This window comes from Corythoichthys intestinalis, chromosome 8 (assembly GCF_030265065.1).
Source record: "Corythoichthys intestinalis isolate RoL2023-P3 chromosome 8, ASM3026506v1, whole genome shotgun sequence".
NCBI classification, from domain to species: domain Eukaryota; kingdom Metazoa; phylum Chordata; class Actinopteri; order Syngnathiformes; family Syngnathidae; genus Corythoichthys; species Corythoichthys intestinalis.
This window is the reverse complement of record NC_080402.1, coordinates 13,159,685-13,220,632: the sequence shown is the minus strand read 5'-3', so window position 1 is coordinate 13,220,632 and position 60,948 is coordinate 13,159,685. Positions and strand designations below refer to the sequence as shown.

Genomic DNA, 60,948 nt, shown 5'->3' with positions numbered 1-60,948 from the left:
TATATTAAAAAAAGGCATGGCCGATATTTTTTTACCAATTCCGATACTTTGAACATGACGTGATCGGACCCGATCGATCAGGTCCGATCACGGCTCATTTATAGCGCTGCAATGAATGCTAGGAGACATGTTGGACGATATTTCCAGATGATTTCAAGGTGATTGGATGAAAAATTCTGGTTTTAATGCTAGTCTCGCTCAAGTGTGCCAAGGTATGTTTATGTGAAGTAAATTATATGCCATGAAGTGAAGTGCAAATATCCATAAAACCATTAGAAATGAGTCTACAGCATTCAAACCATACATTCATGGTGGCTTCATGTTGACAAGAGGCGATTCTTTAACGCGTACAATGTAAATATCAAAAGACACATTGAATACATTTAAAATATGTATTTTTTATTGGGAAGTGTCAATTCACTGGATTAATTACAATTCAGAAATAGGCTTGTGTGGCCAATACGGATATTTGACCTTGTCCAGCTTGGTCTCAGGGAAGGTGTTGTTGTAATCTTCAATGGTCATCTGGTCGAAAGGAATCATATTCCTAAACTTATTCAACTGTGAGCAAACAGAAAAGAGTGACAGTGAGTATGTGAAGTACATGAACAAATGTGTAGTATTTTTCGAACTATATGCCACTTTTTTCTCTCTCTGTACCCTGTGGGTTTTATAACGAAGTGGGTTGTCCATTGACTTTTTGTTTGTATATGACAAACGAGCTTCATACTTTCTCTTTAAAATTTTTAAAATGACATCTTTCATTTCAGTCCGCGGGCCAGCACATCATGCTGTTTGCAACTAATAACTACGAGGGCGAGCGTTTCATTATGACAAAATATGAAATCCTGTGAGTACAGGGTGACCCTAAAGGCCGTTTCAAACTAGCGGCGGCCCAGTGTGATGGGTTCAGCAGCAATTGTGTATTTGGGAGCGGACTTCTCGGCAAAACTGAGCAGTGGATGGCTGTCTTGGGAGGAATGGCAAGTTTGAATGAATTTGCGCCAAGAGGCGGAGCCCAAAATAGAGCCTTGCTCCATTTTCAGAGCATCAACAACGCATCCAATAGCAGAGGGGCATGCGTACTTACTGTATATCTATACTATCAGGCTGTTTTGGCCGACGGATATACACAAATCATGGCTGACGAAACCTTAATGAATGCGCTGTTTTTATAGTTTCGCGAGCTCTGGGACACTCGAAAAACGACTCATACCTCTCCTGGCGAAGCTAAATGGTATCTCAATGTACGTTTGTGTGGAAATGTAGTTCATGAATAACAACAAAAAATATTCACCTTCTCATCAAAATTAGTAAAACTTTGTATACGGCTATTATAATGCCCCCTACTCCTTGAAATAGGAAAAGTCACTGTTTTCTTGTGCACTAGCGTCTCCGTGGCTCCTCCCGTTTTGCGCTTGCTGTGGACCGTGCTTCACACTGGGCTGACGCTAGTGTAAAAACGCTTTAAAAACACGGGCCCCAAATTGGCATTGGCGTCATTTCTAGATTTTTTTTTGTCAGAACAAAAACAAATGCAGTTATGACTAGTTCAAGTGTCAGCAACCCACGGCTCCGGTGCCACATGCGGCATGTATATTTTTGATACACCTTCCAAGTGACTTTACATAGTTTGTGAATTCATGACCAGCTTGAGTGATCTGCAAATAAAAGTTTGTAAAAAGAGAGCACTTAATCTGTTTATTAAAAGGAGTCTAAACTCAAATACGTAAATCAAATACGCACCACAGTATACAGTTATATGTGAGTACATACATACATATATATACACACACACACACACACACACAGGTCCTTCTAAAAAAAATAGCATATTGTGATAAAGTTAATTATTTTCTGTAATATACTGATAAACATTAGACTTTCATATATTTTAGATTCATTACACACAACTGATGTAGTTCAAGCCTTTTCATGATATGCTAATTTGTTCAGATAGGGATTTTTGGTTTTTCTTGACTTTTTTGCCAAAATCATCAATATTAAAACAATAAAAGGGTGTGTGTAATGAATCTCAAATATATGAAAGTCTAATGTTTATCAGAACATTACATAAAATAATGAACTTTATCACAATATGCATCACAATATGCAAATTTTTTTAGAAGGACCTATACATATATATATATATATATATATATATATATATATATATATATATATATTAGGGCTGTCAAACAATTAAAATTTTTAATCGAGCTAATTACAGCTTAAAAATTAATTAATCGTAATTAATCGCAATTCAAACCATCTATGAAATATGACATTTTGCTGTAAATAGTTGTTGGAATGGAAACATAAGACATATGACTGAGATATACATTCAACATCAACATACGGTACATAAGTACCGTATTTGTTTATTATAACAATAAATCAACAAGATGGCATTAACATGATTAACATTCTCTTAAAGCGATCCATGGATAGAAAGACTTGTAGTTCTTAAAAGATAAATGTTAGTACAAGATATAGAAATTTTATATTAAAACCCCTCTTAATGTTTTCCTTTTATTAAAATTTGTAACATTTTCAATCAAAAAATAAACTAGTAGCTCGCCATTGTTGATGTCAATAATTACACCATGCTCACTCATGGTACTAATCCATAAAATCAGTTGGACCCAAACGCCAGCAGAGGGCGCCAAAAACCAAAAAAACAAGTAACGAGCGGACATTACACTGTACTGTCATTTTTCTGAGCGGGGCATGTGCGTTAATTGCGTCAAATTTTTTGATGTGATTAATTTAAAAAATTAATTACCGCCCGTTAACGCGATGATTTTGACAGCCCTAACATATATATATATATTTTTTGTAAACACACGCTGATGCAATTTCAAATGTCAACATGTGAGTGCTGCTCCCAGTGTAGTTTTTTATGTGCAAAGAGGTACAATTTTTTTTTCCTCACTTTTTTTTTTTAAGGTTTTAGGTGCCTCAGAGAACACAAGAGAGAGGCCACAGCATTTGAATGAAGGGGACAAGTTGATGTGTCTATTTGGTTAACAAAAATGTTTTTATCAAATACTGTATATGTGACATCTCTCGATGTAAATAGCCCATACTAATATATACACACCTGTGGCTTACTGGCTTATGGAGTTTTTTAAAGTGAAATTTGGGCAGCGCGGCATATAGTTGGGTGCGCTCTATAATCAGGGATTCACAGTATTTAGGTTAGGTATGAGATTTTTGGGAGCCATCTCACCTCTTCTTCATACTGGGCAATACGAGCTTTTGACGCTTCCACATAAGCTTGGGCGTCTTTGTCCTGGTGAAATCAAATGTTTGGAAATAACGAGTCATTGAGGTTCACTCCATTTAAGAGGGATAAAACTCATATACAAAATTTGGTGATTAATTTGTTGTTTGACGTCGACACTTACAGCTTCTACCTCCTGAGCGTTGATGGCAGTTGTCTGCGTATCAACTGGTTGGGGGATCTGCAGTGCTTTGAACTATAAACAAAAACAAGACAACAATGTGACCGGGGGACCAAAGAGATCTAGTGGATTACAATGATTCTTCTAGGACCTAGATACTAGCTTCTAGTCAAATTTACCTTCTTCTCAAACTCATCAACCATTCCAGCTTTGGCCACAGCAGTCTTGTAAAAGCTCCAGTCAATGGCAACGGGAGACTCCGGCAGGGAAGCCAGTCTACAGTATTAGGGGAAAGGATTCAAAGGATTAAAAACATAGGAATGAGAATGTGAGCTGTTTAGTTAGAAACTTGGATGTCGAGTTGGCCAATTCCTGGTTCTTAACTGAGCTGCACCAAGCACAGAATGTAAACAATGCAGTATTTAAATCCATAAATGTGCATTTGTTTTGGTTTTGTACAGTGCTTTTGTTGCGACAGAAACAAATTCTGAGGAAAATTCCACAGCCAATCTCAAAAATATAACTCCTAAAATATCAGAATATTTTACAATTGCACACAACACAGCATAATATGAAACTGACAGAATTTAAAGCGTACTTCCAGCACTTAGTGGTTCCCTGATAATATTGTACAACTTGATAAATATCTGGTATTATTTGAGTCTATTCTTGTATTTGTCAAAATGATTTCTCTGGTTAATGTTCACACACGCCGCAAAATTAGCAGGGGATGTGACCCCAAGTCATTAACAGTGTTTCTCACGCAGCCACCAGTTAATATTGAGTGTATGATCATTGTTACTGTCGTATTTACTGCGACCAAAAGAACATTCAGGATTAACAGGTTTTGGTACGGAAAAGTAAAATTTATCCTTGTTTTTTATTTCACCTGTGAAACATCCACGTTTTTCATTTTGCCATGAGATCTCAGAATCCTGTAGCGTCGGCATTTCTATGGATGCAGTGTTGTTTTCGTCGACGATAACGAAAATATTTCGTCAACGAACAATTTTGTTCATGACGTTGATGTGCTAAAAACGTGTCTTGGGAGACTAAAACATAGCGAGATGGATGCTAATTGTCGTCGAGACGAGATGAAAATTCACCAGTTTCCATTATAAGTACACAATGTGTGATATTTTCTTATTGTATGTGGAGTTGGCATGCATTTTAGCAGTGTTTAGCCGTGTCACTCATGTGACGTGCTGTGCCTCCCCCACGAACCCAGGCCCCATACACACGCGCGCGAGATACCTCAGCTCACGAACGCTTAAGCTCACGAACTTTTCGCCTCAAGAACATTAAATTTGCGAGCATATAGTCTCTGCTGACGAACTAGTTTTCGGCGGACGAACCAAACCACGCCGTCGAACAGCGCCACGAGAAGCTGACGCACGCTCACGGCGTCCCAGTTCGTCCCCTCCCTTTCGTTGAGTGCGGACGTGGTTTGTGTTTGATAGACATTTTGGACCATATTGAGTGTACTTTTGCTATTATGGGACCGAAAAAGACCCCACCACAGGCTAGTGTTAAGCCTAAGAAGACATTAAAGAAAATAAGGTATATTTTTGTGTAGTTTTAAGGCTTATTTAGTAGAAAATTATGTTATATGGGGACCTGGGAACGGATTGTTCTCATTTTAATGGTTTCTTATGGGAAATAAATGTTCGGAAGACGAACTTTTCGCCTTACACACACTTTCTGGGAACCAATTATGTTCGTGAGCTGAGGTATCACTGTATTTTAAATACAAAAAGTAATTAGGTTTGCTACAACAGAGTAGAGCTGAAACGAATACTCAAGCAACTCGAGTTTAAAACCGGATCCGAGTAATTTTATTCAACTCGAGGAATCGTTTAATTTTGCCAGCTCTAAGCATCACGTTTTGCCCGGACTACTCTTAATGCGGGAAAACACGCTGGCGCGACGTGCGTAGAGGAAGATGCAGTTTAAAAAAAATTTTTTTTTAAACTGCCGACAGCCGCTACAAACTACGCCGACGTTGCTAAAAACTATGCCCGCATGATGTGTGATGTGGTAGCAGGTAGAGCTGGGAATCTTTGGACACCTAACGATTCGATTATGATTACGATTCAGAGGCTCCGATTCGATTATAAAACGATTATTGATGAAAACCCCCCCTCCTTTTTTTTTTTTTTTTTTTTTTAAACTAAATGTTTTGTACATTAGTTCCAAAATTGTTCAAAAATCCTCTCAGGCTAAACCAAACTACTATTTCAGTATCAAGTTAACATATAGCAGTAAACAAATATACAAAAATAACAGTAAATAAAAATCTCCTGTCCCCATTCTGTAACAGCAGCTTTAAACTACATTCAATTAATTCAATGTTGTGAATCAACTGTTAAAGTTGTTAAAATTGCTCCCGTTATTCCATAATTTCCCTTTTGTCTACTTTCGACATGTGAAAGTTTTAAAACTATTTTAAAGATAGATTCAGGTCAATATTTTACCGATTTAGGAGTGTTTTAGATAAAAAGTTAATTAGGTTTGCTTGGAAGGTTCGCTACAACAGCCTTGCAGGGAAGTGTACTGCTTTAAGATGGCGGCCGTTTACTAACGGCTGCATCTAGCTTTTTGTAGATGTGCTGTTCACGCTACCGAATCAATGGTCCATCTAGTCCTATATAAATGATATCTACCATTACATTATGTGGATGACGTACTTTGTAGCAGCTTTTCGGCAGCAGTCAGGTGTGTTGTTGTGTTTTTTTATCTCATGGCATGAGTTGAGCTAGAGCCGTGAATTGAGCATTGGCATTACCCGAGGGGCCGGGTAATGAGAAGCATGATGTTTAGCTACTCCCGCTGCGTTCTTCCTCGTTGCGCCCCGAAGACCGCGCGGCGCGCTGAGTGTGTTGTACTTCCGCTTTACTTGGCATATTTCAATAATCGGAATTTGGATGTTTGTGAATCGTTCTCGAATCTTCCACGGCCGAATCGCGAATAATCTAAGAATCGGAAATTTTGCACACCTCTAGTAGCAGGTAGTGTCCGATGCGTCTCATAGATATCGCATGCATTTAGGACTAGATGCGATTGACAGACTCGGCCGCGTCTGGGCAGCGTTAGTAAACAGTCGCCATCTTTAAGCAGTAGACTTCTCATCGCTAATAAATACAACGTTACTGTGACTCGCTCACGTAACGTTTGCCCTTCGGAGGGCTAGGTTTCTATTGATTATGACCACTGTCGATGCGTGGCTAACGTGTCTTACATACAGGCTTTATTTAATCTGTAAAAACACAGCGCTGTAGAGTGATGAGGGTGTAAAATTAAAACATAATAAAGCTAACTGTCAGTTTTAGCTCAGTAGTCATTGCTGAATAAAACACCAAGTAGCACTGGTCCCTAATATGCTCCAATACATCAGGTATCATACATTTATTTTGAACACCGCAAAAACTCAAAATCCTATCACTACTTACAGTTTAGACTAACTTAAAACTTAACTAGAACTTAAAATAGCTTGACACAAATGGAAATTAAATTGAAAAACGTGGGGAAAAACACGTAGCTTTCAAGTGATGTGTGTTATCAAGCGTAATTACATTTTTAGGTAAGAAATATGTTTTGTTTTGTTTTTTTAACAAGATCTAGAAGTTTTTGGAGTGAAAGCTGTGACTTTTTTTTCTAGTCACATCTGAGATGCAATTGTTGGCTGTTTCCAACAATGTACATCGAAAATAAAGACACTGACTGAAAATGGTTCAATATTGGATTAAATGTTTTTCTTCTCATGTATATTTATAATTGCTCTTTACCTAAAAAATAAATGTTTTATCTGATTACTCGATTAATCAATAGAATTTTCAGTCGATTACTCGATTACTAAAATATTCGATAGCTGCAGCCCTACAACTGAGCCTTCTAGAAAAGTCTACTGCTTCAAGATGGCGCCTGTTTACTAGCGCGGGAAAGTCTGTCATTTCACATCTAGTTCTTGGTACATGTTCAAATGCGGCCGTCGTCTATCATTTCACATCTAGTTCTAGATATATGTGATATCTACCATAGCCGTATGTTTGTAGAAACTAGCAACTGGGTGCTGTTTGTAGCAGCTGACGGCCGCAGTCAGGTATTATCATTATCTTTATATCTAGCGGCATTGGTTGAACATGATATTTACTCTCGGTCCGCTCCTCATTGCGTCTCGAAGACCGCGCTGACTGTGTTTTATTTCCGCTTTACCTGGTATAATTCAATAATCGGAATTTGGATGTTTGTGAATCGTTCTTTAATCTTCCACGGCCGAATAGCAAACAATCTAAGAATCTGAAATCTCGCACGCCTCTAGAAATAATACTAACAAATATCTACAAATGTCATGTCAATGACATAAATGGTTGTATGCAGATATTTAACTGACTTAGCGGAGATGGCGTCAGTGCGGGTCTTCAGGGCATTGAACATGCCCTTCTGGTTTGGGGGAACACGCTCAGCAAACGCCACCCAGTCGATGGCCTTCAGGGCTATGCGGCGGCCTGCCATCTTGACAATCTGAAAGACATAAAACACAGTGACAAGTAAATTAAAAGTGCAAATGTTGATGTTTGACAAAAGGACGTTATGATGATTCAATGCACTATAGAAACTTTTAAACACAAATTAGTTAACACAGTACAATGTACAAATACAGGATAAATATTATTCCATATCAAATTTAAATTCATGCCATAAAATGCACAGCATTTCATTAAATCTGACAATAGAGCATGTGCGTTAGCCTACACTTTGAGATTATGCGGGTACATCATTCGGCTCATTTCAGTGTTAACATTGTTTCCCCAAGTTAAATTGGAAAAAAAAAAACATCTAATGTCATGCCAATAAGCAAAAATGTCATAAAACCACTGCTTTCCTATCATTGAAATTGGATGTAAGCGACGTAGCACCAGCTAGCGTAAGCAGCTTGCTAGCCAAGGTCAGGGAAGATCTTCTGACGTCAAGGTTTTAGTCAAACAACCATTAGCAACAAGTTAGCGTTTGCAACGACCAGATAAGCAACGGACACATTCGCGTGCGAAACCAAATTTAGGATACAAATATTTCATTGAAGATAAGAGTTCGCTCAGTCACCTCTCTTCTCCAAGGAGTCAGGACAGGGTTAGCTACAGTCGGACCAAGGAGCGGAAGTGATTCTTCTTTGAAAGAAAAAAGTCTACAGTGATACATTTGTCGCCCTCTCTTGGTCAAATGCAACAACTACAGCTTTACGATTGCACGGAGAGCGGCACTAACTGAGCAAACTTTTCGGCCAAGCTTGATAATGAATACATTTTTATTTTGAGTAAAAGTGCTCATTTTTATAATCGTATAACAAGTTATTTATGTTTAAGCATTTATATTTTATTCAATCACATCAACGAATCCATTAATATAGACCTATACAATTAAAAGTACACCGTAAATGTACATTACTATATGAATTATTGTCGTAAACGTATTATTTTATCATTTGCAATAAGGGAAATTGTTATATAGATTGGCAAATGAAATAATTACTTTTGATTTTATTACTTATATTTATTTTCAGTTAACTAATGCATCAATAACTGAATAAATTAAACATTTATATACGACTTTGTTTATTTTGATTGGATTATAATTTCATTTTCTTCTTTACAATAGTTAATCAGCAAGTTATTTTGTTCTACAAAACCATTTAATTATTTTAATTACTTTTTTTTTTTTTTCATTTATGATTTTCAGTTTCTAATTGACTAATGTCGAATTTTTACTATATTTCTATCTTTATTTCCTTCTTTTTAGGAATACATTATTTTATGAGATAAATGAATTTTAAAAGTAATATAAAACGATATAATTTACATTTCAACTAACCAATTGATGAGGGGAAATGAATGTAACGAATTTCACGGGACATCTGATAATTCAAATGCTTCGTCGGTTGAATTGGTCACACGACTTTATTTTGCCCCCACAAACAGTTGGGGGGGAGTTTTTATCAGTAAGTTGCTAAATTTATACAACTTAATAGGGCTACATTTAAAAAAAAAGTGTCAATGGCAAAGTTTTACAAGTTTTATTTTTTTTGCAAACCTTTATTCTTTTTTTTTTTTTTTTTTTTTTTTTTTTTTTACAGAATTTACTCTTTTTTGTCCCTCAATCATTCAGTGCTGCAAGCCTTCAATTTCAAAACACTGCGTTTTCTTTGAATGATTAAAGCAAAAGATGTTTCCTGTTTGTCATGAATTTCACAAAATGTGCTCGTTATTTCTGGGTTAATTTAAGATGACACCAAATGCAGACTCCCAGCATATTGCCGTCTATCATAGTAAATGAATGGTAAAAGGTAAAACAAAGTTCAGCCCTGATTAACAACAAGATTAAGATGCAAAACATATTCCAATGTATATGTTTATTTACATGTTACAATAGATTTTCATAGAGAATTGTACACAGTACAGATAGAAAAGGTTCAATAAATACAAATGTCCTGCTGTCTCTCCAGTGAAATTGCAGCACTTTATATCAAATTCTAATGTAATCCTCATTAAGGCCACGCCGTGAGAGTAAACACTATTTGATGCACACATTTTATCGAAAATAAACGGACTCTCTTAAAAAAAAAAAGTTGAATAGGAGATGCTGACTCTTGAAGGCACTCACAATAAGTACTTTTTACTGCTCTAGCTCTGAAATATTCTAAATAAACTCACGCAAACTGCAATTTTTACAACGTGTCAGACAGTTTTCAGTTTTGGAGGTAAGAAGAACATTCGTCTTAAGGTAAAGTACATAAAAATATATTTAATTTTTCCAGTTCGGAAACACTTTTGGTGCCTTAAAGTGTTTTCGCAAGCATGATCTGAAAACATGTATTCCCCTTTTAAGCACATATTAAGACAAATAGTACATTCCGTACGTGACGGGTCCACCGAATATTCCCGGGACTGGCAGACTGGGCCTAGGGAAGGGGTTCGAAGGTCCCCACGCAGCGGAACCCTGCATGTGCGCACTGAGAGGGAAAGGCAAAGCGAAGGCGGACAGAAGTGGCTTGGAGGCCAGCTTGAACTTCTCCAACTCGGCTTCCTGCAGCCTCTTGGCTTTGGCCCTGCGGTTCTGGAACCAGATCTTCACCTGGGTCTCCGTCAGGTTGAGCGAGCTGGAGAATTCGGCTCTCTCGGCAATGGAGAGATACTGCTTCTGGCGGAACTTGCGCTCCAGGGCCAGCAGCTGAGAGGTAGTGAAGGGCGTGCGAGGTTTACGGTTGTTTTTGTGCTTCCGTAAAGTGCACTGAGAGGGACTGGAACTACCTAAAGTGAAATCAGAAAAGATCAAATAATCATCATGCATGACAAAACGTGTAGACATTAAAATTATGTCCTTATTTGTGACAATCAGAAAAGACACAAACCACCGGAGTTCGATTTTGAATTTCAACTTAATTTTTTTAACATCAAAATTCTAATGCTGTAATGATTTATTATTATTATTATTATTATTCCAGCATCAAAATTCAGCCACCAAAAAAAGAAGAAAAAAAAAAGTCCTAATTTCTGGATAAACATTAAATGAACCCCCGTCTCTGTTTGCGACTTTTTTTTATTTTTAATTTCTTAATTTATTTTTATTTAATTTTAATTTATTATTATTATATTATATTACATTATTAAACATTATTATTATATTATTAAAACAATTTAAATAAATTTTTACAACTGAGGGTTTTTTTTTTTTTTTTTTTTTGTAACTCAATTTTCGGATGAATTTTGATGCTGAAAAAAAATTGCTAGAATTTTGATCACGAAAAAAAATCAGTTACAAATCCACATACACGTGGCGCATTTACTTTCACAACTTTTTGGCAATAGTCGTATATATTTCAGAGAGATTCTTACGAGAGCTGGAAGAGAAGGAATTCGCCTGAAACCAAGTGTTCTGCTCGATATCAACCGAGTGTGTCGCGTCCTCCGCCGGTGATCCATCCGCGTAAAAAGTTCTCGGAGAGAAGTGCGCCGGGGGCTTTTGAGCAAAAGAAGTCTGACAGGTGCTCTTTTTGGAAATCAAAGACTCGACACTGAACGGGAGTCGGCTCTTCTCCTTCTCCGCAGTCGGGTCGTCCGTCTCTTCCTTCGCATGATCGTCCTGGGACGGCGAGCCCTGCGATGCGTTCATTTTCAGGCCAGGCGACTGGGCCACGCAGCTCCCAGTGGAGTGGAAGATGCGTTCACTGACCAATGCTCGTCTTCTGAGTCCGCGACGCCAACTTACTCACTTTTAGGCAGGAAAGTCTATAAGAGGAAGAGGTGTGTGTCCACTCTTCGTTCCCACCAATCAGATGGTTAATTTGGGGTCAGAGCGCAGTTTTGATTGGCTCACAGCCTTCTAAGGGAACATCAGAAAGCCTTTGAAAGGAAGGAGCAGTTAATCATACAGACCCCATGCAGCGAGAGGCCAGTCATGGTCCTCACAAAGTAGCTAAGACCAATTTTAGTGTAATTAACCAGTTTGGAGGAGGAAGACCCAGTTGACCATTTCTTCCATTACCACTCTTCCATTAGCTGGACAGTCCCGTAAGAACTATCACGAGTTGGGTCAGTTATTATTTCAAAATAAATAAATTAAATTAAAAAAGGCAACACATTGTATATGCAACTTTAAAATGTTTTAATAATAATAATTAAAAAAAAAAAAAAAGAAGAAGAAAAATTAACTACATGGACATGTATCGTCGTCAATGGCAGCCGATGAGTTAATATCAAACTTCACTCATTGAAGTTAAACTAATGTTACGTTTTCAAAATTAACGTCAATTAATTTTAGTTAACTTTTTTGAGATATTAACTTTAAATGGTAGCAGAAATTTAAATATTGTACAAAAAAAGATCTATTTAAAATTAAACTAATTACTGTAATTTTTTTACTATAAGCCGCTACTTTTTCCCCTTATTTTGAACCCTGCGGCTTATTTGTTGATTTATTGGGTTAATAGGTAAGACTTCATTTGACAGCAGGGTCATAAGAATGCCATAAGACCATCATAATTATCAAATGACACTATCATGGGCATTACTGAATGCATATGACAGATGTCATTAAGTGTCATCCAGCAAATTATGTCTCTAACTCCCTTTATGTCCAGCTCGGATCTTTTACATCCACCCAAAAGTGAGATAATTTGCCGGATGACACTAAATGATATATGTCATAAGCACTGATTAATGCTCATGGCAGTGTCGTGTCGTGTCGTGTCATAGAATAGAATAGAATAGAATAGAATAGAATAGAATAGAATAGAATAGAATAGAATAGAATAGAATAGAATAGAATACCCCTTTATTATCCTTATACAGTTGTACAATGAAATTGTGGCGCATCTGCCTTTACAGTGCAGGATAAGTTAAAATCTCAAAAGTGACTTGCAAATATAAAAGTATAAAATCTAAATAAATATAAATATAAAGTGTGTATGAGATGTTCAGGCAGTGCAAATAATCAAAGTGAAGTAACAGCAGTTTGACAGTGAAGGCATTTAATATTGCACGTAAGTAAGTATTGCACATAGAATATGTGTGAATGATGTATGATGGTCTTATGACAGCCTTATGGCGTCACTGTCAAATAAAGTGTTACCAAATAACATAACTAGCAATGGAGGAAACAATCAGAACAGTAACTGAAGAAATAATTAGTACAGAACATGAATTTTGATTGTTATTAACATCCAGAGCACCGCATTGCATGCTAGGAGGCATGCTGGATGACAAGTGTTGACAGCAGGTGGTAGCAGAGGTTGACTGTCTCTCTAAAGGGAGCATATGGTGGTTCATTTGGTCTTATGAGTCTTATGATGTCGCTGTCAAATAAAGTGTTACCGGTTCATATCTTTTAGTGTAAATATCCCATAATACAGCGAGGATGGCTGCGGCTTATAGTCCAGTGCGGCTTATCTATGAACAAATGTTTTGAGTCAAATTTGGTGGGTGGCGGCTTATTGTCAGGTGCGCCATATAGTCCGAAAATGACGTTAATTAAAGGAGATGCCTTTGTTTACGTTCACAGAGCCTCGCCGGAATGAGTTGGATAAGTTCTGTAGACATGGGAAACATCTAAACATCTAAACATTTGGTAACAAGTAGACATTTAGCACTTGGGCGGGGCGTTGTTTTGTTTTGTGCGTGAATGGTAGCGTGTCTCGTATCCTGCGATTAGCTAGCAATCAATACAGGGTGTACCCCAACTACTGGCTATGTTAGCTGGGATGGGCTCCAGCACCCCCGCGACCCTCCTGAGTATTAGCGGCACAGAAGATGAATGAATGAACTTCCCTCAGTTACTTTTCAACACAAGTTAAATTCATCTCCTCTTGTGATATTAGACAGTTAATGTTAATTAACTTAACAGAATATCTGCTCAGTTATTCTGTTAAACTAAACTCTGGTTTGCATTAACGTTATCACAAAAACACACAGTATGTGTGTATTTCTCTACTATACCAAAACAATGAATAACAAAAATTTCACAGGTAGCACATGACCATAAAGACCAGTGTTTCTTTAATGTGTGTGTGTTTCTTTTTAAATCGAGTAAATTCCGGATAACCCCCCACCCCCACAGTCTAAATAAAGACCTTCCGAATAAAGGAGTCAACCTTTTAAAAGAGAAAATCAAATTAAACACGTCCATGAAGGGCCTGATTGGGTCAAACACGCAGTATCACAGCAATTAAAGGCCTGTCACGATCCTTTCTGGTTTGACAATGGATCGGCTGAGAAGCAACAGGCCTTTTTTCTTCTCCAGGTCCAACTATTTAATAAGCCAGACAAGTTGTGTTTTGCAGGCGCCAGGCTCGGCTGGATCTCAAAGGAAGATACCTCAGGGAGAAAGGAAAGGCTCTACCGTGCAACTCCACTAAACCAATTGTCCTCCAAATATTTCAGAGGCATGCAGGCTCTCATGACTCTTTAAAATGAGTTTGTGGGTGTAAAACCCACACCGACATGGTTTGGAGTAGGGAAATTTGCTCTAAAAATACATGTCACAGTTAACAAATTTGCTGCCATTGATGGTGGAATACTACTATGACATGATCCTATTTTGAGGGATGTAGTATGGATTGATACATCAATTGGCTAAGCCATGATCCAGTCAAATATCCAATCAAATCTATTGACGCAAATGCAAAAAATCAATCATGTTTTACCAATTGAAGGCCATGGATCCAATTGAATCGTGAGACTTTGCAATAGTAGCAAATATCATATCGTCATAATATTAATTATTTACACCTTTACATATTCCGCATACCATCGCTATCAGGCAAAATAAACCAACCTAAAAAGGATAACAGAACAGCATTCAGAACCTAGAGTACGTAATATTACAGGTTAACCATAAAAACACAAGACTACAAATTGTACAAATAGCCACTGACTTCGTAAAAGCAATGATCGATCGTAATCCACAGAAACAAGAAGTGGATGGGAAACACAACACAAAACCTTTAAAGCGTCAAGTGATCTGTTCGTGAAATGTTATTACCATTTTAAATTGTGTTTGAGTGAAAATAAAAACTGAACTCAAATTTACTCCTGTGGACAAATGACCAGTGGTTGATGAAGTACTCACTTTTTTTTTTTTACTTAAGTAATAGTATGTCTAACGCAATGTTTAATGCAAGCGACAATTTGAAAAGTAGTGGAGTCAAAGTACAGATAATGTAGTGAAGTAAAAGTAAAAAGTAACACTTCATATTTGAACTCAAGTAAAGTCCAGAGACATAAAAATGTACTTAAGTACAGTCACAAAGGACTTTTACTTCGTTACATTCCACCATTGGAATTGAGCCCTTCTTCCAACGTGGATGTCGTCGAGCTCCAAACAGGTGGACCAAAGTCTACTGAAAATCAGTCAGCAAACATGCCTAAAATTAAAATTCATTATTGAGATTTTTATTTTGCCTGTATTTGTTTTTCTTTTTTTACAGTAAGAACTAAGGATGTCCCCGATCTGATGACGTGATCGGGAAAAGGATCAAAAGCTTTTTTGTTAATTAAAAATAAATATAGTGTAACTGTATACCCGATCATGATTCTGAAAAGCATCTCCAACATTATCACTGCACCTCTAACCCACTGCATCAATCTGTCTCTGCTTTCTGGAGTGGTGCCCTAAATCGCAAAAATTGCACGAATCACATCAATCTTTAAATCTGGGAATAAAAATGATCTGAGCAATTACCGGCCAATATCAGTTCTGCCTACCCTCTCCAAGGTTTTAGAAAGAGTAGTCCACAACAAACTCAGAAAAGATTCAGAAAAGAAAATACTACGTATATGGCAGTGCTTGGCTTAACAGAAAAAGTCTATGATGCAATCGACAAAGATTACTTTGGAGTTGGCATTTTCTTAGACCTATCCAAAGCATTCGACACCATTAACACTGAAATACTCATCAATAAACTGCAGCATTATGGGATTAGAGGCCTAGCACTAGACTGGTTCTGTAGTTATCTGTCTGGACGACATCAGTATGTCAACATTAACAATTCTAAATCATCATACAAACTAATCAAACATTGAGTCCCCCGGGGCTCCATCTTAGGGGCGCTCCTCTTCAACCTGTACATTATGGATTTTGTTAATTCCACATCCGTTTTACATAAGGTAATATTTGCTGATGGTACAAATTTGTTTTTTTCCCATAAAAATCCAACTGCACTAGACCAAATCATAAATAGTGAATTAAAGAAAATAGACACATGGTTGAAATGTAATAAACTATCTCTAAATATCAATAAAACAAATTACATTGTGTTTCGCTCTCATAAAAAACAAGCCACTAAACAAATTTGCCTAAACATAAACGGAGAAAACATTGAAAGAGTCGACTCTACAAAATTTTGGGGAGTCTATATTGATGAGTGCCTTAATTTTAGAAAACATATTGACGATCTTACAAATAAACTGTCAAAATATGCTGCTCTTTTCTTTAAACTGAGACACTCTCCCACTCTCTGCACTTCTCATTTTGTATAAATCTTTATTTGAACCACACTTACAATACTGTAAAGTCATATGGTGCAACACATATCCAACTTATTTAAAAAAGCTTGAAATACTACAGAAAAAAGTTATACGTGCCCTAACATGGTCTGAGTTTAATGCTCCAACTAAAATCATTTTTCACCGCCACCACCTTCTGAGGCTTAAAGACCACAACTATCACCAAAATGCGTGTGTAATGTATCAGATTATCTATAGGCTAAACTATAAAGAAGGTGACCTCATCCCAGTCTGTACTACTCAACACACATACAGTGGGGAGAACAAGTATTTGATACACTGTCAATGGGTTTTCCCATTGACAGTGTATCAAATACTTGTTCTCCCCACTGTATACTACCAGAAGAAAACATCAAATCACAGGGAAAAAACGAAGGCTAAAGTGTACAAGCTTTAGCATTGTGTGCAAAGGACCACAGATTTGGAATGAGTTGGACGAAACACTTAAAATGTCACACTCCATTTCCATCTTTAAGAAAAAACTCAAAACTCATCTCCTAGCAATGTATAGTATATAACATGCTGATTCTTTGAATTACACTACTGGTGTCTCATATCAAATCCAATGTAACCAAAATTTTGAAATTATCCACAGTTAATTGTATGTGTGTGTATGTGGGTGAGTGCGAATGTGTGTGTGTGTTGTCTAACTGGGCCCCTGCTAAAAGCTTTGAATAGCTTCTCTGGAGTGTCCTATTCGCCCATCTTAACATGTGAACTGCTAGCGTATGATCATGTACTGTATTTGATGATGTGCGAATAAACTGAAACTATATGGCGGAAAACACTCAGGTAACTTGAAGTTCCGCTCTGAGACCCCAAATTTGGCCATATTTCAAAATGGTCCTATATGCATGTGTGATACATCATTGGAAAGCTTAAAATCTCAATTTTCTGGGGGAAGAAAAAATTTGAACGGGAGGGCATTTAAAAAAACAAAACAAAACAAAAAAAAACAGCAAAACCCTGACTGGAGGCATGAGCACACGGAGCAGAATTAAAGACGTCACGATTTTAACGACATATTATCACGTACATACCTTGTTTCGATCCAAAAACAGCATGTATCAATGAGTGTCAAGACACAGCTGTGAATGGCCACAACCAGATTTTGGGGGGATTTTATGGGTGAAGCATGGTGGTATAACAAGGGTCGCGATGCAGAAATTGCAGACATCAAGGAGTGGTCAAGATGTTCTTTTTCATATATATATTAAACGTTATTTTTTTATTTTTGTTGTTTGGATCGATTATTTATCATCTAACATATCTGGGAAAATGCGACTGTAACAAAAAAAAAATACAATTAAGCGATAGTTATGAGGTAGATATCTGTGACTTTTTTACAGACACCAAATTTTTCATTGTGACGTCATTTGTTTAAAAGTTTAAAATACGCGAGTGAATAGTTTTTTTAAAGTCGTTTTTTTTTTTTTAAACTAAATATTAGACATCAATGAATGATTCTAAGCTAAAAATGACAGACATTTTGAATGATAAATATAATTAATTACCTTAGTTTTATGGCTGGGTTAAAACAAAAGCGGTTGCATGACATCTGTATACAGGGGTTTTCAGGGTAAAACGGACAAATTAAAAATAGTTCGGGGGCTTAATCTGCCATGAATCTGCTATGGCAGCATATGGATATATTGTTCTATCAAACACAACAAGTTGTTTTGGCTTAAAATACAGCAGTTTCAGTGGACTGCAAGAGCAGAAACTGCTTTTTCAGCCTTGTCTGTGTTTTCCGCCACATATATATACAGTATATGGCGGAAAACACAGACTCTCTCACAGACTCAGGTGCTCTTGCACCCCTGTTTAAAATAAACTGCTGTATTTTAAGCCAAAAGAACGGTTGTATTTGATCGAACAATATGTCTATATGCTGCCATAGCAGTTTCATAGCACATTAAGCCCCCGAACTATTTTTATTTTGTCCGTTTTACTCGGAACCCCCCGTTTACAGACGTCGTGCAACCGCTTTTGTTTCAACACTGCCATAAAAACAAGCTCAGTAATTATATTTATTATTCACAATGTCTGTCCTAGCATATTTTAAACTTTTAAACAAATTACCTCACAATGAAAGAAATGGTGTCTGTAAAAAAAGTCACGGATATCTACCTCATAGCTATCGCTTAATTGTATTTTTTTTTTTTTTTTTTTTTTTTAGTGTCACATTTTCTCCGATATGTTAGATCAGGGGTTCCCAACCTATTCCACTAAGGCACACTGTGGGTGCAGGATTTCATTCTTACCAAACAAGATGACAACACTTTTTCCCCAATCTGGTGTTTTACAAGTGCAATCAGTTGATTGCAGTCAGGTGTGGCTTGTTTTAGCAGAAGCCTCATTGGTTCAACTGTCTCTGCTGGATCGGCTGGAACAAAAACCAGGACCCACAGTGTGCCTTGAGGACTGGGTTGAAAACCCCTGTGTTAGATGATAAATAATCGATCCAAACAAAGAAAAATAGAATGAAAAGTTTAAAAGGGTATAGATATGAAGAAGAAAATCTCGACCACCCCTTGATGTCTGCGAAATCGCAGACATCAAGGGGTGGTCCAGGTGTGGCCATTCACAGCTGTGTCTTGACACTCAGTGATACATGCGACATGGAGTTTTTGGATCAAAACAAGGCAAGTACACGATAATATCTAATTACCGTAAAGTCATGGCGTCTTTAATTCTGCTCTCGCGTGCTCTCACCTCCAGCTAGGGTTTCGCTGTTTTAAAAAAAAAAAAAAAAAAATTAAATGCCCTCCTGTTCAAAATTTTCTTCCCCCAGAAAATTGAGATATTAAGTTTTCCAATGATGTATCACACGTGCATATCGGACAATTTACAAATTTGGCCAAATTGGAGTCTCAGAGCAGAACTTCAAGTCACCTGAGTGTTTTCCGTCATAAGTACAATACTCCGCAACACGCCCAGAGAGGAAGTACTGTAACCAGTACAGTATTGTAACACGTTTGGAACTTTTGTTCAAATTGAAATAAAACAAAACACTTTTTTTTTTTCGGTATCATATCGGGACTCTGTATCGGCAGATTCTCAAAGTCAGGTGACTCGGACTCGGGTGCAAAAATTCATGATCGGGAAAACCCTAGTAAGAACCTTCAAGTGCTAGCATATGTTACATTACAAAGATTTGTTTACCATGACTTGCATTAATTCGCTGACAAAGAAGCAAGCCCTCAGGCAAAAATGTTAAGGGCACAACTTCTGATTGGTGCCTCATGTTGAGTCCCTTTGCTGTATTTCCTCTTTGACAACGTTGGAACTCTGTCTACATACACACTGCGGCCTCTTGTTACCCACATGGTTTAGGTTTACGTCTCATGTAGGCGCCCTTCTATCTACTAGAAGACTCAAACAGCGTTTCTTCTGGTGCACTAAGGTTCACAGTGATCTGAACACACAACAAGCAGAGGGGGGTAGCAACGCTTTACATTTACTTGAGTAGATTGGTGAAAAAGAGACGCTACTCTTACTTCGCCACTTTGGGCTACAGTAGAGTCATAACATTTTTCCTCTTTATTCTACATATTAGATATTACTATAGTTTTGCCAGAGATGCCCACAGTGGCTCTACCAGTTACACCAATGAGACGCCACAACAATAATAACATGACACTTTTGTACAAATCAGAGTTAACAATACAGTCGCACAACCACACACAAGCTTGCGGTTGGAAGTCCTATCATCATGGCGGCCTGATCAATCACGTGGCATCTTTAAAGCGCTGTTACAAAGAAACTATTGGACACAGCGCGCTGCCAGTTTTTATTTGGCGCAGATAGTGTTCGGAAATCAAAGAGATATGGTCGTTTTAAATTTCATGGTAGGAAATATGTGTTCTCATGCTCTTTGGACGAGTGATGTTCCATTTCTGTAGATTATTCTAGTCGGAATGCAATTATTTTTGTATATTTTTTCGGCCTAACATGGTCATGTAATGTAAGGCTCTAGTATAATATAATAATTCATATAAATGACGTGCTGAGAAAACATATACCATTGCTTAAATTAAGTGCAGCAATGATTATTTGATGAACTCGAGTAATTCGATTACAAAAAAGCTTCGAATCAAATTTTGCTGCTTTGAATATTCGTTTAATTAGAGTGGTGTTATGTTGGTTTGTTTTGAAAGTGTTTGCATTTTAGTTTTATTGATTGGGGGATACACTACCCTCTAGTGGCAACAGTGATTATGACATAACTCATTTCACTTGGCTCACTCCAGCTGCTCCCTGTTAAGACCAACATAAGATAAGTTTTTGTTTGAGCTAAAATGTTTTTTAATGCATTCGTAATTTAGTTTATAGTTGTATTTAACCATTTTTGTGGGAATATGTGTGTGAACAATTTGTTAAGAGCATTGTAAAAAGAATTTTTTTTTTTTGCATTTTATAGCATTTAAGCTAGCGGACTTTTGCTCTGCAAGTTAACTAATTGTCCTTTTTTTATACTTAGATCCTCATTTGTTTTTTTTTTTTTATACCGTTTGAGGCTAAGCTCGGGTATTTTAATGTATTTTTAAAAGAAAGTGCAATTCTGCAGTTTGATAAAAAACATTTGGGAATTTTATTTTGTAGTCTCGTTTAATTCTATTTTGAAAGTGCAATCTGGGCAAACCTTTGTCTCCTAAAATTGATTCTGCAACGCAATGAATGTCCCTAATCCGATTCCTTGATTATTAGAACAAACTAGTTGATTAATCGACTACTAAAATAATCGATAACCGCAGCCGTACTTAAAATTTTAACTCATTACTAGAGTAACCACAACCTCTGTTTAAATCTCATGTAGGCACCTTAACTCTAAACCCTACAACACTCAAACAGCGTTCCATCTGGTGTACGCAGGTACACAGTGATCTGAACACACGACAAATATATGATTCGTATTGTTCCTCCACTATAGTATTACGCCGCTCGCACGTACACCAACATAATATATCGGTTGAACATCTTGCATGGGAGTAAGTCATGTCAGAAAATGTTAGCGAGTTTGAAAGCAGATTTATTTTTCAAGGTCAGTGAGAGCATGACAGGAAGCATGTTGCCTTCAACTAGCGTCAAAATTTTCCAAATGGAAAACCATTTAAATGCGCTCTCCGATCACTTCATTAAGCACACTTAAACAAACCGAAGGCCTTTTGATACCTACAAAATAAGAATAAAAAAAAAAAAGTAAATTTTCAAAGATAATTGTACATATATTACAGTTTTTCTCAGCTAATTGTTCAATCTTCACAACATTATATCACTAGTGGAAGTCAAAAAAGCAGTTTCTCATTTCTTTGAACATGCAAATGATTTGTACAATTCTCTGCTGTTTCCTACATTATCAGCTGCATCTGTCATGATGGTCGAAATTGATTATCATGGGTCTCTATTGAATAGTCTCACCACCCACAACATTTAGTAATTTGCTCATTACATACAGTGGGGCAAATAGGTATTTAGTCAACAACCAATTGTGCAAGTTCTCCTACTTGAAAAGATTAGAGAGGTCTGTAATTGTCAACATGGGTAAACCTCAACCATGAGAGACAGAATGTGGAAAAAAAACAGAAAATCACACTGTTTGATTTTTAAAGAATTTGTTTCCAAATTAGAGTGGAAAATAAGTATTTGGTCACCTACAGACAAGCAAGATTTCTGGCTGTCAAAGAGGTCTAACTTCTAACGAGATCTAATGAGGCTCCACTCGTTACCTGTATTAACGGCACCTGTTTTAACTCAGTATCGGTATAAAAGACACCTGTCCACAATCTCAGTCAGTCACACTCCAAACTCCACTATGGTCGAGACTAAAGAGCTGTCGAAGGACACCAGAGACAAAATTGTAGACCTCCACCAGGCTGGGAAGACTGAATCTGCAATAGGTAAAACGCTTGGTGTAAAGAAATCAACTGTGGGAGCAATTGTTAGAAAATGGAAGACATACAAGACCACTGATAATGTCCCTCGATCTGAGGCTCCATGCAAGATCTCAACCCGTGGCTTCAAAATGATAACAAGAACGGTGAGCAAAAATCCCAGAACCACACGGGGAGACCTAGTGAATGACCTACAGAGAGCTGGGACCACAGTAACAAAGGCTACTATCAGTAACACAATGCGCCGACAGGAACTCAAATCCTGCACTGCCAGAAGTGTCCCCATGCTGAAGCCAGTACACGTCCAGGCCCGTCTGCGGTTCGCTGGAGAGCATTTGGATGAACCAGAAGAGGAGTGGGAGAATGGGTTATGGTCAGATGAAACCAAAATACAACTTTTTGGTAGAAACACAGGTTCTCGTGTTTGGAGGACAAAGAATACTGAATTGCATCCGAAGAACACCATACCCACTGTGAAGCATGGGGGTGGAAACATCATGCTTTGGGGCTGTTTTTCTGCAAAGGGACCAGGATGCCTGATATGTGTAAAGAAAAGAATGAATGGGGCCACGTATCGAGAGATTTTAAGTGAAAGTCTTCCATCAGCAAGGGCATTGAAGAAGAGACGTGGCTGGGTCTTTCAGCATGACAATGATCCCAAACACACAGCCAGGGCAACAAAGGAGTGGCTTCTGTGGAGGGAGTTGAAAGTCCGTGTTGCCCAACGACAGCCCCAAAACATCACTGCTATAGAGGAGATCTGCATGAAGGAATGGGCCAAAATACCAGCAACAATGTGTGAAAAGCTTGTGAAGAGTTACAGAAAACGTTTGGCCTCTGTTATTGCCAACAAAGGGTACATAACAAAGTGTTGAGATGAACTTTTGGTATTGACCAAATACTTATATTCCACCATGATTTGCAAATATATTCTTTAAAAATGAAACAATGTGATTTTCTGTTTTTTTTTCCACATTGTCTCTCATGGTTGAGGTTTACCCATGTTGACAATTACAGGCCTCTCTAATATTTTCAAGTGGGAGAACTTACACAATTAGTGGTTGACTAAATACTTATTTGCCCCACTGTAAGTCTTCACATGCAAAATGGATTAACATGTTGTCAGAATATGTCAACGTGTGTGTGCTTATTTCTAACCAATATCGTTACTTATTTTACATAACTTATTTTAATCTGCTAAAATTTGTAATATTTTGGGGCAATGTGAGTTTCCACCACGACAACATAACTAGGGAATAGTTTGCAACCCACAACAGAATGGTAATGGAGTTCCTCCCATCATACCCATTCCTCAATCCAAGGGCAAAGGTTTGCATAGGGAAGGTATGGACATAACACTACCACCTTTTCAGCATGCTCAAATTGTCCCCACCAACTTTTAAGCAACCTTATTTGTATTACTATATAAAGAGTTCAGTTATATATAGGTAATTTAGATTATCTTCCCATATGTTGTCATGATAGTATCGACCCTACCATTATTAATTGAATTATTTTCATTATATTCAGACTTACATTTATCCCTTTTCATTTGCTGAATGTGCCAGTCCACCCCCCCCCCCCACCACCACCACCAAAAGAACATTTGGTTGGCAGATGAGTCCAATCCTGCCCATCCTGCCACCAAGACACACACACCTACTCAAACAGCCTCAACAGATTAAAGTTGACAACATGCGGCCTCTCCCGCCTTCGGGGAGGAGGGATATTAGAAGCTTATTTTTTGGCCATTAGCAGCCACTGGAAGTCATGTAAAAAGACGTCAATGTTGTGGAAGTGCGGGAAACACCACTAATTTTGCTATTGAAAGTCTAACCTGCATCATAGTTAGCATAACATTACACTTGCTAACCTGCAAAACTACTGTACTCTACTCCAGGGGTTTTCAACCCAGTCCTCAAGGCACACTGTGGGTCCTGGTTTTTGTTCCAGCCGATCCAGCAGAGACAGTTGAACCAATGAGGCTTCTGCTAAAACAAGCCACACCTGACTGCAATCAACTGATTGCACTTGTAAAACACCAGATTGGGGAAAAAGTGTTGTCATCTTGTTTGGTAAGAATGAAATCCTGCACCCACAGTGTGCCTTAGTGGAATAGGTTGGGGACCCCTGCTCTACTCTACAGACCAGCCTCCATAAGGAACAACGAAGTCAAGCTAGCCGTCCCTTTTTTGGATCATTGTTTGCATTATGTGCATTACGGTAATATCGTCCCTACCAATTTTTCTCCACATGGAGATGGCAAGTGTATGATCGCCAGCCTCATACTCAGATGACTCTCCTGGATGCCATGAATGCAGCATGAACTGACATCACAACTTGTGCTGCAACGATTAATCGATTAACTCGAGTATTCGATTAGGAAAAAAAGATTTGAATTAAATTTTGCTGCTTCGAGTACTCGTTTAATTTAAGTAGCGTTGTAATGGTTTGTTTTGAAAGTGTTTGCATTTAGTTTTATTGATTTGGGTGAATACGCTGCCCTTTAGTCTGCCTCAAATCACATGGCTGAATCCAGCTGCTCCCTGTTAAGACCAATATAAGCTAAGTTTTTGTTTAAGCTAATTTATATAATGCATTCGTAATTTAGTTTATTGGTATATTTAGCCTTTTTTTGTGGGTATATGTGTCCGAACCATTTGTTGAGAGCATTGTAAAAAAAAAAAAAAAAAAAAAAAAAAAAAAAAGGTTGCATTTTATAGCATTTAAGCTAGCAGATTTTTGTTTTGCAAGTTAGCCAATTGTTCGTTTGCTGTACATAGATCCTTGTTTGTTTATCTTTTTGTAACGTTTGAGGCTCAGCCCAGGTATTTTATTTTTTTTATGTTTCTTATCCGATTGCTCGATTATTCGAACTGACTAGTTCATCGATTAATGGACTACTAAAATATTCGATAGCTGCAGCCCTAATCACAACAGATGCCTTTAGAGGCTGGATAAGAGATTCAAGAAGATTCTTTTCATGCTGTATCGCAAGACAGGACATCCGTTGTAATGTAGATGAAAATTTGTGTCCCAACAGAAAGGAACATCAAGATGTGTAGAAAGAATGGGGAAAAAATCCCGACAGCACTCGAAGTTTAGTTGTGCCGATTGTGTTATGTTTACATTTCTAATTTCGTTTTTTATTTTTTTTCTTTGTGATACTCAGTGCTGTCTTTTGCTCTCTGTATTACAATGGCATGGTCTGTAAACACATTGTAAAAACAGTAAAAGTGTAAACTGAATCTTGTCCAGTCCCTCAAAAAAATAAAAAACGAATTTTGCGGGTAATATATGTTGTTTTGCTGCTTGTGTGACAAGTTTTGAGAAATGCACAAACTGTTTTGAAAATGTAAAATTCGGATATGAGAAACGTATTAAAGCAATTGAGTAAAAGTAAAAACCCTGTGGGGCATATGATCATGCCCTTGTGATCAGATTTCATGGTGTCATTAATGTACATGGAGTATTAGCCAATTAAAGTAGCAAATTGCCACTTATTTTTAAATTGCATAAAAGTAAAGCTCCCTGTGTTCGGTATAGAAGTCTAAGGTAAATTAAAACTTTCTTTTACAGTGTATCACAAAAGTGAGTACATCCCTTGCATTTCTGCAGATATTTAAGTATATCTTTTCATGGGACAACACTGACAAAATGACACTTTGACACAATGAAAAGTAGTTTGTGTGCAGCTTATATAATAGAGTTAATTTATTTTCCCCTCAAAATAACTCAAAATATAGCCATTAATATCGAAACCCCTGGCAACAAATGTGAGTACACCCCTTCGAAACTACATCCCTAAATGTCCAAATTGAGTACTGCTTGTCATTTTCCCTCCAAAATGTCATGTGACTCGTTAGTGTTACTAGGTCCAGGTGTGCATAGGGAGCAGTTGTGTTCAAATTTGTAGTGCAGCTCTCACACTCTCTCATACTGGTCACTGAAAGTTTCAACATGGCACCACATAGCAAAGAACTCTCTGAGGATCTTAAAAGACGTATTATTGCGCTACATGAAGATGCCCAAGGCTACAAGAAGATTGCCAACACCCAGAAACTGAGCTGCAGCACAGTGGCTAAGATCATCCAGCGTTTTAAAAGAGCAGGGTCCACTCAGAACAGGCCTCGGGTTGGTCGTCCAAAGAAGCTGAGCGCACATGCTGAGCATCACATCCAAATGCGTTCTTTGAAAGATTGTCACAGGAGTGCTGTCAGCATTGCTGCAGAGATTGAAGAGGTGGGGGGTCAGCCTGTTCAGAACAAACACCGCACTCTACATCAAAATGGTGTGCATGGCTGTCACCCCAGGATGAAGCCTCTTCTAGAGACGGTACACTAGAAAGCCTCAAAGTTTGCTGAAGACTTGTCAACAAAGCACATAGATTACTAGAACCATGTCCTATGGTCTGATGAGATGAAGATTAATTTGTTTGGTTCCAATGGTCTCAAGCATGCATGGCGGCGACCAGGTGAGGGGTAAAAAGATAAGTGTGTCATGCCTACAGTCAAGCATGGTGGTGGGAATGTAATGGTCTGGGGCTGCATGAGTGCTGCAGGTGTTGAAGAGTTACATTCCATTGAGGGGAAACATGTACTGTGAAATACTGCAGCAGAGCATGATCCCCTCCCTCCAGAAAATCTGGGTTACAAGGCAATGTTCCAGCATGACAATGACCCCAAACACACCTCCAAGATGACCACTGCCTTACTGAAGAGGCTGAGGGTAAGGGTGATGGACTGGCCAAGCATGTCTCCAGACTTGAACCCAATAGAACATTTTTGGGGGATCCTCAAGCGGAAGCTGGAGGTGCTTTGTCTCAAATATCCGGCAGCTCAGCAACATCGTCATGGATGAGTGGAAGAGCATTCCAGTGGCAACCTGTGAAGCTCTGGTCAACTCCATGCCCAGGAGAGGAATGGCAGTTCTGCATAATAGTGGTGGCCACACAAAATATTGACGTTGACATGTATGTTAATATTGACAACTTTCACTAAGGGTTGTACCAGGGGTCGCGTTAACCGAATATTTTCCGTCGTTGACCGGTTTTTTAAAACGGTTACGGAAAAAACAAGTCCATCTGTCATTTTGACAGGTTGCAATTCACACCCCAGACCACAGGGTGGCGAGTGAGCATATTATTTAGCTATTGTCTCTCTTGATGCGTGACGTCGTTGGCCTTACTCGGAAAAATGTCAAGGCAACTGAGTGTCCAACGTTTCTTCAAAAAGCCCCAAAACGACGATGGTGTTGATAAAAGAGGTGAAAAAAAGAGTGTGGCCACAGAGCGCTGATTCAGCCTCCAGAACTACATCAAAACGGCCATGAGAAGTCGTCTGTCTGAGGCAAAAGTCCAAAACCTCATGACAATAGCCTCTGCAGCAATCCCACTTGAGACATTTGATTATGCACAAGCGGGCACGCAATTCAAGTCCATGCGCACCAGGAGGAAGGTGTGAGACTGCGTTTAGGCCACAGCAGGTGAACTGTTAATTTCATTGTTCCATATGTAGCCTACCTACTGGGGCCACAGTCAGCCGTTTTTGTCACTGCGGAGAAAAAGTTACATATTCATCTGCTTGATGTGTGATGGCACGGTGTGGATTCTCTGTTAAGCTTGTTCGGACAGAATATTAATTTAAAATGAATGAAACCTAAATACGATTGAATATGTCATTATTATCATTTTAAAAATTTAAGTGACGGGTAAAAATAGATTATGACCGGATTTTTATGACCGTCAGTCAAAATGACAGACAACGAAAAAGTCTAGCGCAACCTCTGGGGTGTACTCACTTTTGTTGCCAGGGGTTTAGATATTAATGGCTATATTTTGAATTATTTTGTGGAGGAAATAAATTAACTCTATAAGCTGCACACAGACTACTTTTCATTGTGTCAAAGTGTCATTTTGTCAGTGTTGTCCCATGAAAAGATATAAATATCTGCAGAAATGCGAGGGGTGTACTCAGTAAGTACGAATACATTAAGAAATAGAAACAATGCAAATTAAGCTGAGGACGGCAGAACATTTAAATTGGCCATGTGCTCAATGTGGTCACATTCACAAACCCAAGAATGCTGCCTCTCCGAGCCAAATGTTCTGTAGCAGTAAACAGAGAAACAGGGCAGCAGTAGCCATTTTCATTTCTACACTGAAATCTTGACACAAAACCAGCTACCAAATAACTGCTCCAAAAACACAATTGCGTCAATTTTCTTTTCTTATACAGTAGAACCACGATAGTTAGCATAATGGATATATATAAATAACATTTTGGAACACTCTGCTACTTTAAAAGTTTTATATCCCGTATTTCAATTGAAGTCCTTATGATGATTAAACTTGTTTGAAATAAATGTCAAGTACATCTGGTTTTAATGATCTTCTTTTGCTACTCTGGAGAGGGAAGTAAATTAAATGAATCACAGAATACATGTCCCACATTCATTTCTTTGATCATTATATATCCCCATGAGTCCCCTTCATTCAAGAAAAATTTATGTGACCAGTAATGTTAATTCATGCCGCCCCATTCAGTTTACTTTAAAGAGTTGAACCACTATAAAAACTTTTCATGACAGTGCAAGTGCTGACACACGATAATGTTATTGCAAGCCTCAAAGGTCAAAATATATGCTTGTGTTTGAATGTCATGAGATTACAATTTCAAAGTGTTCCTCATGTGTAGAGGAACAATAGCGTGGGTGGAAGTTAAAAAAGCAGCTCCTTTCAAATAAACAAGCATGGGTTGATTCTGAATAGGGCTACTACAGAGCAGCCGCGTAGATTCTCAGAGGATTGGGAGCAGCAACCCTCCTTCTCTTCCTCCTCTTCATCCTTAGCTTCCACAAAGAAAACACAAACAACCTGATGGAGTAATTCAGCACTTTGGTCCACTTTTTTCTTGCAAGGGCTTGCAAGTTGGGAATCAAGACACGCTTGTTTCATATTTCATTCTTTTTATCCTTGTTCTGTAGATTTCAATTTCAATTGTAGATTTTATTGATTTTATTTTGTAGACTATGAATTGCTTTCGAATTGTTTTCGTTTTTCTTCAGTGCAACTTGTATATTGTCAATATGCGAGGGTACAGTGGTATGAAAAAGTATCTGAACCTTTTGGAATTTCTAATGTTTCTGCATAAAATCACCATCAAATGTGATCTGATCTTTGTCAAAACCACACAGATGAAAAAAAACTGTCTGCTTTAACTAAAACCACCCAAACATTTATAGGATTTGATATTTTAATGAGGATAGCATGCAAAAAAATGACAAAGGGGAAAAATAAGTAAGTGAACCCAGACACGGCGCTCCCCATACGCATAACACGCACTGCTCGTAGGGCACCAACTCTGCCTGAAGGGGCACAAAAAAAAAAAAACAAGTTTGTAAAAAAATCCTAAAAAAAATAGTAATTGTAACAATAACAACAATATATATTATTTAAAATAAAACTTTGTAAAGCTTGATAAATGCAAGTAATACAAATATAAGTAACTTAGGCTCATTATTTATGTAACAGAGGTATTATGGATATGTGCGATTCCACTTGTCCACATTAGAAGGCACAATAGCGCCCCCAACTCATGTGGTGACTATAAATAGCTGGACGCGCCGCAGATGGCGCCAGTTGTGATTTGTCAACAGCAAAGGTGAGTTGGATAGCATTGCTAAGTTGCCATTAGCTTAGCGCCAAAGAGCTAACCATTTCCAATTATTCTTTAGCATGTTGTGGCGAGGCCTGTGAGAGTGACCAGCTCGCATCGTGTGCGTGTGTTATGCAGACAATAAAAAGTCGAAACCATCCATTTCACCTGGAACTAAATTAAAACACAACACAACGCAGAGTCCAGGAGTTCGACGCTCCAAATCGCAGCAGACAAAGAAAAAGGGGTTACATTTACACAAAAAAAGAATCTCCTGTGCGGCCCTCTTGTCAGTCTACCTTTGGTGAATGAAAATTAAATGGAATGTTACGAGACATACCGGTAGGGGTTTTATGCAACGGCTATGTTGATACTGAAAAATTTCCATTAGTAAGAAGCCGTAGTCATTTTCGAGAGGTTCAGAGGCCAAGAGCGACATCTACTGGTGAAACTAATTAGAAAAAAAAACAATCTTAAAGCTATGTAGATTTCCCCTTTCATATTCATTGTTTCCACATTATGTCCAGAATGTTTATATAGTGCCCTATCAGTCCATGTCTATAAATGTATAATATTAAAGTTTTCATATATCTGTGTTTTAAATATGGGCCTGCATAATATTACAATTAATTTAGAAAATGTTTGTACCATGGTTCAAAACAATATTTCACCGTATAATCCCTGAATGTTTTGTCTTTTATTGGTGGATTGGGGGGGGCACCACAAAGCATAGCTAGCGCCGGCCCTGAGTGAACCCTATGAGAAGCAATTGAACCCTAAAGAGCAATTGAAACCAATTTTTACCAAACACTGGTGAGTGTTTAATGCTGCCCTGCCCACTATAAAACACACACCTTATAAGTTGTTTTTGTGTGTGTGTGTGTGTGTGTTTTTTTTTTTTTAACCTGTCCTGATCAGCTGTTTGACATGGAGAATGGAAGTCTAAGGCTACGTTCATACTACAGGTCTTAATGCACGAATCCGATTTTTTGTCATATCCGTTTTTTTGGCGTGCCCGTTCAGACTGCTATTATCCATTGAGACCGTTCAAGTATTACGCATGCACACTAATACGCAGTCTGACACCCGCTAAGCAAGAAGACCCGCATGCGCAGAACCATCAAAACAAATGACAGACGTCATCCGTCATTCCAGGGATATCATATTTTGCTTTTCAAAAGGTGGACACAAATAACAGACATAAATAATCCCCGTTTAGGCAAATATTCAAAGTTTATATGGATCGATAGCGTAAACGCACTGTCCGTGCATGTCACACACACATACGGGCATTTTGTCCCGACTCTCGGCCGTGGAGGCAATGTTGAAATATTGCTCACTTGTAACAGAGAAAACTGAGCATTCTCAGGCTTATCCTCAACCCATTTTTATTTTTTATGACTGTTGTGAAGCTCAGCTCTTCCTCAAAAGCCGTGTTCATTGCAAGCTAGGCGCTAATAACGCACAGGTGCATTGCTACGGTAACGACTCTCTCGCCAGTTGATGACGTAATTGCTGCATTAAATCAGATTTGCGGGACTGGACAGTACAGACCGCCGCGACAGTCTGGAAAAATGTGGCCCAGATCGGATTTAGACCACATACGAAAGTGACCCAGATCGGATATGAAATGGTCCAGTTCTATGCGACTTGTCACGTTCAGACCGTCAAGTTAATGCCTCACTCGAGTCGGAAAAAGACGAAAAAATCGGATTCGTGCATTAAGACCTGTAGTATGAACGTAGCCTAAGTGTCCGGTTGGTCTGAAGAGTTTTAATGTTTCAAATTGAGAATATGACTTACTCCCATTGTGATCATTTAACATATTTCATTTATTATGACAAAACAGCAAACAGGGAGGGGTTATGGAGGGACAGAAGAAAAGAAACAAGAAAAAAAATTGAAAAGAAACAACAACAAGAAATACATTGAACGCCTACACTATGAATATGTTGGTGCTATCGTCGGCTAGATGTATTTCCGGTTGACACCATGTGGGTGGCCTGTTGACCCGGGAAAGAAGGGGAGGGGGGTGGGGAAGTCTACAAGCTAAGTGATTGGGAGGGGTAGAGTGTACACAAATCAGCTCTGTGATCTAGAACCCAGTAATCGTGTGAATCCTTTGTGAGTGTAAGCCCGTTGGCAACTGACCCAACGCTACCCCACTGCCAGTCCCGGCACCGAAACCCCCCACCCGAGCGCGCCCAATCGCATCCAGCTGCACGCGAGCCCCGCCTAACCCCTAACCCTAACCCACGCAGACGAGCGGAGACACCGCGCAAGCGCCATCCCAGGGTGTCGACATCCACCCAGCCAGCCCGGGGACTCGGGGAGGGAGGGTGGACGGAGGGGCACAGCACAGCGCATCCCTCCTCCCGCAGCCCAGCAAAGGAGCCATCGTCACCCCCCGGGATACAGGGTGGTCCCCTGGGCCACCCGCGCTCCCATCAACTGGCCCTCAGGGATGGGAAGAGGGGACAAACCACCAACCCCATGCCCAAGAATTGTCTTGACAAGGAGTATTGTCTGTGTGTGTGCATCATGGCTCAGTCAAATTATTAAAATGTGAAGGTTTACTTACTTATTTTTACCCCTTCTGTCATTGTTTTCGTACATTCCTCATTAAAACACAAAAACCTATAAATGTTTGGGTGGTTTTAGTTAAAGCAGACTTTTTTTTCATCTGTGTGATTTTGACAAAATTCAGATCACATTTGATGGTAATTTTATGCAAAATGTGAGACTTTCCATGACGTTCAGATACTTTTTTTATACCACTGTAAGTCAACGAGTATCTGAACTCCATTTGATACAACAACAACAACACAAAAGCTACATTTACATGATTTTTCAAAATAGTCACCCTGCTTTTCAATGCACTTGGTCCATCGCTGCATAAAGCTTTCTGATACTATCAGGGAAAACCTTTTCAGTTGAGCGGCAATCCGCGTATGCACCGTCTCCTTCACCTGTCGATCGGTGGCAAAACGACAGCCCCTTAAAGTATCTTTAAGTGGACCGAAAATATGGAGGATGTTTCCATTCCACGCTTTGGCGTTTGCGCTGTCATTCATAGTGAAGGATTCAGGTTTCATCTCCAGTGACAATTTCTTTCGGAAATGTTTCTTTCGATAAGCATCTGCTTTTCCCGTCTTTCCTTGTCTGTCTTCGTCTTTCCTTCAGGTAAAATTCCACACTCTGAAACTGTCATTGATTTTTTTGATGATGATGACAATGACAATAAATTCATTCAATGTTTCACTTTCGTTAGCATGACAGTCCAGTAGGTGATGACCAGTGATGGATGCTAGTCTTTTAATGAGGGGAATCTTAAAGTGTTTCCCCCTGTGAGTGCTTTGTGATGGCGGAGGGGCCCAGTGTCACCCGCTGCTCGGTAGGGAAAGAAACTAGAGTGTCAGAAGTCAAGTCTCTAAACACAAGCAGCTGCAATAGAAAAAAAAACACTGGAAATAAGATTGATTATTGCTAGTTGTTTTAAAAAAAAGTGAGCGTTGCTAGAATGATAATGAAAGTCTCCGCTGCAACTCTGAACCACGGAATGAAAATTGAAAAAAAAATACAACATCACTGATTCGCTCATTTCGCTGTCAATCAAACAGGGATTGCGCCACAGACAGGTCATCCAGTCATCATGCAGAGAAGCAGAGCGTCCAGGCTAGCTGTGCCCCGCCCATTCCCCATAGGACCTAAGAGATGAACAGCTTCTTATGGACAGGATAAACCCAGCCTTTAGCCAATGATTCGTCTCGAGATGCACAACTTCTTCACTGTTTAAGGGACTGCGAGGCTGCGCGAATGAATGAAAAGCAAGCCGCATCATAACCAGTGATAAGAAGCATAGGCAGAGTTTGACTTGTTTGACAAAATGTTGATGACCCCAAAACACAGTGTCAGCAAAAAAAATAATGACTTACAAGAATATTTATAACTATAAATTCAAAGTGAGTGTTTTTTGTTACCAGGCATTCTTGAGGGTAATTCCAAATCAGGCTGCTTTGGCTATACTTTTCGCCAAGATCGTCATCCATTAAATATGGTACACCCACCGGTGTCATGCCTATGTAGTTACCCCAGTCAAAAATTGTATCCCCTGTGTGGAGCCACTGCGCTGCACTGATTTGCTCGATTTCCGTGTTTTGGTGATCTAGTAATCTACAAAGTTTTAAAACATGGCACATCCATAAAAAAAAACAAAAAAAACCTTTCTGTCGTATAACGTAACATACGTACTAAATGTAAAAAAGGCAATGTTTCACTGTTTTACTCGTAGGATGACCTATAACAGTTATTACTGTAATTCAAGTCCTGTATGGAGTTTCTCCAGTTTAATAAACATTGATGTCCAAAATATATAACCGTGGTTCTTTTCTGGCTTCAATTAATTTTTTAAGTTGACATAACTCATAACTAATGTGTGTGTGTGCGCTCCCGCGGCCAGGGGACACAATTTTTGATGGGGGTAACTACATTGGCAAGACACCGGTGGTGGCTCTGTTGCACAATTACCGTTTTCAGTGGGGCAAATTGAAATGCAGCTCACCATTTTGGTGGTCTCTAGCATTTCATGGTCCACATTTTCAATCCAGTAGTTGTTGTCGCTTTTGAAAGCTTATAGTTTTGAAAAAAAAATACGTATATCCATCTTGCCCAGACATGTCCAAATTCCGGCCCGGGGGCCAAATGTGGCCCGTGGTCAAATTTCATCCGGCCCCCAGCCTCTGTCATAAAATCAATAATGTCTGGCCCGCACACAGACTTAATAAATTGGTCAACAGTACTGCCACCAGCATATGAAGTAGCTTACACACTAAATGCTGCTCCTCATTTACCCACTAAAAGGCAGCAGCACTCTAAGCAACATTACCCCATGTGACCCTTTACTCCCAATTTTCTAAAGTGGCGAAAAAAAAAAAAGTTGACTGCGAGAGCCGACGCTTCAAGGATAGGTGGAAATTGGCCTATTTCTTCACTAAAAACGCAACAACTGTGTCTGCGTCATTTACAAAGAGACAGTTGCTGTTTTTAAAGAGTTCAATGTGAGGCAATATTACCAAACAAGACACGCTGACATGTACGACAAGATTACAGGGAAGATACGTAGCGAGAAATTAAAGCAACTTGAAGCTAGTTTAATTTCACAGCAGCATTATTTCACAAGAGCCCGAGAGTCGAAAAAGAACGCCACAAAGGCTAGTTGCGAGATTGTTGAAATTATTAATTGAAAAAAATAATATAGCAAAAATTGCTGAAATTTGCTGAATATATTGTTCTACGTATAGGAGGTCAGCCATTTTTCCACACCAAATCTGGCCTTCTTTGCAAAAAGTTTGGACACCCCTGATCTAGCCTCTTCGGTCCTCAGGTGGTTTTGGCTAAGCAAAGCAAATGGCGGTCTAAGGTGCTGATCACGTGATCATGTTCGAAAAATAATTTTGACCCATTATTAAAAATATTGTTTTATTGCTTTGCAACTTTTATAGATCATATCATATGTACTAGTATAGGAAAGTCAATTACATGCAATGACATTTTTCGGCCACCGGGGGGGGGGGGGGGGGGCTGGCCACTCTGGCCCCCCTTGAAAATCCGTTCATGATAAGAAGCTAAATCTGGACAAAAGTTGAGCATGTTGTAGTGCATATTTAGTCGATGACATGTATGCCATATACAACAGTACACATTTTTTCGCTTATTTTTTAACATTTTGGGGGAAGCTGAGTCTTAGAGAAAATCGCCTCTGGCGACGACAGATTCTCACATGATTGCACTTGTGTTCTTCACTGAGTTGTTTTGGGACCCATCGCACAGACTTTATGAAAGTTGAGCTTGTTAAGTGCGATTTCTTATGCAGAATTATGACTTCTACGGATTCCAGCTCCTCATACACCTTCCGACAACCAGTGTTGTGCATGAACACATTCAGTGAACGATCATTCATGTACATACCTGTTCATTAAGTGAATATAAAAACCCGTGAAAAGAGAAAAACAACTTTTTTTCTTCTTAACTTGCTAAATGAAAGGAAGCTTACTTTAGCACTAGCACTGTGTGATGTGTGACTGTGTGAAACGCGACTCGTCGTGAAGGTGTTTTTGACACCACGTTTCACAACAATCCAACTGAATTACTCTCTCATTGCTGAAGTAATACTCGTGACTGTGTTTAGTTATTTGGAGAAGACAAAGGGCGGACGGCATGCATATTTTCCCTAAAATGTGACTCAAATCCAAGTGCGACATTCATATATACAGTGGGGCCAATAAGTATTTAGTCAACCACCAATTGTGCAAGTTCTCCTACTTGAAAAGATTAGAGAGGCCTGTAATTGCCAACATGGGTAAACCTCAACCATGAGAGACAGAATGTGGGGGAAAAAAACAGAAAATCACATTGTTTGATTTTTAAAGAATTTATTTCCAAATTAGAGTGGGAAAAAAAGTATTTGGTCACCTACAAACAAGCAAGATGGCTGTCAAAGAGGTCTAACTTCTTCTAACGAGGCTCCACTCGTTACCTGTATTAATGGCACCTGTTTTAACTCATTAACGGTATAAAAGACACCTGTCCACAACTCAGTCAGTCACACTCCAAACTCCACTATAGCCAAGACCAAAAAACTGTAGAAGGACACCAGGGACAAAATTGTAGACCTGCGCCAGGCTGGGAAGACTGAATCTGCAATAGGTAAAACGCTTGGTGTAAAGAAATCAACTGTGGGAGCAATTATTAGAAAATGGAAGACATGCAAGACCACTGATAATCTTCCTCGATCTGGGTCTACATGCAAGATCTCACCCCGTTGCGTCAAAATGATAACAAGAACGGTGAGCAAAAATCCCAGAACCACACGGGGGGACCGAGTGAATGACCTACAGAGAGCTGGGACCACAGTAACAAAGGCTACTATCAGTAACACAATGCGCCGCTAGGGACTCAAATCCTGCACTGCCAGACGTGTCCCCCTGCTGAAGCCAGTACACGTCCAGGCCCGTCTGCGGTTCGCTAGAGAGCATTTGGATGATCCGGAAGAGGACTGGGAGAATATGTTATTCAAATCAAACCAAAATAGAACTTTTGGTAGAAACACAGGTTCTCGTGTTTGGAGGAGAAAGAATACTGAATTGCATCCGAAGAACACCATACCCACTGTGAAGCATGGGGGTGGAAACATCATGCTTTGGGGCTGTTTTTCTGCAAAGGGACCAGGACGACTGATCTGTGTAAAGGAAAGAATGAATGGGGCCATGTATCGAGAGATTTTGAGTGAAAATCTCCTTCCATCAGCAAGGCCATTGAAGATGAGACGTGGCTGGGTCTTTCAGCATGACAATGATCCCAAACACACAGCCAGGGCAAAAAAGGAGTGGCTTCGTAAGAAGCATTTCAAGGTCCTGGAGTGGCCTAGCCAGTCTCCAGATCTCAATCCCGTAGAAAATCTGTGGAGGGAGTTGAAAGTCCGTGTTGCCCAATGTAAGCCCCAAAACATCACTGCTCTAGAGGAGATCTGCATGGAGGAATGGGCCAAAATACCAGCAACAGTGCGTGAGAAGCTTATGAAGAGTTACAGAAAACGTTTGGCCTCCGTTATTGCCAACAAAGGGTACATAACAAAGTATTGAGATGAACTTTTGGTATTGACCAAATACTTATTTTCCACCATGATTTGCAAATAAATTCTTTAAAAATCAAACAATGTGATTTTCTGGGTTTTTTCCACATTCTGTCTCTCATGGTTTAGGTTTATTCATATTGACAATTACAGGCCTCTCTAATTTTTTCAAGTGGGAGAACTTGCACAATTAGTGGTTGACTAAATACTTATTTGCTCCACTGTATGCCTAAGGGAGGTACCTGTTTTGGTTTTAGGTCGCTAGCGGCTTTGGTTTTGAAAATATTTGAATTTTAAGTTTTTGAAAATAGGCCCCCAAGCGCCCCGTTTCCCGTGAACTGATAGTAAAGTCTATGAAAAGTATAATTAGTGAAAATACTCAAGTGTCATTCAAATCTATTATCTCCCACACTCTTATGTTGTTTTCCGTTAGCGATAGTACCTCGACCAATGAGATGAGTGGGATTTCATCTTTTCATTGTTCCGTCAGCTCAATGGTCAAAAAGCAAGAGAGGCAGGGGAATGAGTTTCCTTGCATATTCATGTACAGCACCAGACCAGTATTTGTTCGTTCTACAAATAAGACACGATTATTTAGTTTCATGATAATACCGGACAAGCGCGTCCCTTGAAAGCTTGATACGTCGATATAATTATTGTCTGGAAAATACAGTAGTTTGTCACAAGATTCCCCATTTGTATTATTATTCTTATGTTTCATTTTTTACACACCGCATAACTCTGGTCAAGTTTTCCACCAACCTGTAGAAGTCAAAATGTCTCCAGATGTCTGCTTTCAATGTCTTAGGTGTATCAATAATCTTTCTCGCTTCCTCTTTCTCCGCTTCAGCCATTGTTATGTTATGTCCTATCTCTTAGAGGTTAGATCTTGTGCCCGAACCCGATTAACATTTTGGGCCGCGCCGCGCCAGACTAATAAATTATTTAAAAATAACTGTATTGTGCATTTGCTTGTGCACGCACATGAACGCCGTCGCCCGTATGTTTTTTTTTTTTTTTTTTAATATTAAACATTCACAGCGTTATTTCGTTGTGTAAATGCTTTTATAATGATCATAAAAATATGTAGACTATTTAAACATTAAGAAAACTTTTTTTCTGCCAACTGAGAATTCGTTACGAAAGACACTTTTATTTATGCACACAAAGGCAACAGAAATGTGATCCTTTTGAATCTTCTCCTCTGTGTGTCTGCAAAACCCAAGGTTTTTTATTTATATTAAACTTTCCCAGCGTTATTTGGTTGTGTAAATGCTTTTATAATGATCATAAAAATATGTAGACTATTTAAACATAAAGAAAACTTGCGTTTTTTTCTGCCAACTTAGAATTCGTTACGAAGGACACTTTTATTTATGCACACAAAGGCAACAGAAATGTGATCCTTTTGAATCTTCTCCTCTGTGTGTCTGCAAAACCCAAGGTTTTTTATTTATATTAAACTTTCCCAGCGTTATTTGGTTGTGTAAATGCTTTTATAATGATCATAAAAATATGTAGACTATTTAAACATAAAGAAAACTTGCGTTTTTTTCTGCCAACTTAGAATTCGTTACGAAGGACACTTTTATTTATGCACACAAAGGCAACAGAAATGTGATCATTTTGAATCTTCTCCTCTGTGTGTCTGCAAAACCCAAGGTTTTTTATTTATATTAAACTTTCCCAGCGTTATTTGGTTGTGTAAATGCTTTTATAATGATCATAAAAATATGTAGACTATTTAAACATAAAGAAAACTTGCGTTTTTTTCTGCCAACTTAGAATTCGTTACGAAGGACACTTTTATTTATGCACACAAAGGCAACAGAAATGTGATCATTTTGAATCTTCTCCCTGTGTGTCTGCAAAACCCAAGTTTTATATATATATATATATATATATATATATATATATATATATATATATATATATTAAACTTTCCCAGCGTTATTTCATTGTGTAAATGCTTTTATAATGATCATAAAAATATGTAGACTATTTAAACATTAAGTAATTTGCGTTTTTTTCTGCCAACTCGAAGAAATGAAAATAAATTGCTGCTGCTACGTTTTTTTTTTTCTTTTCCCGTCACTCCAACAAATTTTTTTTTAAAAATTGGGGTTTTCGGGCTGGGCCTGCAAATCTAGTTAATTGATCGGGCTCGGGCCGGGTCGGGCTTCAATACCAGCGGGCCGTGTCGGGTCGGGCTGGATTTTTTTGGCCCGATCTAACCTCTATTGCACACATATAGTCGGCTAGTCGGCTACATTTTACTTTTGTTCTACATTGCAATTTAGTTGATGTTTTGTTTGCAACTGAACTGATCCCTGGATTGATATTGCGATAAAGATGCTGCAGCAGTAAAATATCGTTTTCTTTAATATTTACTTGAACATTTTTATTGATGGGTCGTTGTGACTAAAATACAGTGACTGTCATTACTGATTTTGTACAGGAGTTCAGATGTTGCACTGTGTGAAAGGCTGCTACTGTGTGTAAAAAAAATAAAGCCCTGGTCTCATTCAAAGCACTAATTACAGTGCCTTGCAAAAGTATTCGGCCCCCTTGAATCTTGCAACCTTTCGCCACATTTCAGGCTTCAAACATAAAGATATGAAATTTAATTTTTTTGTCAAGAATCAACAACATGTGGGACACAATCGTGAAGTGGAACAACATTTATTGGATAATTTAAACTTTTTTAACAAATAAAAAACTGAAAAGTGGGGCGTGCAATATTATTCGGCCCCTTTACTTTCAGTGCAGCAAACTCACTCCAGAAGTTCAGTGATGATCTTTGAATGATCCAATGTTGTCCTAAATGACCGATGATGATAAATAGAATCCACTTGTGTGTAATCAAGTCTCCGTATAAATGCACCTGCTCTGTGATAGTCTCAGGGTTCTGTTTAAAGTGCAGAGAGCATTATGAAAACCAAGGACCACACCAGGCAGGTCCGAGATACTGTTGCGGAGAAGTTTAAAGCCGGATTTGGATACAAAAAGATTTCCCAAGCTTTAAACATCTCAAGGAGCACTGTGCAAGCCATCATATTGAAATGGAAGGAGCATCAGACCACTGCAAATCTACCAAGACCCGGCCGTCCTTCCAAACTTTCTTCTCAAACAAGGAGAAAACTGATCAGAGATGCAGCCAAGAGGCCCATGATCACTCTGGATGAACTGCAGAGATCTACAGCTGAGGTGGGAGAGTCTGTCCATAGGACAACAATCAGTCGTACACTGCACAAATCTGGCCTTTATGGAAGAGTGGCAAGAAGAAAGCCATTTCTCAAAGATATCCATAAAAAATCTCGTTTAAAGTTTGCCACAAGCCACCTGGGAGACACACCACACATGTGGAAGAAGGTGCTCTAGTCAGATGAAACCAAAATTGAACTTTTTGGCCACAATGCAAAACGATATGTTTGGCGTAAAAGCAACACAGCTCATCACCCTGAACACACCATCCCCACCGTCAAACATGGTGGTGGCAGCATCATGGTTTGGGCCTGCTTTTCTTCAGCAGGGACAGGGAAGATGGTTAAAATTGACGGGAAGATGGATGCAGCCAAATACAGGAACATTCTGGAAGAAAACCTGTTGGTATCTGCACAAGACCTGAGACTGGGACGGAGATTTATCTTCCAACAGGACAATGATCCAAAATATAAAGCCAAATCTACAATGGAATGGTTCAAAAATAAACATATCCAGGTGTTAGAATGGCCAAGTCAAAGTCCAGACCTGAATCCAATCGAGAATCTGTGGAAAGAGCTGAAGACTGCTGTTCACAAACACTCTCCATCCAACCTCACTGAGCTCCAGCTGTTTTTGCAAGGAAGAATGGGCAAGAATGTCAGTCTCTCGATGTGCAAAACTGATTGAAACATACCCCAAGCGACTTGCAGCTGTAATTGGAGCAAAAGGTGGCGCTACAAAGTATTAACGCAAGGGGGCCGAATAATATTGCACGCCCCACTTTTCAGTTTTTTATTTGTTAAAAAAGTTTAAATTATCCAATAAATTTTGTTCCACTTCACGATTGTGTCCCACTTGTTGTTGATTCTTGACAAAAAAATTAAATTTCATATCTTTATGTTTGAAGCCTGAAATGTGGCGAAAGGTTGCAAGATTCAAGGGGGCCGAATACTTTTGCAAGGCACTGTAAATGCTGTGATCTGTTGTTGTTGTTTTTTTAATATATATATATATTTGAAAGTATTTTCATTTGACTTCAACCAGGAGTGACACAAGAGCCAATAAAAAGTTGTTTGACCGCTTGTGTTGCCTCATGATTCACGAAAAATATGCTTTACTTTAGAATTTTAATGCATCCCAGGCTTTAATGCATCGGGATGCATTGCCGAATCGAACCGAATCAAATCGTGACCCTCTGAATCGAATCGAATCGTGGCCCTCCGAATCGTAATTGAATCGAATCGTGATGGCAGTGCCGATGCACACCTCTAGTGTCTATTGCCCTCGATTTTAGCTCATCTCCTCTGTAGAACATAACATGGACGGGAAAGTAGATGGGGGTAGGGCGGTCAGTCAGAGAACCCTTTTTTTGTGCTATTGCTTAATGAGCCTGAAAATACAATTGCACTACTCTGGCTGTGAATGTAGCCTGCAGGCTGGTGTAAATTAGCAGCGTGAGGAAGTCCTGAGGGGTGAGTCTTGCTGAGCATGCAGGAAAGGAAGATGTGGTGAGAAGAGAAAATCCTGTTAGGAAACCGACACAGAGGAAGCACGGTAGCCGAATGCGGCCCACTTGTTGCGGGAGCAAATCTCCAATTTATGATAATGTAGAGGCTAATAAACGCCATTCCCTTAGGGTGTTTTTCAACCCATAATTTAAGGCGTGACCCCACAATGGCTCTTTTGAGGCGCTCCTGTAATCATCAGTCAATTGAATTTTCTATGCTTGTGTAAAATTCAAGCGAGGGTCTCCCACATAGCATATGTCCTCTCGTGAGCGCTGGCTGCTCTTTTGACCGCCCCGCTCGGCATCTGCTGCCCGTAGCCCGCTTATATCTGCATTCTAATGCACATATCCTGCTGGGATGTTAACTTTAGGCCTTCCATAATTGATGGCTTCCACACTTCAGCCGGGTTCCCCTCTCTTGCCCTCTCCCCAGCGATTGTTGGTATAGCTCTGTGGTTTGGGGTTCTTTCAGTCAGCCATTGTTCTTTTATAGAGGAATTATAATAGACTAAAGTAGGGGGGCGCTAAAAGAAAGAATCGAGGGAGTAGATAAAAAGAGAGCCACTGCTGATATTTATTGAACTCTGAAGGCGGAGTTTTCATTCTCATTCTGCAAGTTTGGCACATGCCTTCTGTTACTAAGTGGCAGGGCATTGAGAGCGAGCCTTGCATTTCCCATTCTGCCGCTCTGCTAGGTGCCTAGACTTACAACCCTGGCAGCTGTTGGGCATTCTATGCAACTATAGACTCCTCTCCACAGGTGAGCTGCCCTACCCCAACTCCCAGTCTCCACTCCACTCAATAGAGCTCTTTTCAAGTCGTCGACTTTGTTTATGTGTATGTGGATCCATAGACTTCACTATCAGTTGACGGGAAAACGGGGAGCAGGGCCGCTCCATAGGGAGCCTATTTTCCCAAAAATTAAAATACAAATATTTTCAAAACCAAGGCCACTAGCAATCTAAAACCAAAACTGGCACCTCCCTTAGGCATATATGAGTCATATATTATATACGAGCAGCATATCAAAAAATTCAAAGTCGTTCTTATGTAGGTATAACAAAACTTAAAATGGCTATATAATTCTCAGATTCTATGCTAGTCATAGGATAACAACATGTTGATGACCCCGAAACAATGTCAGCAATAGAATTAACTTACAAGAATATTTATAATAATAAGTTGACAATTAGCGTTTTTTGTTTCCCATCATTCTTGAGGGGAATTCTAAATCAGGCTGCTTAGGGGATACTTTTCGCCAAGATTGTCATCCATTGAATATGGTTCGCCCACCGGTGTCGTGCCAATGTAGTTACCCCAGTCAAAAATTTTATCCCCTGGGCGGAGCCGTATGGAAGTCGATTTGTGTCTTCATTATTCAATTAAAAAAAAAAAAAAAAAGTTGCTCAATGTTCAATCAAAATATATATTTTCAACCCCCCCCAAAAAATTTGAAAAAAAAAAAAAATTTGTTTGAATGCAAAAATAAATTTGAAACTCAAAAAACTCAAAAAAATGCAGGTGAAAGCTATTTTTCTTTGATTTTTTTTCTCTTTTTTTTTTTAATTGGAGCAACTTTTTTGATCGAAGTAATGTTGATTTGTGTTTGGACCACATTTTGGCAAGAGGAAATTTTGTTGCTTCAAAAAATATATTTTTTCAAAAAGAAAAATCACTTTATTCAAAAAAAATTTTTCAACCCTAGAAAAAGTTTTTGAATGCGAAAAAAATATTTGATTTGTCTTTGAACACTTAATTTTTCACAAAAAAAGATTTCTTTGATTGAAGCAATCCTTTTTGTGTTTGGGCCATATTATGGATAGGACCTTTTTGTCTAAATCATTCAATCACAAGAAAAAAAATACAGTTCAATCAAAGAAAAAAATCATTTGAAAAATAAAATTGCCCTCCCTTAATTTTTTTTTTCTTTTTTTTGAAAATTATATGCAAAGCAAATGACCGTCTAATTTGCTAGTCACATGATCTGTTCGAAAAATAATTTTGACCCATTATAAAAATATATATTTTTTTAGGGCTGTCAAACGATTAAAATTTTTAATCGAGTTAATTACAGCTTAAAAATTAATTAATCGTAATTAATTGCAATTAATCGCAATTGAAACCATCTATAAAATATGCCATATTTTTCTGTAAATGATATATATATTCTGTAAAATAAATTGTTGGAATGGAAAGATAAGACACAAGATGGATATATACATTCAACATACGGTACATAACGACTGTAGTGGGCATTTCACTCTACAGTCATTTAAATCTGTCTATGCTGTCCTCACTCCGAAGCATCTACTTTTTCCAAAGCTAGTGAACGACGCCTTAATAATCAGACTTCTTCCTTTTTCATCTGATTTATTAATAAAATGGCCTCAAACCAGTGTCCTCTTTAGACCGTCGTAAAACTACAAAAAAAAAAAGTACACAAGCATTGCATTAGCAACAACGTTAGCTTAGCACGCTATACAGGTTCACTAAACATCAGTGTTGTTAATCTTACTGAAAAAAAGTAATTAATTATAGTTACAAATTACTTCTCCCAAAAAGTAATTGCGTTAGTAACTCAATTACCTGAATGTAAGAGTAATTAGTTACTTGGCAAAGTAATTGGTGATAATTATTTTATTTTTTTTTTCCCTCAAAAAAAAAAACAAAAAAAACATTGGCCACACTATGTGAAGTTTTTTGTGAAGGTTTTTGGTACAATTGGCCCGAGCCCAATTCTTTAACCTAATTTACCCTTTACCCTGAATCAACTGTTAAAAGTTGTTAAAATTGCTCCCATTATTGCATTAGTTCCCTTCTCTCTACTTTCGACATATGAAAATTTTAAAACTGTTTCATCATTTAAAGATATTCAAGTCAAGATTTTGCCGATTTAGAAGTATTTTAGATAAAAAGTTACTTAGGTTCGCAAGGAAGGTTCTCTACAACAGAGCCGTCCTAAAAAGTCTACTGCTTTAAGATGGCGGCTGTCTACTAACTCATTTAGTGCCATGTCTGTCATTTTGCATCTAGTTATATGTATGTACAGTACATGTGATATCTACCATGTCTACCATATCTATCATAACATGCGGGCGTAGTTTGTACTAGCTATCAGCTACAACATGTATTATTGGAGCTACCTAGCATCGCGTTTGCTCGGCGTCACAACTTTCTTGCCTCCTCCTTACTCCTGCTCTGCTCTGTCGTCTCGGTGAGTCCTTCTCCCTCAGACTTTTCGATCAATATAGTAACGCATAGTAACGCATGCCTTTCCGTCCTCAGTAACGGTAACGGTGTTGCCAAGATGAAAAAAGTAATTAATTAGATTACCCACTACTGAAAAAAAATAACGCCTTTAGTAACGCCGTTATATTGTAACGCCGTTATTAACAACACTGCTAAACATAAACAAAAAGCGTCTCATACAAAAAAATAGAACATTTCGCTTACTAACATAATATGTACATTCTTTACAACAACCATACTTACGGACAAATCTTGTCCAAGGATCATATAAGCACCACATTACAACGAGGGCGTCAGCCCGAGACGTCGTGCAGCCATATTGAACTGGCAAGAAAGCAATAAACCATGTCGCAAAGCGACCACAAGAGTTCGCTGTTAGACAGCACAAAAAACCTTGCTGTAAAACCTACCAAAAGGCAGAATACTGCCTGAGCGGGACATGTGCGTTAATTGCGTCAAATATTTTAACGTGATTAATTTAAAAAATTAATTACTGCGCGTTAACGCGATAATTTTGACAGCCTTAATTAAAACCCCTCCTAATGTTTTCGTTTTAATAAAATTTGTAAAATTTTCAATTAAAAAATTAACTAGTAGCCCGCCATTGTTGATGTCAATAATTACTTACACAATGTTCATGGGTGCTGAAGCATATATAATCAGTCGCACCGAAGCGCCAGCAGAGGGCAGCAAAACTGCATAAAACACAACAAGTGGGCATTTCACTGTACTGACATTTAAATCTGTCTGAGCGGGGCATGTGCGTTAATTGCGTCAAATATTTTAACGTGATTAATTTTAAAAATTAATTACCGCCCGTTAACGCGATAATTTTGACAGCCCTAGTCGTCTTATATTCGCGGTCTAGACATTATACCCATTCACAACGCTAGATGGCGCCAGATATCATTGAAGCGATGTTCTATCATGACAGATCTCAGCTACTCTCAAGTTTAACCAGTTTGCATTATTTTATTGAAATGTTTTTCCTTATTCAGATTTGTTTCAAGACTACAGTTATAGTTAAACTTCACTTTGATGGTTAATGCAATTACTGCGATTTTGTTGTTTTATCACAATAGATTGGTTTATTTACATTTCAAAAACCAGAAGCCATTCATTTACGAATGTGATTGGACTTTAGTTTACATATTTAAATGTTGTTATTAAGATTTGAATGAGGCAAAATAACATGCTTTTTCTCTCAAATATATTGTTATAATCATTTGTTTTAGATGTACTGTAATTATTTTCTGTATAAAAATTATTTTTTTGTTCAAAAAGTCTTTTTTCAAACTTGAGTCTTGAAAAACGGGGTCGTCTTATAATCAGGGCCGTCTTATATTCGGGCAAATTTGGTAATTGTTTTTTATTTAAGTATAACAGAAGTTAAATGGCTATAAAATTCTCAGATTCTACGCTACAGTTGTATGAAAAGGTATCTAGACCTTTTGGAATTTTTCACATTTCTGCATAAAATCACAGCCAGATGTGATCTGATCTTTGTCAAAACCACACAGATAAAAAAAAACAGTGTGTGCTTTAACTAAAACCACCCAAGCATTTATAGGTTCCAAATTTTAATGAGTATAGTGTGCAAACAATGACAGAAAGGGGGAAATAAGTAAGTGAAATAATTAAATGAACAATCACATTTAATATTTTGTGGCCACCCCTTTGGCAGCAATAACTTCAACCAGACAATTCCTGTAGCTGCAGATCACTCTGGCACATCGATCAGGACTAATCATGGCCCATTCTTCTCAACAAAACTGCTATATTCCAGTCAGATTCCTGGGATGTCTGCATGCAAGAGGCTTGACAGCTAGCCGACATGCTAACCCGAACCGAGTGATGTTTCAAAGTCTTCGAAGTGGAAAATCACACATAACTAGCCCGGATTATTTGACATGACGGCTGGGTTGTCGACTGTCTTCGCGGATCGGCAAACCACCCGGCGGAGAGCAATTTACAGTTCGTTCCCCGGAGGGGGGCTGCTGCAGTTGTTGTGCAGCTAACGTGCAGCTAATGTACACGAGGAGAGCTTTTAACACACCTATCAATGATCAAACGTAAGTAGTCCTTTTTTTAAAGAAAGTTTGTCGTGTTTACTTTGTAATCGCTGTATTAATATTTGACATAATACAAAACAAGATGTTTACTCACTTCCTCGTAAGTCCAACAGTCCCACAGTAGTAGGGCTTGGCCAATATCCACGGTGAATGGGAACCTTTTGAAACTCCAAAAAGGCGCACACGCCTCTCCCTCATAAAGCAAGATTTTTCTGCAGCCGTTTGGCTGGCGTGATGCGAAAAATAAACGTATTATTCCGCAAAAATCAGCTGAATCCTTAGTCCTCATACACAACAGTACGGCTGTTTAGTGAAGAGGACGCCTTCACCCGTACACGTCACAGCGCCCTCCTCCTCAATGCAAGACCAAAGCCGGAAGTCACTCATTTTCATGGTGCGGGATTCAAGAAAAATATAACGATCGCTTCACACACATCCAAGCGGTCCATATCATTCGGGAGCATAAAATACCGCGTATTATGAAATACACATGCTTTTTCGTGTCACATGCACTTTAAAGCGATCAGTGTCCTATTTAGTGGGACTATGGAGCCTTGAATGAAAAAAATAACTGTTACGACTAAAAAATAATGTTACAAAAAAGGTTCTAATGGCAGCATTTTCCCAAAATGACACACCTGAGATGAAGTGCTTCAAACACATCAAAGTTGCTTGGTAACTGTGTATTGCGTTTTCTTTGTTTTTAAAGCAGCCTCAGCAAGGGGTTTGGAAGAAGAACATGATATTATATGCAAGAAGTGTATTTGGAAAAAAGAACTCACATTCAAGTTTGGACTTCGGAGCATCATGAAGAGTAAAATGTTCCTGCAAAAGATGTTCCCAAACTGAGAAGCATCCTAGAATGAATTGTGTTTGAATTCAGCCATTCCTTAATCTGGTTAGCTAACCCACTCTAAACAATGTTTGTTGTTTTTGTCAGCGAGGTTTCAGCAACCCCTTTTCTTCTTCTGAAGTCAGTGGCAGAATATTCTCATGTTTATTTTCTTCTCTTTTCTTTCTCCCGAGTGATGCGAGCTGTTACATATTACTCCTGAGGTGTGGTGCCTCTCTCCTCAAAGGCCTCCACTGTTTCCCCCCAAACTGCTGCTAAGATGGGCTATCTATTCATTTGGTTACTTAAGTGTAATTGCTCCCCTTTGAAGCCTCAGAGAAGCAAATCATTTGCTTTGGCCCCGGGGCAGTAATGGTCACCGAGCCAGCGACCCCCTCCTGGTCCGAGAGCGTCGGAGGGACCGCGAGAGGCCAGAACCCATACAGAGAAGAAATAATACAGCCAGGGCCGCTCAATTTCACCTCTCTTTTCATCCCATTCTTTGAAAAGTTTTTATTAACAACAGCTTTCTCTCCCAAACGGGGGCGCCAGGAGAGGGGAGGGGGCACAGGGAAAGGAGGGCGGTGGTGGCATGAGTGGCTGCATTAAGGGGGGGATATACCGGTCCCCCTGTCGATGTCTGCAGCATTCTCACATACACTCGTGCTCACTCACAAGCACACATCATCAATGGTGACAGGTCAAGGAGGCACCGAGCCCCCTCCCCGTCCACTCTCTCCCATGGTTCACACCGCTAAACAGGGAATCAAGTTTCATATACTGCAGTCTTATACACACACACTGAATATCTGAATTTATTCACCTTTACGTACGCTCATTTTCAACCCATGACAGGCTATAGAAATGTACTCTCCACAAAGAGCCCATTTAATGCTGAAAATTACTGCACCACTTACTGTAATTGTCACAACTCCAAGCACATTGACATTGTAATCTCATAATAGCATAATGGGCCTGAAACTGTGTACAGAAGGACAATTAGAACAGTGTAGCACAGGATAACATTTTCCCATCCATGTAGAAAGGTAGGAAATTTTGTGTTAGCGTGTTTTTATGACTTGAGCCAGAAAATTCGTGAAAATTCTGGTAGGGACTTAAAGCAGTAATATGAAGTAATTTCCTAACATACCAAATAGGGTCACAATTTAAGTAATTAAACATTGTCCAACAAATAAAGCATGAAAAAAATAATTTATATGTTGTAGATTTGACAAAATAATCGCGTTTCCGAAGTTCGAGCCTGAACGGGGACGAACCCGGAAGTGATACGTCACACCGGGAACAGCGATGGCAGCTCCATACACACGGCCGCCATACAAAGCCCTTCAAACAATGATTCAAACAGCGATATAAGCTATAGATCGAGCGCAAGGGAGGTGATCCAAGTTTTTGAAGAGTTGGAGAAGTGGAGGTTGGAATTTTATGTTGGACCTAACATGTATTAGCCAGACGCTAATCAGGATGCAAACAATGTGCCGAGACTACCTGACATGGAATGGAGACAAGACCCATCGAGATTACAAGATTGGTAAGATATAGGCTGTTATCATTTTCATGATTTGAAGATGCAGGCATTTGCGCAAAATTTTATGTTTTTATCTATCTGATGACAGTCTATCTGATGACATTGTTAAAAAAAATAATAGACTTCATGGTTATTTTGGCAGATCCGGCAGCTCTCATGCATATAAAATAATAATATAAAAACTAGGGCTGTCAAACGATTAAAATTTTTAATCGAGTTAATTACAGCTTAAAAATTAATTAATCGTAATTAATCGCAATTCAAACCATCTATAAAATATGCCATATTTTTCTGTAAATTATATATATATTCTGTAAAATAAATTGTTGGAATGGAAAGATAAGACACAAGATGGATATATACATTCAACATACGGTACATAAGGATTGTAGTGGGCATTTCACTCTACTGTCATTTAAATCTGTCTATGCTGTCCTCACTCCAAAGCGTCTACTTTTTCCAAAGCTAGACAGCTAGTGAACGACGCCTTAATAATCAGACTTCTTCCTTTTTCATCTGATTTATTAATAAAATGGCCTCAAACCATTGTCCTCTTTAGACCGTCGTAAAACTACAAAAAAAGTACACAAGCATTGCATTAGCAACAACGTTAGCTTAGCACGCTATAAAGGTTCACTAAACAAACAAAAAGCGTCTCATACAAAAAATATAACATTTCACTTCCTAACATAATATGTACATTCTTTACAACAACCATACTTAGGGACAAATCTTGTCCAAGGATCATATAAGCGCAACATTACAACGTAGGCATCAGCCCGAGACGTCGTGCAGCCATATTGAACTGGCAAGAAAACAATAAACCATGTCGCAAAGCGACCACAAGAGTTCGCTGTTAGACAGCACAAAAAGCCTTGCTGTAAAACTTACCAAGGCAGAATACTGTCTGAGCGGGACATGTGCGTTAATTGCATCAAATATTTTAACGTGATTAATTAAAAAATTAATTACCGCCTGTTAACACGATAATTTTGACAGCCCTAATAAAAACGTTGGGGGGAAAGGAGATGAGTCGCTGATGGCTTTCTCCACTTTATTGTGCCAAAAATAAGAAAACAAAATAATAGCGGACTGCCGCCACATTCGACCGCGAAGTTTTGCTTCTCGCTGATCTCCTCCTCTCCTCCTACTACTCCAGCGTCTCTTAAACGGATCGTGCATAGTGTCTTGTTATGAGCTTTTTGTTTACAAATGTATCGAACACACGACGTGCAGACAACTTTGTCTCTTTATTAACACATGGAGCTAACAGTACAACACGGCTTGGGGCTCTCGGGAGGAAGTGGCGTCTAATGGCGTGAGGAAATGTAGTTTTTTCACACAAGCGAACAGATTACAAAGCACCACTTCAGTGTTGTCCCGAGACTACATTTCCCATGATTCACTGCGTGACCTGTGCGCTCGCTGATTCACTGCCTGACACGCTTGTTGGGGTCACCTGTCAGCGGCTCTCGTACAGTAACACACAAACTAGAAGGCTATCAAGCGATCACCGTGAAAGAAACGGCGAACCGTACAAATGCAATGCAATGCTTTAAGCATGAAGGTGGAAATACATAATACAAATACAAATAAATGTGCACAAACTCACCGGCGGTGTGTGTCTCTTACTGCAACATGACCGTGAATTACCGCGACGCCGACCCGCTTATATGCACATTCACACCCCTTTCCCGATTAACAGTGGATTAACCCTTTCAGACAAGATCGTAGATGACGCACAATTTAAATATGCTTAACCTAGCGAACGCAACAACAACTATGATCGGGGATGCCACGAGTTAACTTTCGGCTAACGTCGCTAGCTTATACCGTTCATTCCACACCAGTTGGCAGCTCTGCTTTGACAAAGTCATCAGTCATCTATCCAAAAATCACACTTACTTTTTGGCAAATCCTTGATCATAAGCAGACCAGTTAAGGAAGCAGGCATCTTCGAAGTGTTTGCAGCAAAGAACACTACTCGATGATGGCGTGAAATTCATTCGCTTCGTGCGAACGAAAGATGTCCATTTACATGCCCTGCTATCCTTTGGCCACTCATACAACTTTTCGTTTGAGTGAGAACATCGCCACACACCGCCGTGGCATCTTACCGAGAAGCAATGCAACAAACAGTACCGTTCTATGGCGGACTTCCCTCGCACCTCTAGGTGTGACGTAATTTCCGAAGATTTCCGAAGATCAAGGGCATTGCTATGGGTTAAGCAAAGAATCTGGAAGGGTTGCGTTAAAAAAAAAAAAAAAAAAAAAAACGAAAATATGCTTACAACTGTTTAGCCATTGATATTATTCAAAAACATGGTTGGCCAACCTTACTTCACATTACTGCTTTAGAGTGCATGTGACACGAAAAAGCATGTTTATTTCATAATACACGCGGTATTTTATGCTCCTGAATGATATGCGCCGCTTGGACGTGTGTGGAAGTGATCGCTATATTTATTTATTTATTTTTAATCTCGCGCCATGAAAATGAGTGACTTCCGGCTTCGGTCTTGCATTGAGGAGGAGGGTGTTGTGCCGTGTATGGGTGAAGGCGTCCTCTTCACTAAACAGCCGTACTGTTGTGTATGAGGACTAAGGATTCAGCTGATTTTGCGGATTAATACATTTATTTTTCGCATCACGCCAGCCAAACGGCTGCAGAAAAATCTTGCTTTATGAGGGAGAGGCGTGTGCGCCTTTTTGGAGTTTCAAAAGGTTCTCATTCACCGTGGATATTGGCCAAAACAAGCCCTACTACTGTGGGACCATTGGACTTATGAGGAACTGAGTAAACATCTTGTTTTGCATTATGTCAAATACGAATACAGCGATTACAAAGTAAACACTACAAACTTTCTTTAAATAAAGGACAACTTACGTTTGATCCTTGATAGGCATATAAAAGACTCTCCTCAAGCACATTAGCTGCACAACAACTGCAGCCGCCCACCTCCGGGGAACGAACTGTAAATTGCTCCCCGCTGGGCGGTTTGCCGATCCGCGAAGACAATCGACAACCCAGTCGTCATGTCAAATAATCCGGGCTAGTTATGTGTGATTTTCCGCTTCGAAGACTTCGAAATAGAGATGTCCCGATCCGATATTTGGATCGGATCGGACGCCGATATGGGCAAAAAAATGTGCATCGGTATCGGATCGGCCAACAATGAAAAATTCCGATCCAGACTTCCAATCCAGTTTTTTTTTTTTTTTTTTAAAGTCCGGGTTTTCCAGTGCACCGATTTACATAATCCATTCCAGTTTTTGCTTCGGTTTCCCTAAAATCCAGTCCGCATTTTACGGCACACCTTCAACACACTACATTTACATTACCGTCTCCCAATTTACCGAGAGACTTTATCGGTAAAAATGTCAGCTGTGAGGGATTGTTTCACCTTAAAGGACAACAAAGACGAAGAGGCAGAGTGCAACATATGCTACAATAAAGTCAAGCGTGGTGGTAAAGCTGTAAGAAGTTTTAATACAACCAACCTAATCAAGGATTTAGCGAAATACAACCACAAACAATATGAGGAGTATGTTAAGAAAACCGAAGACAAAAAGAAAGGTCCTACGGAACTAACACTGGCAGAAACTTTTGCTATGCGTGACAAACTGGCACTCGACAGTCCCAAAGCCCAGGGAATAACAAGATTCATTGCCGAAGAATTCATTCTGGATGACGAGCCATTATCTCTTGTGAGTAAAGACGCACCATCCAACACTTAGAACCACGGTACAACATGCTCAGCCATCATTACATCCTTGAGCGATTCGGACGTGGAAGACTCGAGAACGATTCACAAACATCCAAATTCCGATTATTGACATATGTCAAGTAAAGCGGAACTAATACACAGTGTCTTCGGGACGCAATGAGAAACGGACCGCATTGCGTCCCGAGAGTAAACATAATGCATGTCATAGACCCGGGTAATGCCAATGCTTAACTCACGGCTTTAGCTCAACTCATGCCGCTGGATAAAAAAACACAAGAATACCTGACTGCTGCTGACAGCCTCTACAAACTACGTCAACATCGTTTTACTGTAGATAATAGATATCATATGTCTATAGAACTAGATTCAAAATGACAGACTCAACGGTGTTAGCAACATTGAAGTATGGAAAAATAGACGCGTTAGTAAACAGCCGCCATCTTAAAGCAGGAGACTTCCCTAGTCGGGTGTTGTGAACCTAATTAACTTTTTATCTAAAATACTCCGAAATCGACAAAATCTTGACTTGAATCTATCTTCAAAACAGTTTTAAAACTTTCACATGTCGAAAGTAAACAGAAGGGAAATTATGGAATAACGGGAGCAATTTTAACAACAGTTGATTTGCAAAATTAAATGAATTGAATGTAGTTTAAAGCTGCTGATACAGAATGGGGACTTGAGTATTTTATTTACCGTTTTAAAATGTTATCTTGATACTGAAACAGTCGTTTATTTAAACCTGAGAGGCTTTTTACACAATTTTTGTAACTAATGCACGAAACATTAAAAACATCTAATAGCTTGGGGGATTTGTGGGATTTTCCACAGAGATTTTTTGTGTGTTTTGCTTTAAGACCGTTTACAATATTATTTGCACGTTTTACTGACTGACTATGCCATTTCTGTTTTTTATTTATAATGTTTTGTGTTTGTCACTGAATAAACAGGTCAGTTTCTTGTTACCAACCGTTGTGTGTTATTCAAACTCACCTAATTCAGCTGGCTAGTTGTTATTAAGAGTACTAAAATGTTTTTTTCAACATGAGTCTGACAACTAAGTAAGGAGGCTAAATAACTTTAAACTTTAACACATGCTCAGATAGGTCTGTATCAGTATCGGCCAGTATCGGATCGGAAGTGCAAAACAATATCGGTATCGGATCGGAAGTGCAAAAACCTGGATCGGGACATCCCTACTTCGAAACATCACTCGGTTCAGGTTAGCATGTCGGCTAGCTGTCACGCCTCTTGGTTTGTTTACATTCTCCGAAGACGGGGAAGGGAAATGACATATGTCCGATTTAGGTGTCATAAAATATCGTTCGGGAGGTGCGACAGTAAAGGTGAAATCGACAGTTTTGACCATTATGGAGTAATTTTGCCATGTCGTTCTGAATAAGTGCATTTTTATTATTTCATATTCCATTTAGTACAAGACTTATTTGTCATGACCATGCCATTTATTTAGCAATTGGGGAAAATACTTGGATAAAAAGAATATCCTGTAAAAATATTGAAGTAAAGAGACTGAAACAATGACATTTTGCAGCTCTCTTCGTCGCGTTTTCCTTGTTGTGAATACTTCCCCCTCGACGGGCTGATTGGTCCTTCTCAAGCCATTTATTTAGCTATTGGGGAAAAATACTTGGATAAAAAGCATATCCTGTAATGTAAAAATTTTGGAGTAGAGAGACTGAAACAATGACATTTTGCGGCTCTCTTCGTCACGTTTTCCTTGTTCTGAATAATTCCCCCTCAATGGGCTGAATAGTAAAACCGATGAGCCCAGTCACCCGCTGACGTCATCCACCTGTTGGGGACGCTAGAGCCCTATAATGGTAGGACTGGCCAACCGGCAGATTAAAAGACTAATTTCTCGTCATCTGCGCTTTGCTAAATTGTTGTATATAGTCGAATCGTCTCAAAATATGATTCTAATTCACATATAATGCTATTTAAGACTTTTTTTCTCCTCTCGTATGCTCTTTAAATGTTGTGTTTCACTATAGGTAGTAGGGGTGTGCCATCTTAGACACCCCACGATTCGATTCGATTACGATCGAATACGACAAATACGATTATGTATTGCTTTGTTTACATGTGGTATCGAATTGTATCGCATTGTTTACTTACTGTACCAAACGTTTCCTGTACTCCTTGACGAGGTTTGCAAACACAGCAGAAGGGATTTTGGCCCACTCCTCCATGCAGATCTTCTCCAGAGCCTTCAGGTTTCGGGGCTGCTGCCGGGCAACACGGACTTTCAGCTCCCTCCATAGATTTTCCATCGGGTTCAGATCTGGTGACTGGCTAGGCCACTCCAGGACCTTAAGATGCTTCTTACAGAGCCACTCTTTAGTTGCCTTGGCTGTGTGCTTTGGGTCGTTGTCATGCTGGAAGACCCAGCCACGACCCATCTTCAGGGCTCTCACTGAAGGAAGGAGGTTGTCAGCCAAGATCTGGCGATACATAGCCCCATCCATCCTCCCCTCAATACGGTGCATTCGTCCTGTACCCTTGGCAGAGAAGCAGCCCCAAAAAATGATGTTTCCTCCTCCATGTTTCACAGTTTGGATGGTGTTCTTGGGGTTGTACTCATCCTCCTTTTTCCTCCAAACACGACGAGCCGAGTTTAGACCAAAAAGTTCCATTTTGGTCTAATCCGACCACATGACCTTCTCCCATTGCTCCTCTGGATCATCCAGATGGTCAATGGCAAACTTCAGACGTGTCTGGACATGCACAGCCTTCAGCAGCGGGACCTTGCGTGCGCTGTGGGATTTTAATCCATGACGGCGTAACGTGTTTCCGATGGTTTTGTTCGAGACTGTGGTTCCAGCTCTCTTCAGGTCATTGACCAGGTCCTGCCGTGTAATTCTGGGCTGATCCCTCACCTTCCTCATGATCAGTGATGCCCCACGAGGTGAGATCTCGCATGGAGCCCCAGAACGAGGCAGATTGACCGTCAACTTGAACTTCTTCCATTTTCTAATAATCGCTCCAACAGTTGTTACACAGCAAAAAGCCTGGTGTTGAATTGATTCTCACAGAGTCAATTTCAACTCCTTTTCAGACTTTATATAGGTCCACACTTTCTAGAGTCAAATTAACACTTTGGAAATAGTTCAATATCAACACCACACCAAGAGTTCCTTCTTTAACTCTTTACCAGAGTTGACGTTATTAGGCAAATAACACTGCTCTGGGTTAAATGTTTACTCCTTACCAGAGTTAGAATAAATAACACTGTGCTCTGAGTTAAATATTTTACTCTTTCACAGAGTTGAATACCTAATCATTTTACTCCTTACCAGAGTTAAATACAATTGATTTACTCTTTACGAGAGTTAAATAATTAAATGTTTTTTTTTACTCCTTCTGAGAGTTGAATAATTAAAAGGTTTTACTCTTTACCACAGTTAAAAATAGGGATTAGACAAATGAGAGTTTCACATATAAAACATTTATTAAAACAAATAAAATATTAAAATAAATAAAACATTTCGTTTGGCCATGTTCTCCCCAGTCCAGTCAGTCTTTCATTACAGCAGTATAAAATCAACTATAATATATAGATGTTCATCTGAGGCACTGTATGAGCTCTGAACATCGAACGGTGTGCAACATTTCAGCTCAGACATTTTATTTATACACCTTTCCTCACTTGTGGATACTCTGAAAGCATGACGATGCTCATCAAACATCTCTGTAAACATCATGTTTGACAAAAAATAAATCTGGTCGCGACGCAGCACCGTGTTGGTCTGTTGGCTCATCAAATTCAAAATGAAGTGCAGGTGTGTGAGTCGCGGGAGGAGCTTATTTACATCTATCCTGAGTTGAGTTAACACTGATGTCACACCATTTAAATCAGAGGGTGTTAAAAATTACACTTTGGGAGTCGAAATCAACTCCAGGGCGGAGTGATTTGAATCAACAATTAAAAACAACTCCAAACACTTAACCATTACACCAGACAGTGTTAAAACAACACTTTGGGAGTAGTATTAACTCCGATTTCCATCAACTATTTAAAATGACTCCAGACACCTAACCATTACACCAGAAAGTGTTAGAATTGAGTGGTATTAACTCGGGACTGAGTTGGATAACATTGACATGATCAACTCTTTCAAATAACTCCAACACTGAACCCAATTTAAATACAATGGTGTTAAAATGACACATTGGGAGTTGAAATCAACTCTGAAATGTTTAACCCTGGAATTTCAACTCTTTAATTTTTGCTGTGTACCTTCTCACCAAGCTGCTTGCTTATTTTCCTGTAGCCATTCCAGCCTTGTGCAGGTCTATTATTTTATCCCTGATGTCCTTACACAGCTCTTTGGTCTTGGCCATTGTGGAGAGGTTGGAGTTTGTTTGTTTGAGCATGTGAACAGGTGTCTTTTATACAGGTAACAAGTTCAAACAGGTGCAGTTACTTCCGGTAATGAGTGGAGAACAGGAGGGGTTCTTATAAAAGAACTAAGAGCCGAAATATTTACTAGTTGGTAATGTATCAAATACTTATTTCGTGCAGTTAAATACAAATTTATTATATAAAAATTATACAATGTAATTTTCTGGATTTTTGTATTAGATTCCGTCCCTCACAGTTGAAGAGAACTTATGATACAAATTACAGACCTCTACATGGCTTGCAAGTGGGAAAACCAGCAAAATCGGCAGTGTATCAAATACTTGTTCTCCCCACTGTATATTGTATTGAATCGCATCGCTTCCAAACTGAACCAAATCGGAATCGAACTGTTATGGCTTTAGACCTAGGGCGTAGGTTTGCATAGGGACGGTGGGGACATATTGCTACCAATTTTTCAGGATGCTTAAATTGTCACCACCAACTTTGAAGCAAACTTATTTGCGTTATAGAATGACTTTAGTTATATAGGTCATTTAGATTGGCTTCCTATAAGTTGTAAGGATAGAATTGATCCTGCCATTATTAAGTGAATTACAATACTTTCATTATGTTCAGACTTACATTGACCCCTTTTCACTCGCTGAATGTGGCAGTCCATTTTTTTCACTCAAACAGGTTTGATTGGCTGATGACTTGAAATCCCCCCCCCCCCCCACACACACACACACAACGCATTCGCAACCAGACAGAAATACAACATGCCGCCTCACCCGCCCGCTTGAAAGACTAGGGTTTTTAGAAGTTTTTTTCCCGCCAGCAGCAGCCACTGTAAGTAATGTAAAAAGACATCAATGTTGTGGAGGTGGGGAACACACAACTAATTTTGCTACTGCTACAGTGCTTCAAGTCAATTTTATTCACTTAGATTTCTTGAAATAAGAGCTAGCTGAAAATAAGCTTAGCAGACTTATTTTAAGCAAAATGTTTGTATATTAAATCTTATAAGAAAAATGAGTTTGTCAGAAATGTTCTTAATGAATGAATGAATGAATTTATTGTCATTATCATCATCATAATCATTGACAGTTTCAGAGTGTGGAATTTGCCCGAAAGAAAGACAATGACAGACAAAGGAAAGACGGGAAAAAGCAAATGCTTATCGATACCCGTCCCCCAACAGCCCGGGACGCACAGTCAAGCATGTTTGTGTTACAGTCCAGTTATTATCAGTTTTTTTGTTTTTTTTTTCCACATATCATTCAAAAGCCATTGATTGCCATGGAATTTCACATATTGTCAATTTGAGTGGGTTCATTGTATCAGCTGATGTCCAAGTTGGTGTAGGGAGTTTGGAGATAAAATACTTATACAGAATTATTAATTAATACTTAATCCAAGAATTATTGTTCAAAACATTATTTGAAAGCATTTTTTTTTCTTGATTTAGGTGAAAAATGACCAATTTTTAGATGTATGGGCTCAGTAAACTCAGTATAACAAATAGTAATATTTACAAGGGCTGTCAAAATTAGCGCGTTAACGGGCGGTAATTAATTTTTAAAAATTAATCACGTTAAAATATTTGACGCAATTAACGCACATGCCCCGCTCAGATTAAAATGACAGCAGTGTAATGTCCGCTTGTTACTTGTTTTTTGTTGTTTGGCGCCCTCTGCTGGCGCTTGGGTCCAAATGATTTTATGAGTTTGGGGAGTGAGCATGGTGTAATGACATCAACAATGGCGAGCTACTAGTTTATTTTTTGAATGAAAATTTTACAAATTTTAATAAAACGAAAACATTAAGAGGGGTTTTAATATAAAATTTCTATAACTTGTAGTTCTTAAAAGATAAATGTTAGTACAAGTTTTTCTATCCATGGATCGCTTTAAGAGAATAATAATGTTAATGCCATCTTATTGATTTATTGTTATAATAAACAAATACAGTACTTATGTACCGTATGTTGAATGTATATATGTCTTGTGTCTTATCTTTTCATTCCAACAATAATTTACAGAAAAATATGGCATGGTGGTTTGAATTGCGATTAATTACGGTTAATTAAGCTGTAATTAACTCGATTAAAAATTTTAATCGTTTGACAGCCCTAATATTCACTTGAAGTAAGTGGAAGAATCTGACGCATTAATCTGTTAACTAGCCTTTAACACTAAAAACAAGATGGAGATGATCAGATTAAGACGTTCTAAATTTGAGGTGTTAAAGTTAGTACAGGTCGACACAGATTTGCTTTGCATTAATCATTTAGCCTATCAATTAAGTTCACATTGGTGAGAAATGTTGCCCTGACCCCCGTTCACCCAATGTGTTTGGTCTTATTTAATGTCCCGTCCCCAGCAAAAAGTGTACATGCAGGTTATGCTGTTATATCGTCCCTACCAATATTGAGACCAAACCTACGCCCTTGCTTTAGACATATCGGGTTTTTTTTTTTTGTTTTTTTTGCTTGTTTTTAGGAGAGGAGCGTTCCCTGCAGACAAGCCAGATGGTAACAATTCTTGGACATATTACGTGCTGCCCCGTGCCAAACAGCATACCTTTGGGCTATGTTTTCAGTGGTCTATAAAAGCCAATAATGTAATTTTGATCTATTTTATCAGGCCCCGGCTGCGTTGACACTGGACAAGAATCTGATCTGTTTTACTTTTCACACCCTCAGTGCACATTTTCAATATCTGCCCCGCTGTGTGTCTTTGTTAATTTGACTTTTGCAAAGAGATGAAATATGATTCACTGCCATGTTGTTACACAAAAGGCCTTCAAT

General features: G+C 38.9%; 2 protein-coding genes across 2 annotated transcripts; both read right to left on the bottom strand.

Annotated features, from left to right (window-relative positions):
- Positions 1–378: 378 nt before the first annotated feature.
- atp5pd (ATP synthase peripheral stalk subunit d) lies at positions 379–8,606 on the bottom strand. The gene is made up of 6 exons (XM_057843646.1): positions 8,508–8,606; positions 7,798–7,928; positions 3,587–3,683; positions 3,411–3,482; positions 3,233–3,295; positions 379–561 (listed from the first exon to the last, which is right to left on the bottom strand). The coding sequence occupies exons 1-6, from the start codon at positions 8,601–8,603 to the stop codon at positions 430–432; spliced, it is 591 nt and encodes a 196-aa protein (XP_057699629.1). The 5' UTR covers positions 8,604–8,606; the 3' UTR covers positions 379–429.
- A 1,220-nt stretch (positions 8,607–9,826) lies between these two features.
- LOC130920301 (homeobox protein MSX-2-like) lies at positions 9,827–11,838 on the bottom strand. Its single transcript, XM_057843408.1, has 3 exons — positions 11,834–11,838; positions 11,294–11,661; positions 9,827–10,708 (listed from the first exon to the last, which is right to left on the bottom strand). The coding sequence occupies exons 1-3, from the start codon at positions 11,836–11,838 to the stop codon at positions 10,293–10,295; spliced, it is 789 nt and encodes a 262-aa protein (XP_057699391.1). The 3' UTR covers positions 9,827–10,292.
- Positions 11,839–60,948: the final 49,110 nt, after the last annotated feature.

Excerpts from the sequence above, each read along its gene's own strand:
- atp5pd (XM_057843646.1), bottom strand. The coding sequence starts at position 8,603 with ATGTATCACTGTAGACTTTTTTCTTTCAAAGAAGAATCACTTCCGCTC. Across the intron at positions 3,483-3,586 it reads TTGATGAGTTTGAGAAGAAG|TTCAAAGCACTGCAGATCCC; the intron begins GTAAATTTGACT and ends TTTTGTTTATAG. Across the intron at positions 562-3,232 it reads TTGCCCAGTATGAAGAAGAG|TTGAATAAGTTTAGGAATAT; the intron begins GTGAGATGGCTC and ends GTTTGCTCACAG.
- LOC130920301 (XM_057843408.1), bottom strand. Across the intron at positions 10,709-11,293 it reads TTCCTTCTCTTCCAGCTCTC|GTAGTTCCAGTCCCTCTCAG; the intron begins GTAAGAATCTCT and ends ATTTCACTTTAG.